This window comes from Armigeres subalbatus, chromosome 2, assembly GCF_024139115.2.
Source record: "Armigeres subalbatus isolate Guangzhou_Male chromosome 2, GZ_Asu_2, whole genome shotgun sequence".
In the NCBI taxonomy this organism is placed as follows: Eukaryota; Metazoa; Arthropoda; class Insecta; order Diptera; family Culicidae; genus Armigeres; species Armigeres subalbatus.
Window position 1 is genome coordinate 304,702,146 of NC_085140.1, and position 72,089 is coordinate 304,774,234.

General features: G+C 36.4%; 3 protein-coding genes and 3 long non-coding RNA genes across 8 annotated transcripts in view; 2 read left to right on the top strand and 4 right to left on the bottom strand.

Moving 5' to 3' along the window:
* Positions 1-5,073: 5,073 nt before the first annotated feature.
* LOC134212530 (uncharacterized) lies at positions 5,074-7,492 on the bottom strand. Of its 2 annotated transcripts, none has more exons than XM_062690489.1 (3): positions 7,315-7,492; positions 7,081-7,254; positions 5,074-6,041 (listed from the first exon to the last, which is right to left on the bottom strand). In XM_062690489.1, exons 2-3 carry the CDS (start codon positions 7,202-7,204, stop codon positions 5,245-5,247), a joined length of 921 nt encoding a protein of 306 aa, XP_062546473.1. In that variant the 5' UTR covers positions 7,205-7,254; positions 7,315-7,492; the 3' UTR covers positions 5,074-5,244. The 2 variants fall into 2 exon arrangements, with proteins under 2 accessions (XP_062546473.1, XP_062546474.1); XM_062690490.1 differs by having other exon boundaries at positions 7,333-7,488.
* Positions 7,493-11,026: 3,534 nt separating this feature from the next.
* On the top strand, positions 11,027-12,668 carry LOC134216664 (uncharacterized). The gene is made up of 3 exons (XR_009980762.1): positions 11,027-11,251; positions 11,523-11,877; positions 12,395-12,668. It is a non-coding gene; the product is annotated as an uncharacterized LOC134216664 (long non-coding RNA).
* Positions 12,669-23,999: 11,331 nt separating this feature from the next.
* Positions 24,000-25,377, bottom strand: LOC134212529 (uncharacterized). The gene is made up of 3 exons (XR_009979290.1): positions 25,029-25,377; positions 24,367-24,933; positions 24,000-24,263 (listed from the first exon to the last, which is right to left on the bottom strand). It is a non-coding gene; the product is annotated as an uncharacterized LOC134212529 (long non-coding RNA).
* A 93-nt stretch (positions 25,378-25,470) lies between these two features.
* LOC134212528 (protein phosphatase methylesterase 1) lies at positions 25,471-27,204 on the top strand. The gene is made up of 6 exons (XM_062690488.1): positions 25,471-25,690; positions 25,746-25,938; positions 26,003-26,112; positions 26,192-26,503; positions 26,565-26,899; positions 26,963-27,204. Exons 1-6 carry the CDS (start codon positions 25,614-25,616, stop codon positions 27,118-27,120), a joined length of 1,185 nt encoding a protein of 394 aa, XP_062546472.1. The 5' UTR covers positions 25,471-25,613; the 3' UTR covers positions 27,121-27,204.
* A 15,455-nt stretch (positions 27,205-42,659) lies between these two features.
* LOC134209838 (vacuolar protein sorting-associated protein 41 homolog) overlaps positions 42,660-72,089 on the bottom strand; it is a 124,537-nt gene continuing 95,107 nt past the window's right edge. The window contains exons 11-15 of the mRNA XM_062685861.1: positions 59,798-59,977; positions 58,571-58,689; positions 43,697-43,886; positions 43,387-43,638; positions 42,660-43,330 (exon numbers count right to left, since the gene is read on the bottom strand). Of these exons, the coding sequence (XP_062541845.1) occupies positions 42,748-43,330; positions 43,387-43,638; positions 43,697-43,886; positions 58,571-58,689; positions 59,798-59,977 (1,324 nt within the window). The 3' untranslated portion in view covers positions 42,660-42,747. The remainder of the gene's footprint in view (positions 43,331-43,386; positions 43,639-43,696; positions 43,887-58,570; positions 58,690-59,797; positions 59,978-72,089) is intronic.
* Positions 60,022-64,809, bottom strand: LOC134212531 (uncharacterized). Of its 2 annotated transcripts, none has more exons than XR_009979291.1 (5): positions 64,653-64,809; positions 64,358-64,594; positions 64,133-64,299; positions 63,790-64,076; positions 60,022-60,036 (listed from the first exon to the last, which is right to left on the bottom strand). It is a non-coding gene; the product is annotated as an uncharacterized LOC134212531 (long non-coding RNA). The 2 variants fall into 2 exon arrangements; XR_009979292.1 differs by having other exon boundaries at positions 63,794-64,076; positions 64,653-64,808.

Below are 72,089 nucleotides of genomic sequence, written 5' to 3' on the forward strand. Positions count from 1 at the left end.
CCCAATGCGTCATTTGCTTCTATGCAAAACAACCAGCATTGTCTGTTTTATTATTCTGCCGACGACATTTGCGCAGCGATTCGAGAGAATCACACGTCTGCAGAACGACAACCTTCGAGCATCTGTCAATGCGCCATTTGCTTTAAAGCAAAACAACCAGCACTGTAAATTCTTTTTTTAGGCCACCATGACATTTGCAAAACTGCAAAACAACAACATTTGGACATCCGTCAATGCGCCATTTGCTTTTATGCAAAACAACCAGCATTATCAAGATTTTTCCGGTTTCCTCGGTGATATTTACGTATCGATTAAATAGAATCGCACGTCTGCAAAATAACGACTAACCCACTGTACTAGCAAAATCAGTTCACTGCAGCACAATACTCACCGATACACTTTTCAAATAAAATGTTCCACGTTAAAAAACTTCCAGATAAGATAGTGTTCAATCAAGGGGCGATTCTTCCACACCGAAAACAATGCCAGGAAATTTACCTTCTCCTTTTCAAAAATAGAAAAAGTCTGGCAGGATCGCCATTTGTGGTGTATCAGTTTTCTACTGCGGAAGAATCGCCCCAATTCACGACCTAACCGGACGACGCACACGAAGTGAAAGGCCAGTCAAAGTGCCAGGCTGCTGCGATGATAACCGCGATGATGTGGCAGCGTAAGGCTAGCGTGTTGCCAGAATAGCAAACAGCAATCAAGTAACGCTTGGAGTCGCTAAATCCAAAGTACGTGCTGTCAGCTCCCACACCCACCTTGAGGGAAGTTAAGGATGCCATCCAACAGCTAAAGACCAATGAAGCAGCTGGTAAGGATGGTATCGAAGCTGAGCTCATCAAGATGGGCCCGGAAAAGCTAGCCACTTGTCTGCACAAATTGATAGTCAGAATCTGGGAAACTAAACAGCTACCGGAGGAGTGGAAGGAAGGGGTTATATGCCCCATCTACAAGAAAGGCGACAAGCTGGAGTGTGAGAACTTTCGAGCGATCACCATCCTTAATGCCGCCTACAAAGTGATATCCCAGATCATCTTCCGTCGTCTGTCACCATTACTGAATGAGTTCGTGAGAAGTTATCAAGCCGGCCGTTGACGGCCGCTCGACAACGGACCAGATCTTTACTGTACGGCAAATCCTTCAAAAATGCCGTGAATACCAGGTCCCAACGCATCATCTGTTCGTTGATTTCAAGGCGGCATACGACAGTATAGACCGCGTAGAGCAAAGCAACGGTGGATGGTGTGCAAAACTGTGTGAAGATTTCGGGCGAACACTCCAGTTCGTTCGAATCGCGCCGGGGACTAAGACAAGGTGATGGACTTTCGTGTCTGTTGTTCAACATTGCGCTAGAACGTGTCATGCGGAGAGCCGGGGTACGATTTTCAACAGATCCAGTCAATTCATTTGTTTCGCGGATGACATGGACATTCCCAACTAACATTTAATGTCAATGTAAATGTTATTTCAACTCGTCTATACAGCTTCAAGCTGAATATGTGTGCTATACATATGATCAAGAACTTCTGTTACAAATTGCAACGCAGCGCAATATACACCGGGGCTCACTTGCCGGGGGAGAGAAGGACCAATGTTACAAATTGCAACGCAGCGCAATATACACCGGGGCTCACCTGCCGGGGGAGAGAATGACCAATGTTACAAATTGCAACGCAGCGCAATATACACCGGGGCTCACCTGCCGGGGGAGAGAAGGACCAATGTTACAAATTGCAACGCAGCGCAATATACACCGGGGCTCATCTGCCGGGGGAGAGAAGGACCAATGTTACAAATTGCAACGCAGCGCAATATACACCGGGGCTCACCTGCCGGGGGAGAGAAGGACCAATGTTACAAATTGCAACGCAGCGCAATATACACCGGGGCTCACCTGCCGGGGGAGAGAAGGACCAATGCTACAAATTGCAACGCAGCGCAATATACACCGGGGCTCACCTGCCGGGGGAGAGAAGGACCAATGTTACAAATTGCAACGCAGCGCAATATACACCGGGGCTCACCTGCCGGGGGAGAGAAGGACCAATGCGTCCGATATACCACCGCTATTTTCACTAACGACCACGCTAGCAATTCGGATAAACACCACTTTTCACTGAACAACGGTTTCGACGGTTTACAAATTCAATTTATTTCCACGTGTTCTCCATCACGCTTACTTTACGAATGAATGCCTAAAGTTCAATTTGAATTTCTTCAACCGCGTTGCCTAGCAACCTATTAGATTCTATGATTGCTTTGATGTATTGCATTAAAATTTAAATTTTTTGTTATAGCGCTCAGTAGCCTAGCAACTTGTTAATCTATGGTTGCTATGATTGGATTTTGTTCCCAACAACTTCTATTCAATGCTTTTACCAGCAAATCTGGCGAATCTATTCAGCTGTTTTTGACGTGTCTGCACAACTACTTTACAGCATGTTACACAATTTTTTCTCAATCTTTACCAAACCAATTAGTAATATAATTCGCTTCAATGGCGCTTATTCAGATTTTTTGAATCTGTTAAATAAGTTTTATACAGCCACTGAATTCAATTTGATTAAATATTATTTGAGTGGAGAGTAAATTTCGGAGTTTATTCAATGTTTTTTTTTTGTGAAAACTCAAATATCAATTTTGTTGCTTACCTAGATTCGAACTCCTGATCTCCTGATTCAATGGCCGCTGCTCTATCATCACCGTCACTTTGACATATGTAAATAACAAAGAAAATTATGGATGTGCTTCTTCGCATACCCTATAGAGCTTGCTGACGTTTGATCATCTTTCTCTTGTACGCGCACAAAATGGATAGGATTTGTTTTCATCGGGAAACGCTTCGGAAGCGTTTCCCGATGAAAACAAATCCTATCCCCTCTGTGCGCGTGCAAGAGAAAGATGATTAACGTCAGCAAGCTCTATAGGTTGTTTTACTAACGCTATTTTCAGATTCATGCTGTATAAACGTTAGAAAGAGGCCTACATGCTGCTTTCAGCACATAAGCTTAAAAATTATGCTTTCAGCATTATTTCAACCATTATTCAAACATCTATCAGCATGTTCTGTTGGCTAACTTTTATTCATCATCAATCGCTCAAATTGTTTTTAGGCAACTTTTTCTCGATCTGTATAGATGCTACTCTGCTGCTAATCGTTTAACAGTAGCCGTCAACAGAAATATCGCTTGTAAATGGCTTGTTTTCTTACGCTATCTGCTAGCATTAATGACAACGCTTTGTCAGTTGCTATAAGAGCATTACAGAAATCATACGCTCGTACACGGCTTCGGCAACAAAAATCAAATGTAAACATTGCGGTTTTGACGTTCCATACTGATAAGCTATTAAAAGAAGCAGTATAAGGTTTACTTAAACGTTGTGTAATCTTCAAAGATACAGAAGTTGCCTAAAAGCTTCGTTAGTTCATTTATAGCGCCATTACGCTATATTGTTAGTACTATAACAACAGCAAAAACGTTCTCATTGTGAATGCTACTCACCGTAATATGGGAAGTGGCTAACAAGCAACTCAATTACATACATGAGCTCTTAACCGATAAGCTTTGTTGCTAATTCAGACAGAGCTGTTTTATGACTATATTAAAGCTGCATAAACGATAAAAGATTAAAAATGTTCGGCACACTGACTAGCTGACAGATATTTGGGTAATAGTCGAGTTGAAATTTAAGGGATTATTTGCGGAGGCTTTTCTTTTATTCAGCATTAGCTGCTTTTATTCAAATATTATACAGCCAAAGGCTAGAAGTTGAAGCTTTTAGCACCAAAATTGTTAGTTGGGTTGTCAGCCGAACATTTGCAAAGGTGGCAGAACTGTACGTGAAACGTGAAGCAACAAAAGTTGGACTGGTGGTGAATGCCTCAAAGTCAAAGTACATGCTTGTGGGCGGAACAGAGCGCGACAGGGCCCGCCTGGGAAGCAGTGTTACGATAGACGGGGATACCTTCGAGGTGGTCGAGGAATTCGTCTACCTCGGATCCTTGCTAACGGCTGATAACAATGTCAGTCGTGAAATACGAAGACGCATCATCTGTGGAAGTCGGGCCTACTACGGGCTGCGGTCAAAAAAGATTCGCCACCGCACCAAATGTGTCATGTACAAGACGCTTATAAGACCGGTTGTCCTCTACGGACATGAAACATGGACAATGCTCGAGGAGGACTTGCAAGCACTCGGAGTATTCAAGAGACGGGTGCTTAGGACCTCTTAGGACCATCTTTGGCGGTGTGCAAGAAGACGGTGTGTGGCGGCGAAGAATGAACCATGAGCTCGCCCAGCTCTACGGCGAACCCAGTATCCAGAAGGTAGCTAAAGCCGGAAGGGTACGATGGGCAGGGCATGTTGCAAGAATGCCGGACAGCAACCCTGCAAAGATGGTGTTCGCTTCCGATCCGGCAGGTACGAGACGACGTGGAGCGCAGCGAGCGAGATGGGCAGACCAGCTGCAGAACGACTTGGCGAGCGTGGGGCGTATTCGAGGATGGAGAGATGCGGCCTCGAACCGTGTATTGTGGCGTCAAATTGTTGATTCAGTGTTATCTGTTTAGATGTAGACTAAATAAATGAAATAAATACTCCGTTGAGCGAATAAACATTGTCCTGAAATTAGTATCCCAAAAAGTCGTAGCACAATTCTACAGTATGAAACATCTATAAATTTTGTATGGATCGTCACACTTTGCTCAACCCCCACCCCCCTCTAAGCGTTAATAATTTGTGCACGCTCCCATTTAGTAATTACATATCGAAGTATATTTATCTATTACAAAATCAAATATCATCGTGCGGGGCTTCTTTTGACTACGGGGGCTACTTTGGATTTTTAATTTTCTGAAAAAATTAAACGAAATAAATACAGATTTTGAAAGAGAAAGCTACCATCCAACTATCAACAACACATCTGGACGGTGATAATGGAAATTTGATAGCAATCTACGTCATAATTCTTGTTTCAAAATGTCCAAAGTATCCCCCGATTTGTCAAAAGAAGCCCCGCACGACGGTATCAGTCAATCTGTCATCCAAAATCTATTAAGTCCTTACTGTGTTGTTTAACAACGATTTTATTTCAATTCATGTTTGTTCATGTAGTTACAGTTACAGAAAAATATAAATCGACCTAGTCGTAAAATATATACTCTCAAAACAGGTAAGTGAGATAATTCGACAATTGGCAAAAAAAGGGAATCCCTTACCCTTGGCTAGGCGTTTAATCTAATCTAGCCATAGTCGGTTCGAGTTGACCGCCGTTGTTCTAATCGCCGGCAGTATGTCCTTCTCAAGAACCGTCAAATAGTCCAGATTCCGCCTTACCAACTTCAATCTGAAGTCATGCTGTTGGCCGTATTCAACGCAATTTTCTTTTCCAATGGTATGTCCCTGGCGACAGTAGAGACAACGCTCGTCATTAACAGGCTTACGTTTGATCTTTGGACAGTATTTCTCGGTATGCTTTGATTCTCGTTCGTACGGTGTGCAAACGCCGCATCGTGGACGCCGAAAACAGTTACTGGCCCGATGGCCATATCGGAGGCAGCGCGTGCAATATATTGGTTTCCGCTCCAGGAGCTCGAACGTTATTTTCTCTCCTTTGCAATTGAGGCTGTCGGGAATTTCGGATCCTCGCACCGAAATTGACACTTGTAATTTACCGTTTTCCAGTCGTTTTTTGCGCCATTGCAGTACTTCATACTCTTTGGGGAAGCATTCTTGCAATTCAGACTTTTTGTAGGTGAACTTGTTGAATACTGCTACCCCAATTGAACAGATGAAACTCATCGGAATGAACGCCTTCAATGTATCATCTTTCAGATCAGCAAATGCATTGGCCTGATGTATGTCACTGAATATAAAAATTGCCTTGTTTAGCCCGGCCTGGCGGTAGTATGGCATCGATTTGCGGTTCAGTTGTCCATTCTTTGATTTTTGCCCTGGTGTCGCTGACGAGGGACCGACACGTGCCATATGAGCATCCAACTTTTCCTTCATGGCATTGTACTTTGTTTTCCCGTCTAATGTGGAGATAATATAGGATGGATATTAGTCGAGTAAATTTTATTTTTTCAACGAACAGTTGAAGTGATAATTTATATAACAATCGAAAAAAGGTTGCGAATGTTGAACCATGCGCGTCCGATGTGAGGAATTTGGATTCACCAGCAGGGTTGCCACATATACAGATTATCCTGTATTTTACAGATGTTTGGGGTAGAACGGTGACCAAGAATCTGTATATACAGATATGCAGATTTTTAGCAAAAATACAGATTTTACAGATTTTTGAAGAGTAGAGTATTGAAATTATAATAAAATTATATAATTAATTACTATTAGTAAATACCTGTTTAATATGAGATTTGAGGCTTATAAATTTATATTCTTCGCCAAACTGATCTTATTGAAGGCTATTCTCAAATTAGCAAAATCTTAAATTGAAAAGACAGAATATGTTGACTTTTACTTTTTATTACCAAAATACAGAGGTCTCAGGTCAAGCAATAAATTAAAGAGAATCAGATCTAGCCTAGATATCCAGATCAGATATCCAGAAACAATTAATCAGTAGTTCTGTTTAGTAGGTTTAGTGTGATTAAGCAATGTGGTTGGTCCACTAAAGTTTTTGCTTATATGGCTACAACAGTTAATGACGGACTTTCGTCAGATTTCATTCGCATATTATCGAATTAACATCTTTTTCAAAACAAAGTGTGTTCAAAAACCATTTTGATTGGGTTTAGATGGATACAGATTTACGATACAGATTTTCTGGCTTGAGATACAGATATGAAGATTTCCTAGAGAAAATATACAGATTTAAATGTGGCAACCCTGTTCACCAGTACCAGCTAAGCGGAGAAAGCCGATGGAAGTCCTTCGTAGCTTAGTTGAAGAAAACCTGCAGTCTATAGCGTACCGAAGGCATAAAGTTCGCCGCCGTACCAAACTGACTATGCGGACGGTACGTGATGCGGAGGAGGCGAATGAATCACAAGCTCCACTACGAGTACCGCTACCCTATTTGTAATCATGAGAATTTTACATTTTACTTACCCCATTTTACGATCACTCCATATCTTGGCAGTTTGTTCGATTGATCGTATCTGTAGATCTTTGGCTCTTTTTGTGATGGACGGTTTTTGATTTTTCCATTCTTCGAGGCATTGGATCGATTCATGGTGGCGTTAGTGTCGTGTGAACTGAACTTTAGTTCTTGGTGAAAAGTGGCTGGAAACAGGGAATTATTGAATACATTGAATACATACTGCACCATATAGGTAGGTTTACCATAGATTAAAGTATTACGATCTTCTGAGGACTATAAAACAATCTTTAGTTGATATGATCTATAGGATAACTGATAACACTTTGCTGATTGCAGCTAAACAGGTTTGTATTATTTATTTAAATGCGCTATTTACAAATACTTTTGTTTGTTTAATAAATCTCGGGTACTTATTCAAAAGGACGTATGTGATTTTGTAAACAAAGATTCAAACGTCGATTTGTACAATCTGATAGCACTCCCACGCAAACCAACAGCACCAACAGGTAGCCGAAGGCTTCCCCTACCTTTCTGTGGTGATGGTTTGCGTGGGAGTGCTATAAGATTGTACAAATAAGGCATGTTATGAGACGTTTCGCGGTGGCCCGTTTATTTACTTCTAATGTTTTGTTTTGGTATGATTCTGCGTGAACATTCCGTTAGGTCCGAACACAAAATAATGTTTGTAACGTTTTACTTTTCATTCGTGTTTTCTTCAGCATTTCATGCTTAGAATGCAATGGTATGAATTATCTAACGATACATTTTAAGAATCATATGAAAAACTATGTTCTAAAACCCTGGTAGACGAAAAGTAAATCAGGCAGAATTGATGATGGGACCCATCGGAATGTTCGGCGTGAAATTACCAAACAAACGGGCTCCCACTAATTGTCAAAGTAGATAAACACGAGAAAAACAGCTGTTTTGATCTGTCTCATAAAATGCCTTATCGACGTTTGAATCTTTGTTTACAAAATCACATACGTCCTTTTGAATAAGTACCCGAGAAATATAGAGTGCATGCACGCAGGACAGGATTTGCATGAAAGCTCTTGCAAGCAAGACTTGAACCAATAGGCCTTTTCACGAGACGTTTAAGCATTCACACTGAAATAAATCAAGAGGTATGATTTATCAGGAATATAATATAACTTCAATGTGTTGTGAAACACATTCGAACCAAATGAATACCCATATGCATCGTGTTACAATCTAATCACATGCCTATAGGTCATTGCGCGCGGCAAACTTAACCTCACAATATTGACAGGTACTGGTCCTGTTGTTTACGTTTCGGACTTAGATTTTTTTGATCCAAATTAAATCTGCAAATTTTACGATATTGAAGACATTCCGTACATTCTGCATTCAAATACAGGTTATTATCGATAAGTTTAGATAATTATCGATCAGAAAATCTAAAGAATGATAGAAGTATCTCAAATGTAAAATGTTATCGTCAGTAAACAACAGGACCAGTACCCATCAAAAGTCGTGAGTGAGGTCACTGTGCAATGGAGTATAGGCATTGCCATATAAATTTGCAGCACATCAACCCACGTGGTGTTCATATGCATTGCAATATGTGGCAAACATGCTTTGCATATAACTTGTACGTGCCTGAGATTTTGTACACATAACATTCACATGCTCGAAATATTTCTGTGTTGAGTGAGGTTTGCATTTCTTAGTTTTCCGGTCTTATGAACAGTCAACTGAAAAACTCGAAAAAACGTAAGTTTTATTTTAAAAAAATGAACGTATAGTTAATCGCTCTTTTTCGTAGATGCTTGACCAAAAGGATTGCTGATAAGGTGCAGAACACATCTGGGCATTTGAACTGTTTTCGGAGAAGAAATTGAACACGAAAAAACCTCGCGTACATCTCGAATTTCTCGTCGTCGGGCCCGACTAGATTATGGTGTTCAGGTATCTCCTGTTACTAAGGCTGTGAACCATTCCACCTATTCGTTTAATTTTTAGTTAAAAGTTGACACTTAAGCCCCAAACGCAATACAACGGAACGGCGACGGAAACGGCAAATTTGACAGAAAATATATGGGCTAACTGTCAAATTTTCCGTTTCCGTCGCCATTCCGTTGTATTGCGTTTGGGGCTTAAGTGTCAACTTTTAACTAAAAGTTAAACGAATAGGTGGAATGGTTCACAGCCTTAGTAATTATTCAAAAATGCCATACATTGTACTATGTATTTAATCAATATAATGTTTTCCTTTGTTATTTTATATTCTCGCAAAGCCATGGCATGCATAAAGCTTGTACTAAAATTAATAATATTAAGAAATAAAAATACGTTCTGGAAAATTAAGAATAATTTCATCTCTAATATACAGTGATCGTTCGCTAATTGGGGCACGACCTCACCCCAACTAGCGAATGCCGTTCGCTAATTGGGGCGTTTTGACAAGCGTTAATGTTGTTTACTTTTTGCCGTGAACAAAGGAAAATTTTACGCGCCAGAAAATATCGATCCCGCCAAACACGGAAACAAAACGTCAACGCGTTTTGGACATCACATTCTGACGTTTGACTGCTTTTTAATTGGGTTTCGCCCCAATTAGCGAACCCCCAACTAAAAAGCGCCCCAACTAGAAAAACCCCAATTAGCGAACGTTCACTGTATTATATATGATATTATATATGTTTTCAATATGACAAAACTCTCAATTTTAAACAATGATCACTTTCATTTCATGATAGAATCTATTCATTTTGCATATAGCATTCATGAGCGTTGCAAATAGCAATAAAATGAATTTGCATATTCATCGATGAACTGCCCTTGTTCATAGTATGAGGAAATGGATTTTATATACTTCGATTGTACGTAACCTTTAAATATTTTGCACATAATAATTACATGCTTATTCGACTCATATCTAACATTTTCCTCAACAGTTTAATTTCATTAGAATTTCCAATCCAGCTTTCCACGTTCGGTAATGGCGGCTTATCGGTGTGTAAAAATCAATTGCTCACTGTACTGTTTGACACTAGCTGGAGGAAAGCCCACTGGCGTTCCTGGGTGAGGGGAAGGGAAAAAAGGCCTTTTCGACAGTGAGTTTTCCTCCAGCTAGTGTCAAACAGTACAGCGATTGATTGATTTTTGCACACCGACAAGCCGCCATTACCGAGCGTGGAAAGCTGGATAGTGCAGATCTATATGCTTAACCTGGGTGGTGCGGATAGAATCGATTTGGTTGTCAAACTGAAGCCAAAATTTGCTATTGTGCCGGAGTCAAACATTGAAGATTGTGGTTATGTTCGTTTCTGATCTAATATTGAGAAGTATTGTTGTTATTTGGTGAAAAAATAAAAATAAACTTTTTTTGAGTTTTGTATAATTCTCGGTATAATTTGTAACAAATATTCTCACATTATATTTCGATTGGAAAATTAGTAGGAATGCAACTAAAAAGCACTCGTTACGAAATTTCTTGAGATTCAGCAGCTGATTGTGGCTTGAATGTATATGTAACCAATCGTTAAGTCATGTAGAGTCTAGCATTTGTGCGCCTTCATGCAGCGTGGAAAGAGAAATTCGAAGAGCGGGAAATGTTTGACAGCCGAGTAACTGCAAAATAATTTTGTTTATGGGAGTGATTTCAAAATATCCCTCTACTCGCTTGAGCGCAGAAAAGCGGTTCTATCCGCAGCACCCAGTGCTTAACATATAACATATAGTTATCAACTATCGGACCATGCACATAAAATTTATTGGCAGTTTTTATAAGTTGTAAATAAATTCCCTTTACTTTGTATTCACTTCGCATTTAGGTTACATGGTAAGCAGCACATAGAATCGAATTGAACTCAGGCAATCCTGTTCTATGTGTTTTCCGCACATAAAATGTAATGGCGATTTGATTTCAGTGTACACGGGTGATTAAAATGCTCGAGACCGATAATGATGCTCTAACCCAGAGGCACTTTTAGTTAGAGGTTAGACACTGGTTAGGGGATGTTAGTTATGCTTCCCTTCAAGAAACATAAAACATAAAAAATGTTATGTTATCTTTCTTTTTTTCGCGCTATGCTGACTTGCTGACAGCTCAAAACAAAACAAAGAAAAAAGAAAATGCGTTTTGTTTCTGGATCAAGTCTTGATCGTCTTGATGGTACTGCATCTCAGGTATACGCCAGTAATCATGGAAAAGTAATCCGTAATTTTTGTTTTAGTTTGAACAGCAATTTTAATTTATTCTCAATCCAGTTGAAAACCGGAATTGGGGGATAGCGAAGTTGGATTTTTCTCACAATCCGTACGTTAAACCTAACTTCGGAAGTGGTGCGCTGTTTTCATATCGCGAAGCGCTATTCAGCGCACTACTTCCGAAGTTAGGTTTAACGTACGGATTGTGAGAAAAATCCAACTTCGCTAGCACCCTATTTCGGGTTTCAACTGGATTGAGTATATTTTCTTTTAGATTCGATAGTGCACCTGAATTTTGCGGTTTTTTCTGGAGTAGGCAATAGAAGCTGCTGTGGATAAGAGCAAAATGGAGCCAGCGATGGACAGCGAATCGTATGAACTGCACCAGAAATATTTCATGGCGATCGTTGCTTAAGTGCATAAAGATGGACTTTTGAGACCGGCGCTTGTAAAAACGGTTGTCAAAGGTCGAGAATGACCTCGTATCTACAGGAGCGAAGCAATGCGACAAAAAATTGAATGCGTCAATGCACCGAAGTGGAAAAGTCTCGTCGTGAAGCGAAAAAATGACGCGACGGTTGGCTGAGGCAGAAAAAACTGCTGCGCAGAATGAATTCGAGTCCGTTCCGGTAAGTGATGGCTTGGTGTGAAATTATTGAGGTGATATTTTGATCAGACATGAATCTTATCTCTATACTAAAATCGCAGGGGGTTTGGATTATTGATGATTGATAGACTCGAAAGGTATTTCTCTATACATACTGAAATAAATACCTCCAGCAGTGTTTCTGTGAATTCTTCACAAAAATTATCTCTGGGATATCCAGATCCGTTTGCCCATCAATACTTCCATGAACTCCATTGCGATTTCCTGTCAATTTCTCTAAAAATTACTATGGTGTTTACTCTATGATATTATCTGGGATTTATTCCTGTGAATTCCATATGGGTTGATAGGGTGAAGGATGTATTTTGGACCACCTTTACCGGGGCTCTTATTTTGGATCACCAAGAAGAATTTGCACTCAGTGGTCCAAAATATGAGCCATCGAACTGGTGGTCCAAAATACCTCCCTTCCTAGTGCTTTTGGTAGGTTTTGAGCACATGATATGATTTCTCAAACTGGATTCTTTTATATTTTCTAGGTCACGCTGGTTGCATCCTGAGAAGCCACGAAGCTGGAGACGGGCGCCGTCAGCCTGACGATGGAACAGTGCATGAAGATGGATACACCCAATATACGCAGGATAGTTTTAGTTTAGTGAAGAGTTTTGTTGTTCTTTAGTGAAGAGTTTTGTTGCCTTTCTACACTTTTCAAAATTCAATGTGTGATGCAACGGCATGGGCATAATTTCAGTTGAACATACCCAAAACAGTTGATCGTAACGGTATCAATGCGAGTAATTTGCACTGGCTGAAGACGACTATGTACTGGTATTTAAATTTAATTTTAATTTAATTTTAATTTAATTTTAATTTAATTTTAATTTAATTTTAATTTAATTTTAATTTAATTTTAATTTAATTTTAATTTAATTTTAATTTAATTTTAATTTAATTTTAATTTAATTTTAATTTAATTTTAATTTAATTTTAATTTAATTTTAATTTAATTTTAATTTAATTTTAATTTAATTTTAATTTAATTTTAATTTAATTTTAATTTAATTTTAATTTAATTTTAATTTAATTTTAATTTAATTTTAATTTAATTTTAATTTAATTTTAATTTAATTTTAATTTAATTTTAATTTAATTTTAATTTAATTTTAATTTAATTTTAATTTAATTTTAATTTAATTTTAATTTAATTTTAATTTAATTTTAATTTAATTTTAATTTAATTTTAATTTAATTTAATTTTAATTTAATTTTAATTTAATTTTAATTTAATTTTAATTTAATTTTAATTTAATTTTAATTTAATTTTAATTTAATTTTAATTTAATTTTAATTTAATTTTTAATTTAATTTTAATTTAATTTTAATTTAATTTTAATTTAATTTTAATTTAATTTTAATTTAATTTTAATTTAATTTTAATTTAATTTTAATTTAATTTTAATTTAATTTTAATTTAATTTTAATTTAATTTTAATTTAATTTTTAATTTAATTTTAATTTAATTTTAATTTAATTTTAATTTAATTTTAATTTAATTTTAATTTAATTTTTAATTTAATTTTAATTTAATTTTAATTTAATTTTAATTTAATTTTAATTTAATTTTAATTTAATTTTAATTTAATTTTAATTTAATTTTAATTTAATTTTAATTTAATTTTAATTTAATTTTAATTTAATTTTAATTTAATTTTAATTTAATTTTAATTTAATTTTAATTTAATTTTAATTTAATTTTAATTTAATTTTAATTTAATTTTAATTTAATTTTAATTTAATTTTAATTTAATTTTAATTTAATTTTAATTTAATTTTAATTTAATTTTAATTTAATTTTAATTTAATTTTAATTTAATTTTAATTTAATTTTAATTTAATTTTAATTTAATTTTAATTTAATTTTAATTTAATTTTAATTTAATTTTAATTTAATTTTAATTTAATTTTAATTTAATTTTAATTTAATTTTAATTTAATTTTAATTTAATTTTAATTTAATTTTAATTTAATTTTAATTTAATTTTAATTTAATTTTAATTTAATTTTAATTTAATTTTAATTTAATTTTAATTTAATTTTAATTTAATTTTAATTTAATTTTAATTTAATTTTAATTTTAATTTAATTTTAATTTAATTTTAATTTAATTTTAATTTAATTTTAATTTAATTTTAATTTAATTTTAATTTAATTTTAATTTAATTTTAATTTAATTTTAATTTAATTTTAATTTAATTTTAATTTAATTTTAATTTAATTTTAATTTAAGTTTAATTTAATTTTAATTTAATTTTAATTTAATTTTAATTTAATTTTTAATTTAATTTTAATTTAATTTTAATTTAATTTTAATTTAATTTTAATTTAATTTTAATTTAATTTTAATTTAATTTTAATTTAATTTTAATTTAATTTTAATTTAATTTTAATTTAATTTTAATTTAATTTTAATTTAATTTTAATTTAATTTTAATTTAATTTTAATTTAATTTTAATTTAATTTTAATTTAATTTTAATTTAATTTTAATTTAATTTTAATTTAATTTTAATTTAATTTTAATTTAATTTTAATTTAATTTTAATTTAATTTTAATTTAATTTTAATTTAATTTTAATTTAATTTTAATTTAATTTTAATTTAATTTTAATTTAATTTTAATTTAATTTTAATTTAATTTTAATTTAATTTTAATTTAATTTTAATTTAATTTTAATTTAATTTTAATTTAATTTTAATTTAATTTTAATTTAATTTTAATTTAATTTAATTTAATTTTAATTTAATTTTAATTTAATTTTAATTTAATTTTAATTTAATTTTAATTTAATTTTAATTTAATTTTAATTTAATTTTAATTTAATTTTAATTTAATTTTAATTTAATTTTAATTTAATTTTAATTTAATTTTAATTTAATTTTAATTTAATTTTAATTTAATTTTAATTTAATTTTAATTTAATTTTAATTTAATTTTAATTTAATTTTAATTTAATTTTAATTTAATTTTAATTTAATTTTAATTTAATTTTAATTTAATTTTAATTTAATTTTTAATTTAATTTTAATTTAATTTTAATTTAATTTTAATTTAATTTTAATTTAATTTTAATTTAATTTTAATTTAATTTTAATTTAATTTTAATTTAATTTTAATTTAATTTTAATTTAATTTTAATTTAATTTTAATTTAATTTTAATTTAATTTTAATTTAATTTTAATTTAATTTTAATTTAATTTTAATTTAATTTTAATTTAATTTTAATTTAATTTTAATTTAATTTTAATTTAATTTTAATTTAATTTTAATTTAATTTTAATTTAATTTTAATTTAATTTTAATTTAATTTTAATTTAATTTTAATTTAATTTTTAATTTAATTTTAATTTAATTTTAATTTAATTTTAATTTAATTTTAATTTAATTTTAATTTAATTTTAATTTAATTTTAATTTAATTTTAATTTAATTTTAATTTAATTTTAATTTAATTTTTAATTTAATTTTAATTTAATTTTAATTTAATTTTAATTTAATTTTAATTTAATTTTAATTTAATTTTAATTTAATTTTAATTTAATTTTAATTTAATTTTTAATTTAATTTTAATTTAATTTTAATTTAATTTTAATTTAATTTTAATTTAATTTTAATTTAATTTTAATTTAATTTTAATTTAATTTTAATTTAATTTTAATTTAATTTTAATTTAATTTTAATTTAATTTTAATTTAATTTTAATTTAATTTTAATTTAATTTTAATTTAATTTTAATTTAATTTTAATTAATTTTTAATTTAATTTTAATTTAATTTTAATTTAATTTTAATTTAATTTTAATTTAATTTTAATTTAATTTTAATTTAATTTTAATTTAATTTTAATTTAATTTTAATTTAATTTTAATTTAATTTTAATTTAATTTTAATTTAATTTTAATTTTAATTTAATTTTAATTTTAATTTAATTTTAATTTAATTTTAATTTAATTTTAATTTAATTTTAATTTAATTTTAATTTAATTTTAATTTAATTTTAATTTAATTTTAATTTAATTTTAATTTAATTTTAATTTAATTTTAATTTAATTTTAATTTAATTTTAATTTAATTTTAATTTAATTTTAATTTAATTTTAATTTAATTTTAATTTAATTTTAATTTAATTTTAATTTAATTTTAATTTAATTTTAATTTAATTTTAATTTAATTTTAATTTAATTTTTAATTTAATTTTAATTTAATTTTAATTTAATTTTAATTTAATTTTTAATTTAATTTTAATTTAATTTTAATTTAATTTTAATTTAATTTTAATTTAATTTTAATTTAATTTTAATTTAATTTTAATTTAATTTTAATTTAATTTTAATTTAATTTTAATTTAATTTTAAATTAATTTTAATAAAGAATATAGAACACCGCTTTGGAATCGGCGGCGGCTGTAGTGTAAATTGCAAAACTGCTTCCTTCCTATAGTCTATACATTATAAAACACGGGAGGATAAAGATAAAATTATAGTTTCATAATACATTACCTTAATTAAGCTAAATGTAGTTAATCTAAATATATAACAATTATTTTGGTAAATATAGAAAATTTCTAAGACGATTTTTATTGATAATTTATTTACATTCATCTGTTACTCGAGGCAGTTATGTATATTATGAACATTCTGCCTCGGATGACAGCTGAATGTAAATAAATCAGCATGAAAGCCCTTTCAAAACAACCCTCACAACTCCCTAACCGCTCACTGCGAAACATTGCTAACGTTATACTAAAGTGAGGCTAACAGGTTAGATTAAATTATGCAACTTACATTAACATATCTAACAAAAGTGTTGCAGATCTGTCTAATTTTAGTCTCATTTTACCCTAACGTTAGTGAGAAAATTAGAGTAACTTTCTAACAGGTTACACTCATGTTAGGGTCAAGTTAGAGTAACCTTGTTTGCTGGGAAGGGTCTGTCTCAATAGGGCACTGCACGGAAACATCTCTTTCTCTTTCGTTCCTCATAAATTTTGACGTTTACTGGCCTTGTTGTTTTCTAATTTCTTTGCAGTGAGAAAGAGACAAAGTCGTCCGTGCAGTGCCCTATAAGCCATTTTATAGAAAGCTCAAATGACAGAAGACCAAATACTAATATTTACATTTTACAAGGAACATTTGCGAAAATGAAATGAAATGATGATGATGATGACGAAATGATGATGGTTTACATGCAAATTTACCAAAACAAAGACCGAGCCGTCCACTCAAAATTTCGATCAGCTGTTCGAACCTGTCTCGTAAAATGGCTTATTGGATAATTAAACTGAAATTATAATTTATAAACAGACAGACCCTTAGAGCATCATTATCGGGTCTGTCTCATTTGGAGAATTAAACTTAAAAGTGACAGTTCGAAAATTAAAAAATCACCCCGTTATGAGAATGGCTGGTGCTACCCAGCAATTCCAATAGGACATCGATGGAAAATGATTCGATATCTGTCAAAATTAATCTTGCTCTGCGAGCAGGGTTATTTGGTAATTATTAAAATGTCACTTTTAGGCTCTGTCTCATTTGGAGAATTAAACTTAAAAGTGACAGTTCGAAAATTAGCAAATAACCCAGTCATAAGAATGGCTGGTGCTACCCAGCAATTCCAATAAGACATCGTTGCAAAATGATTCGATATCTGTCAAAAGTAATCTTGCTCTGCGAGCAGGGTTATTTGATAATTATTGAAATGTCACTTTTAAGTTTAATTTCAGTTTAATTCTCCAAATGAGACAGAACCTTGGACAGAACCTTAAGTTTAATTTCAGTTTAATTATCCAATTGAGACAGACCCTAAAAAAGGCTTTTTAATTTTCGTGCATTCCCAGCAAACAATCAGTTCGACGTTAGAAACTAATTAGGGGATGTTAGTTATGTTGCGGTGCAAATACATAACCATTTTTATGATTTTATGCTGTTGCAATAGTATTCGTACGCGTCTATTTTCGATTTTGACAGTTGTATTGACACAGTTGTATTGACATTGCTTTTGTATCAGCCGCAATGCTGAGGTATTGAAAAAAATGCGGAGATGAAAAAAATCTCGAAGCTCCCGAACAGGTCCTGAAACGAAACGTCTGGTCCGCGGTCAAGATGCGCTTCTTCCGATGACTCGTGTCGTACCGGGTAAGTTTCGTTTTTATTTTCATAAAAAAAATAATTGCCAAGAACATTATCATTTACAGAGGCCGTATGGATGCCGGCATCAATGTGGTTGCGGCACTTAGAAAAATCATCGGAAAAATCTATTGTCAGATTTTCTTGATATGATACACTGCGCGGCGTTTGTAATGTTCCCAAATGGGTACTTGCACAAAACTTCACGCGGCGAATGACTGTCCAAAGGTACGGCCGCGCCAAACGATACACCGCAATGCTATTCACCCATAAGAATCAAGTAAACAGGGTGAAGAAAGCGCGGCGGTACCTTTCATGAAGGGTTCGCCGCGTGCAATTTTCAGAAAATCAGACAATATTGACGGCGGATGCAATAAATTTGCCAACGATTTTGAATGCGGATTCGAATAAACCGTACGCTGCTGATCGATCTGCCGCTGGAGTTTATTGAGCAAGTGCTGTGCGTCTGATTATGATGAGTATTTTAAGTCACGAAAGCCGTGGTGATGCCTGTCTCCAGAATGAATGTGCTGCAGCGAGAAAAACGGCACCAGTTTGAAAGCCCTTGAACAAAAGATACCAGCAATTAGTCAGGTAAGTTCTGTGTTGATGTCCATGTGGTTGTTTGACTTCATAAAGATTTTGCCTTTTACAGACAATGTTGACATGGATGCCGGCATAATTATCGGATGAGTCAACCCGTGTCCGTGCTACACAAGCATTTTAAAATCATGGACTTTAATTCAACGCCAGGAATATGTGGAGGCAGGATGATATTGTAAAAAAAGGGATGAGCTCATTTGAATCCGAACGGAAAACATGATCAAAACGATTTAGTATAGGGATTCTAGGTTTTTCGAGTTAGAAAACATTTGATCAAACTCTAGTTTGAAACAACAGTACATATCGAACTATTTAATTTTTAGTTGGAATTCCTGGAGGAACTTCCTGATGGAACTTCCGAAGGAATTCCTAGAGAACCTCCGGAGTACTTTCTGGAAGAAAATTTGGAGGAATTTCTAGAAAAACTTTCGGAGGAGCTCCCGTAGGAAATCCTGGAGGAACTTCTGGAGGAACTTCCGAAGGAACTTTCGGAGAAATTCCCGAAAAAACTTTTAATTTTAATTTTAATTTAATTTTAGTTTAATTTTAATTTAATTTTAATTTAATTTTAATTTAATTTTAATTTAATTTTAATTTAATTTTAATTTAATTTTAATTTAATTTTAATTTAATTTTAATTTAATTTTAATTTAATTTTAATTTAATTTTAATTTAATTTTAATTTAATTATAATTTAATTTAATTTTAATTTAATTTAATTTTAATTTAATTTTAATTTAATTTTAATTTAATTTTAATTTAATTTTAATTTAATTTTAATTTAATTTTAATTTAATTTTAATTTAATTTTAATTTAATTTTAATTTAATTTTAATTTAATTTTAATTTAATTTTAATTTAATTTTTAATTTAATTTTAATTTAATTTTAATTTAATTTTAATTTAATTTTAATTTAATTTTAATTTAATTTTAATTTAATTTTAATTTAATTTTAATTTAATTTTAATTTAATTTTAATTTAATTTTAATTTAATTTCAATTTAATTTTTGATTTAATTTTAATTTAATTTTAATTTAATTTTAATTTAATTTTAATTTAATTTTAATTTAATTTTATTTGAGTTTTTAATTTAATTTTGATTTAATTTTAATTTAATTTTAATTTAATTTTAATTTAATTTTAATTTAATTTTAATTTAATTTTAATTTAATTTTAATTTAATTTTAATTTAATTTTAATTTAATTTTAATTTAATTTTAATTTAATTTTAATTTAATTTTAATTTAATTTTAATTTAATTTTAATTTAATTTTAATTTAATTTTAATTTAATTTTAATTTAATTTTAATTTAATTTTAATTTAATTTTAATTTAATTTTAATTTAATTTTAATTTAATTTTAATTTAATTTTAATTTAATTTTAATTTAATTTTAATTTAATTTTAATTTAATTTTAATTTAATTTTAATTTAATTTTAATTTAATTTTAATTTAATTTTAATTTAATTTTAATTTAATTTTAATTTAATTTTAATTTAATTTTAATTTAATTTTAATTTAATTTTAATTTAATTTTAATTTAATTTTAATTTAATTTTAATTTAATTTTAATTTAATTTTAATTTAATTTTAATTTAATTTTAATTTAATTTTAATTTAATTTTAATTTAATTTTAATTTAATTTTAATTTAATTTTAATTTAATTTTAATTTAATTTTAATTTAATTTTAATTTAATTTTAATTTAATTTTAATTTAATTTTAATTTAATTTTAATTTAATTTTAATTTAATTTTAATTTAATTTTAATTTAATTTAATTTTAATTTTAATTTAATTTAATTTTAATTTAATTTTAATTTAATTTTTAATTTAATTTTAATTTAATTTTAATTTAATTTTAATTTAATTTTAATTTAATTTTAATTTAATTTTAATTTAATTTTAATTTAATTTTAATTTAATTTTAATTTAATTTTAATTTAATTTTAATTTAATTTTAATTTAATTTTAATTTAATTTTAATTTAATTTTAATTTAATTTTAATTTAATTTTAATTTAATTTTAATTTAATTTTAATTTAATTTTAATTTAATTTTAATTTAATTTTTAATTTAATTTTAATTTAATTTTAATTTAATTTTAATTTAATTTAATTTAATTTAATTTTAATTTAATTTTAATTTAATTTTTAATTTAATTTTAATTTAATTTTAATTTAATTTTAATTTAATTTTAATTTAATTTTAATTTAATTTTAATTTAATTTTAATTTAATTTTAATTTAATTTTAATTTAATTTTAATTTAATTTTAATTTAATTTTAATTTAATTTTAATTTAATTTTAATTTAATTTTAATTTAATTTTAATTTAATTTTAATTTAATTTTAATTTAATTTTAATTTAATTTTAATTTAATTTTAATTTAATTTTAATTTAATTTTAATTTAATTTTAATTTAATTTTAATTTAATTTTAATTTAATTTTAATTTAATTTTAATTTAATTTTAATTTATTTTAATTTAATTTCAGTTTAATTTTAATTAATTTGAATTAAATTAAAAATTTAATTAAAAATTTATTAAATTTTATTTACCTTTGAAGAATTTTCAAAGAAACTATTTGAACCTTTGGTGGAACTCATGAAAGAATTTTTAAAGTACTCCTAGAAGAATTCCTCAAGGAACTACTGGCGGAGCTTCCAGTGGAATTCTTGGGAAAATTTTACGAGTAACTTTTGAAGAAATTCTCTGATAAATTTGTGGAGAAATTCCTTGGGAAACTTCTGGCGGAACTGCCAGAGGAACTCCTGGAAGAATTTTCAGAGAAACTATTGGAGTTATTCCCAGAGAAACTCCTTGAGGGATTTCCGAATAAATTTCGGGTGGGTCTTCCAAGGTTGCTGCTGGAGGATTTTCCGAAGAACTCATGGTGGATTTTCCAGAGGGACTCATGAAAGAAAATTTAGTACTTCTGGATGAAGCATTTCCAGAGTAACTCCTGAAGGAATTCTCTGATGTAATTTTTGGAGAATTTTGAGGGAAACTCCTGGAAGAATTTTTGGAGAGTTTCTCAGAGGAACTTCTGGTGGAGCTTCTAAAGAAACAGCTGAGAAAATTTTGAGAGAAACTACTGGAGTAATTCCCGGAGGAACTCATGTAGAGATTCTCAGATGAATTTCGGGTGGGATTTCCAGAGAAATTTCTGACGGAACTCTTGAAAGAATTTTCAGAGTAACTGTTGGATGAATTCCCAGAGGAACTCCTGGAAGAATATTTTTAACTCCTGGAGAAACTCCCCGACGAACTTCTGGTGGAACTGGAATAATTTTTGGAGGATTTGCTAAAGGAATTTCTGGACCAATTCCAAAATGAGTTTCTGGACCATTTCCCAGAGGAACTCCTGGAGAAATTCTCATAGGCTTTCCTGTAGAAATTCTCAGAGGAACGCCTAGAAGAAATCCCAAAGGAACTCCTGGATGAATCCCAGATAAGTTCCTGGAGTTCTAATGCAACTCCTTGAGGAATTCTTAGAGGAACTTCTGGAGATATTCCCAGAGGAGCTATGAAACTCCCAGAGAAACTCGTGGAGGGTTTTCCAAATGAATTTCGGGTCGATTTCCAGAGGAACTTCTAGCGCAACTCCTGAAACAATTTCCAGAGTAACTCCTGAAGGAACTCTCTGATGAAATTTCTGCGGAATTTCAGGGGAACACCTGGAAGAATTTTTGAGGGATTTCCCAGAGGAACTTCTGGCGGAACTCTTTGAAGAATTTCCACAGTAACTCCTGGAAGAATATTTAGAACTCTTGGGGGAACTCCCAGAGTAGCTTCTGATGGAACTCCCAGAGTAACTTCTAGTGAAACTTTCAGAGAAACTCGTGGAAGGATTTACAAATGAATTTCGGGTGGTGTAGAATTGAAACACTCGGACTTTTCTGTATTTTCTGATCTTTATTCTCACTTCTATTCCCGGTACACACAGAACCACCACCGTTCCTCTTCTCTACCACCTACCTTCTCTCGTCCCCGTGGGTCCAGATGCCCACTCAGGATTTCCTCTCCCGATCTCTCACAGAGACGTATTCAGGGGTAAACACTACAGGTGGGATTTTTAGAGAAACTTCTAGCCGGACTCCTAGAAGAATTTTGGGAGGACTTCCCAGAGGAACTTTGGAACTCCAGAAAGAATTTTCAAAGAAACTCCTGAAGCAATTTCCAATTGGATTCCTGGGGGATTTCTTGAAGATCTCCTGAAGAAATTCTCAGAGAGGCTCATGGAGGAACCCCTGAAGAAATTTTGAAGATTTTTTTTAAAGGAACCCAAACACTCCAGGCTCTCCTGGAGAAGTTCTTAGAGTAACTCCTAGAAAGAATCCCAAAAGAACTCCTGATTGAATTCCCAGAAAAGTTCCTGGAGTTCTAATGCAACTCCTTGAGGAATTCCCAGAGAAATTCCAAGCAGAACTTCTGGAAGAATTATCAGGGGAGCTCATGAAGGATTTTTCATATGGACACCTGGAGTTCCTAGAGGAACTCCAGAAAAAGTCTCAGAGGAACTCCTGGATGAATTCTCAGAAAAGTTGTTCGAGGAAATTGTAATGCAACTCCTAGAGGTATTCCCAGAAGAATGGAAAGAATATTCAAGGGTACCTCTGGAGAAATTATCAGGAACTTCGAGAGATATTATCGGACGAACTTTTGTAGGAATTTTCTGTGCAACTTCTGGTGGAATTTGGGAACCCCTAGAAAAATTTTCAGAGAAACTTTTGAAGGAATTTTCAACGGGTGTTCTTGAGTCATTTAGGATTTAGAAGAAATTTAGGATTTCTGAAGGAGTTTTCGGGCAGCTCTTGGTAAAACTCTGAGGAACTTCCAGAAGATCTTCTGATGTAATTTGAAAGGCATTGTTGCAATTCCGTGATAAACTTATTAATGGAGCAACCGGCAGAGAGGCTCCTGAAAGAATTTCCATTCCCAGGAGAACTTTTGGAGGAATTTAAGAGTTCTGTATATCCGGAGGAATTCCCAAAAGGATATCTGGAGAAATTACCAAAAGAATTTCTAGAGGAATTCCTCTAGGTATGTACAGTTGGAGGAATTAACAGGTACAGCGTGAGAATTCCTTGGGGGGCTTCTAAAGGAAGGAGGAACTGCCCGAACTATTTTTCAGAAACTTCTGTAGAGATTCGAGTATGTAAGTCTAGAGGAAAAACACGAGAAATTCTTTGAGAAAATTCTGTAAGAATTCCTGGAGATATCTAGGAACCCCTAGGAGGAGATATCTAGGAATGGCCAGATTAACCCTTGGAGGATTTTCAAACAATTTTCTGAAGAAATTTTTGGGCCATTGAAACTTTCGGAGAATTACTAATAAGAACTCCATTACGTTAATTTTGATTAATTTTTCATTTAGTACATAAATTTTATTTAGCTTTGCTTAATGTCTATTGCAATGCATATTCCTATTAATAAATTTTAACCGAAAGCAAAAGGCCGCATCGGATGGATGGCCGTAGTGTGTGCTATCTGAAAATTGCAAAGCATTTTCGTGTATCGGACGGATCGACATTTCCGTAGCCTTTGTTCCTGCTCTCATACCCTTGGATATTGTCAGATGACGAAGACTGTTCCGAGCCGAAAGGCGGCAGTGCAAACCTGAAAAGGGCAAGACGATTGTTAAGTTCTCGGACGGATTCGGATCGACAAAAATGCCGCAATGTAATGGACAGCCATTGCAGCCCGTAAATGACTTACTTACCTTTGCCAGGATCACAAATTGTATCGTCTGCAAACTCGTCGATGCTGCTTTGCTTGATGTCCTTGAAATGGCATTCGATTCATTTCAGCACCATCGTCAAAAACCTCGTCAGCTAAGAAGCCAAAACTTGAGGACATTGGTTCCGATGACTACGAAGATAATGCCAGAAGAATCAAATCGAAAGTGCCGGATATATCTCTACCGAGCCGATCTAAATTGAGCCCCTACATGGACACTTTCAATCGGCATCTGTTGGATTTCGACTTTGAGAAGCCGGTCTCCCTAATCCGGATTAACGTCTATGCCTGTTTGGTATGCGGAAAGTACCTCCAGGGACGCGGAACAAACACACACGGCTATACGCATTTCGTATTCGAGTCTCATCATGTCTTCCTGAACTTGTCCACTGGTCGTTGGTAGAAATTATCTGCTCTTCACAGGACGATATAAAGTACGTACTGAATTCTGTGTTTACCGCGGGGAACATACGAAATCTTGATGTCATTGGAAGTGGCCAGACGACGAAGACTGTTCCGAGCCGAAAGGTGGCATTGCGGCAGTGCAAACCTGAAAAGGGCAGGATGTTTTTTTTAGTTCTCGGACGAAATTCTCAGCTCTGGATCGTCTACAATTTCCATGCCTACAAATTTAATTTAACTTACCTTTGTCTGATTCGATGTACAATAGCAAATACAAATATGTTATATATAAAATAATTATGAAAGGGGAAAAAGGCCCCGAAGATGTTTATTTATATTTTATTTACATCCAACTGTCATTGGAGGCAGTTATGTACTTTATGTACTTATCTGCCTCTGATGACAACTGGATGTAAATAAATCAGCATGAAAATCCCTTTTGAAACAACCCTAACCGCTGCCTAATCGACCAAAGAAAAACATACATAACGTTCATCTAACGTGAGAGTAACATGTTAGATGAAATTATGCACGAATCATAAACATACCTAACAAAAGTGTGTCATTCTAGCGTAACTTTAGCCTCACTTTACCCTAACTGTTAGTGAGAATGTTAGTGTAACTATCTAACAGGATAGATGCACGTTATGCTCAAGTTAGAGTAACCTTCCTTGCTGGGTTTGTCGCTGACAACAAAATAATTAGAAACTTCAAAGCACTATTTTGTTTTTTGACATTTTTGTTTTGATTCTGCCCCGCGGGTCTTCCAAATTAAAATTGAAAACTAATTTTACGTTCTTAATAAATAAAGCATCCGTTGTAAAAAGTATGTCCAACTTACAACGGGTAATGATGAAATCCCGCTTGCCACCGATGTGTCCAAACCCAAGGTTTCCTAAACCAACGTGAGTAAAAAGTACAGTTTTTAGTTGATTGTTCTAAATGCTGGTTCTGTTGCAGCGATCGCGGATTTCGCCGGCAAACGGATTACAATCCGATTATGTGGAGCCAGTACTTTTCCGAGAGTCGAGACGTGGAAACACAGTATGGAAAATTTCGGGTGTACTTGACGGAAAAACCGGAAGCTCCCGGACCGCTCTTAGTAATGCTGCACGGGGGTGGCTTTTCCGCTTTGTCGTGGGCACTTTTTAGCGTAAGTTTGAATGTTATTAATTTTTTGGGCATTAGCAATTTGTTGCGTTCTATAAACATTATAGATGGAGATCTCAAAAATTATACACTGCCAGTGCTTGGCCATCGATATCAGAGGTCACGGAGACACGGCTACTGATAACGAGGACGATCTTTCAGCGGAAACCCTGGCACAGTAAATAACTTTGAAAATTACCTTTGTTTCAAGAAAAGAACACAATTATTCACATATTTTTATTTCATGATTGATTCAGGGACGTGGCCGAAGTTTTGAACTCTATTTATGGTGATTCTGCACCACCCGTGATTTTAATCGGTCATTCTATGGGGGGAGCGATTTGCGTTCATGTCGCCAATATGGAGGTAATCAGTTCCCTGATTGGCATCGTTGTTATCGACGTTGTTGAAGGAACGGCTCTGGAAGCACTGGCCAGCATGCAAAGTTTCCTACGGTCTAGGCCAACCACGTTCAAAAGCATCCAGCATGCCGTCGAATGGTGCGTCCGCAGTGGACAGATTCGTAATATAGATTCTGCGAGAGTATCGATGCCCGGACAGATAGTGAAGTATGGCATGAATATTGACAATGAATAACGATTCGTCTTCTAATGTAAGTTTTAATTGTAGTATCGAAACGGGAAAACTTTCTACTAACGAGTTGCCGCTGGTTGAGGAATCTACCGAAGCTCGAACAAGGTTTACCAACCCGAACGTAATAGCAGAGGATGGTGAAATGCCATCACCAGCGACTCCTTCCACTTCAGTCCCCGCGGAGACTTCTATGGCGGCCCCCAACCCCAAGAAGTATAAATGGCGTATCGACTTATCGAAATCGGAAAAGTATTGGGAGGGCTGGTTTTTGGGACTCAGCCAAAAGTTTTTGGATGTTAGAGTTCCCAAACTTTTACTATTGGCAGGAATCGACAATCTTGACCGAGCGCTAACTGTCGGTCAAATGCAGGGTAAGATACATTGAAATCTTCAAGAAATATACAATTTTAAGACGATTGAATTTTCTTTTCAAGGAAAATTCCAACTACAGGTATTGGCCCGCACCGGTCACGCCGTTCACGAAGACAGACCACACGAGGTGGCCGAAGTCATTGGTACGTATTTGCTGAGGAATAAGTTTGCCGAAGCGTCCGGTGAGGGACAGTTCCTGAAACATATGCCAGCCTGTTGAATAAGTTGGTTCTAAGATCTCAAGTTTTGGTTGGTTTGGATGAACTTCAATCATGAGGAATAAGAGAATGATAAATTCTCCAAATTATGATGTACGGAGTTAGTCTGCTCTTTACTAGCGTTTTTTTTCTTATACTCGATTTAGATAACTTTCAAAATTCTTTTAATTTATTTGCACTCTACTAGCGGTATTGAAAAAATGGTCATTTTATTTTATCCGAACGTTCTGAACAGTCTAACAATTCAAGAATAGCTCGTCGGCTCGAGGAAGGATGGCAACACATTTGAGCTTTTTCTGAAGTAGAAGTAGGACTAACAAGACTTTTCACATTCTAACTCGTGTTGTGCGCCGCATGTATGGCAGAGCAGACCTCGCGAGGTCTTCAAACGATAGCTCTCTTCATCCATTAATTACTTCAGCCAGCTTCTGCTGCAGAACCGACCATGCCAACGATCAATATAGAATCACGATTGGAAGCTTGGAATTGCAAGTCGCTAGGTTTCGTAGGTTCTATGAATTACATCCCCGCACTTTCGACGTTGTAGCCCTGCTGGACAGAACAGAAAGTGCGGAAAAGCGGGGATCGAGCGGCTTCCTTCTACCAAAGCTGTGGCACCACCAAGAAGCTTGGAATCGGTTGCATAGTGTTGAGCAAGATGCGCCAATGCGTGATTGGGTGGGAGCCAATCAACACAAGGATGTGCAAGCTGAGGATAAAAGGCCGTTTCTTCAACTATAGCATCAATGTGCACTGCCCACACGAAAGAAGACCCGACGACGTCCAGGTTGTCCAGGTCTCCACCTAGGAGGCCAGAAGCAATAGTCGACAGCTCGGTGCTCAGCGCCAGCGTGGGTTACTTAACCTTCTCCCCAACTACGCCGGTAGTGGTTATGGACGGCCCATGGCTTGTGAGGGCGATGAACCGCAAACGCGATGGGCTTTCGGCCTTCGAGGTGGCGACGGAACAGCTGGACGCCATCATCGACTTTGCGTCATCGAAGCATAATATCAGTAAGGATCTCAAGGGGAGCTTGCTGAACTTTGATAGTCGATGTTGGTCGCCAAGCTGGAGAGGGCGGTCGGGACAGCCAAATGCAAACCCGTGAAATCCGTGGAGTCGACTGAGGCTGAAGTATTCGCGGGCACGTCGGGGGTGACTGCTCCAACGAAGCAGACACAAAAACGGAGGAGACAGTCTCCAGGGGATGAGCTCCCTGGGGGCCGCTTTAAAACGCGGAGGGTTACTACCCCGAACAAGGGTAGTGGGGCTGGGAAGCTGAACCTCGGCCAGGTACCTCCAAAATCGAGGGGGGAAGGACCTGGACACAGGTAGCATTGGTTCGGCTATCTGCAGCGGACGCCTCCAAGGTAGTCAAGTTAGGGAGCGTCGGTGTGCCCTGTGGGCATATACGAGCAACTCGAAGTTTGCTTCAAGTGCCTGGAACCGGGGCACAAGCAATGGGACTGCAAATGCCCTGACAGAAGCAAGCTCTGCCGACGCTGCGGATTGGAGGGACATAAGACACAATGCTGCACGAACCCTACCAATTGCTTGATTTGTTTCAGCAAAGCTGTGAACAGCAAGCACCCCATGGTGAACCACTGTGATGCAGCCCAGCAACTGCTGTGTCAGATAGTTGCTGAATGGGGACGGATATCGCTATCATAGCGAATCCTTACCGGGTACCTGCCAGGAACGGTAATTGGGTCACCGATGGGTCTAAGATGGCGGCGATATGGACAACGGGGAAATACCCAGGCCAAGAGTTGGTGTCTTCGACATGCGAGGGCTTCGTCATTGCCAAAGTCAATGGGGTCTTCTTCTGCAGCTGCTATGCGCCTCCTCGATGGTCGATCGAGCAGTTCGGTCGTATGCCGGATTGTTTGACGGTTAACTTGATGGGGCGTAGGCCGGTGGTGATAGCGAGGGACTTCAATGCTTGGGCCGTGGAATGGGAAAGCCGTTTCACGAATCAACGGGGGCAGATCCTGCTGGAATCACTGGTTATGTTGAATGGGGATTTGGCCAATGTCGATACTGTCGTGAACCTGGGACACATCATGGGAATGCCCTCCGTGATCCTGGGACGATCCTCCAGATCGCGCTTCCGGTTCGGGACGTGGGCCATAACTGCGCCGAATCATTTTTATTTTTTTTCACTACACTGCCGTATCACACGCGCGACCGTACTTATACGCATCTATTTTAAGACTGACTATAGGCTTTAACTCATCTACTCTCTTACTCTCTTTCGCTCTCAACTCACGAATGTTTAGTGGGTTCAGGCTGCATTGCTATAAAGATCAACGATATATATGCTATAAGGATCAACTATATAGTTATACGAATTATCTCTACATTCACCCTCTTGTCTACTCTGAGTTATTTATTATTCTTCAATGGTCCAATGCACCGAGTTCATCATTGACGTTTGAGCGGTGCGCTGTTTACTTAGAATGAATACTTTTTCATTCATCGAGTTCATGCAAGTGTTCATTTTTAGTAAACAGCGCCCGTCTCAAACGTCATTGTGTTCATTCGGTGCATTGGACCATTGTGCAAAAAAAAATACTTTATTACGATTAAAATTTAAATATTAAATACATGTATTTTATTTATCGAAATGTCGTTTTTATTATTACTTTTGTAAAGTTTTTTTTTGTTATTTTGTGTGTTGTTTCTAGATAAATTACAGTTATGTTCCATGTACAGTTATGTTATACAGTTATATTTAATGAAAGGTTATTTTATTTGGCCACCTTTTGATCATCAGTTATAATTGGCATTAGAGTAAGTATGGTATTATCACAGACAAACAGACGTAACACTGATGAAATTCCCATCGACCATTAGCTCAACGGTCGTTTTAAATTCAACTGCTTGCAAGTTTCACAACCAGGGGCGCGCGCATCATATACCTTTGTATTTGACATCTCACACTAGCGCCTTCTGTTGACATTGTCGTACTAAACTTTATTTCGTGCAACATGCACGTGAGGTGGTGGTAAAGTAACTGGGCGATGGATTTTAAAACAAATTGTTCTAGCTGTTACGTCTGTTTGTCTGTGCCGATACTGTAGCGAACCGCCAGGTGGTCGCTGTGAGTGTAGCCATCATTTACCCTCCAGTTCGAACTACTCGCTTGACCAGGGCTCCAGAACGTAACGTCGATAATCGACTCGGTCCCGTTCCAGCTGTAGGTACTTTATAAGGGTGTTCTTAAGGCTCTCGCTGGCATATTATATACTCTCGGTCGCAGCTGGAAACAGCCCCAAGTAACAATTTCCATGCTTGTTAGATTTATTTAATTCTTATAGCGGATTTATGACAGCAGTCACCATGGCTAGTTGCTCAGATTTATTGGCGATCTTATTGCTATCAATAAACCTCTAATAAATCTGCTCGAAAAGCTTAAAACGTCACATGCCGACTGGTCTTGCTAGCAGCTCTACGGTTGTAACGAAGAGCATAATAAGCAGTCTTGCAAAATGTCGTGACCATCACCAGATGATCAGATATGAAAACAAAAACCACCACGCTTTTAAACGATGTTCTTTACTGACAATCACTGCAAGCGCATCGTGACATGTAGAAGCTGACACGTGAGTACCTTCGGTATGCGTGACACCCAGATTGACAACCACAAGCTGAGAGCCATAAAGAGCATCAGGTCGGTCAGCTGTCAAAAGTGCAGGTGAGCACCGTTATTGATTGATTTTGTTGTCGTTTGATTGGACTGACGTCGTTTTTAATTGATAAATTGGATAAATCTCGCTTAACTTTTCAAAAGGTCCTAAGTAACATTTTTTTCATGAATTAATTTGAGTACTGCAATCAAAAGCTTTCATGTTGTTCTGTTGATTGCGCTATTCAAATTAATTCATGAAAAAAATGTTACTTAGGACCTTTTGAAAAGTTAAGCGAGAAATCAATAGTATTTGTAGTATTAGTATTTGTGAATGGCTCTAACTAAGTTTTTACCAATTTGATCCAGACTATCTTTTGAAAAAGGCCAAATTTTTTTTATTGATTTTTTCAAATGGATACAATTAAAAAACGACGCATCCTACAAAAAATGTTGTATGGGTGACTATCGCAAAATCAGTCAAAGTTTCTAATAAAGATATCGGAAACAATTCAAATTGAGCCCTACACTGAAAAAAAAATCAGTTTCAACAGTTTCAAAATTAAAACTCGATTTGCGAAAAACGCTTTTTTGATTTGTATGAAATTGTGTCTCAAGATAGGTGATTATGTTCCCTACCAACCGTCCATACATCGCAAGCTGGGCACTTTGAAGGAAAAAAAGTTTTTCTAACAAAAACTTTTTCTTGTCGAAATTATTTTCAGTGTATTTTTATCCGTTGCGATAGACTAACGCAAAATGAACTCCCCCAAGAAATTGTGACGTTTGAGCGGGTCGCATAATGAACGCAAAATGAACTTTTGTTCGAGAAGGCGACCCGCTCAAATGTCAAAATCCATCGGGTGAGTGAATTTAATGAACCGCTGCACAGGTCTATTAGTTACGACCTAAATATTGTTCTCTGCTTGACTGTACAGGAATATTTAAATATATGTATGTATATGTTAAATCCACTGGCACTCCTTGACACTGAGAAAAAAAATCAATTCCGACAAGAAAAATTTTTTGTTAGAAAAACTTTTTTCCCTTAAAAGTGTCAAGCTTGCGATGTATGGACGGTTGGTAGGGAACATAATCACCTATCTTGAGACACAATTTCATACAAATCAAAAAAGCGTTTTTTCGCAAATCGAGTTTTAATTTTGAAACTGTTGAAACTGATTTTTTTTCAGTGTAGGGCTCAATTTGAATTGTTTCCGATATCTTTATTAGAAACTTTGACTGATTTTGCGATAGTCACCCATACAACATTTTTTTGTAGGATGCGTCGTTTTTTAATTGTATCCATTTGAAAAAATCAATAAAAAAAATTTGGCCTTTTTCAAAAGATAGTCTGGATCAAATTTGGAAAAACTACACTGCCAAAAATATCTATATAAGATATATGTGTCGCCGTTATAAATTTTTGCAATAGCTTCATCCTAATATAATCGATATTGAACCACACATAAATTAAATAATTGCTAATTCGAGTCAACACATAAAGTTTATTTGGAGATATATTTTATTAGTAGTTCGCGTGGAGAATGGTTATGTGTGCGCTGATATAAATCATAAGTTAAATCTATGGATTTTTGCCAATAAATATGTGTCGATTTTTAGTAGTGTATGTATGTAAATACTTTTCTTTTAATAGCACCTCTTAAAATATTGCACAAAAAGTCAATATAAACAATAAGAACACTTAAATGTTCCCAAAAATTCTATTTTGGCTTCATGCATTTTTATCACAGCAAAAATCCATTAATTCCGCTAAGTGGATTATTCCATTGCTGTCGAGCGTTAATTTCGAACCAAACACCGCATAGGTCAAGTGATCATCACGATAGTCAAGATGACATGGATATGACAACCACAACATCAGGAAAGTTTTCCTATCATTCATGCTGGTGATCACAGGCAGAAGAAGTGAAGACATGGTGAGTGACCAAGCGCTAGTTGCTAAAATGTCACTTTCATGGTGATCGTTACACCAAGCATGTGAGATCCACATTGAGCATCACAATAGACGAATCCAAGTAAAAATAAGAAGAAGACACACGACGGTGTTAACTTTGACAGATCCTACAGCTCAGCATAGGGAGATGATTTTAAAATGCTTATGCTACGTTTTGACAGGGCAAGTGAATTGAACAACTCAGTTGAATTCAATTGACTTGCCAAAAGTTGAACATGTTCAACTTTCTTTTCGTTCAAGTGAATTGAATTAAGGTGTTTACACGTTCAGTTCGCGTTCGATTCAAGCGACTTGCTCAATTCACTTGCCTTGTCTAAACGTAGCATTATAATAAATTCTAGACAAATTGTAATTAAAATCTGATTGATGTACGGTACGGAAAAAGTTCCGAATTACATACGTGTGTTAATTTTAATGTAGCGAATGCAGGTCGTCCACATTTAAAATAAGACAATAAATTTAATTCATTTTTTACCATCTAATATTTCATAGTGTCCATGCGAACACGGAGAAAAAAATATGGTAAAGTCAAACAAATTCTAGTTTATTTCAACCAAAATTTCAGTTTGATATATGCACAAACAAAAACTAATTTATTTTTACCATGCAGTTTGGTTGAATCAAACTAAGATTCGAAGTTGAAGTAAATAATTATAATAGAGTATACTTTAGGTAACTTCAAGAAACGTTTGTTTGAAACAACCATAATATTAGTTGTTTCATTTTGACAGCAAGCGAACTAAACAAATTTGTTGGTTATTTCAACCAAATATGTTAGTTTGCTATTGAAGATGTTTAGTTTGAATCTACCAAACAAATTAGGTTGTTTCAACCAATGTTTTGGTGATTTCGTGTTGTTGCTGTTCTTTTTCAGTTTTCATGCAAAATTGAAAGAATAAAAACGAAAGCATATTCATTTTTTTTATATATTTATACATGTGTTGAAGGTATTGCAAATAACTCGGATCACCATCTCTTCAATTTATTCCTATTTCGCATCATTTGGACACCCGTTCTGGGGCGTTACTGCTTGCTGATCAACACCTCAGGCACAAGGCCAACACAAAAATTTCATTGTTGCTGGAAACCAGAAAAGGATACATGAACAAAGGACATATTTTCTACTGCCTTACTCTAAAAATACTGTTAAATTTACTTACTTTTCACAGGAACCAATTTAATTAGACTTCCCAGCTGCTCATCAGCTGTTGCCACCTATCTCGACATTTTAGCTCAGTCTCGCTTCTCGAAATGACTACCTGAATAAATCATAATTATTGTCCACCGACGACGCGCTAGAATCTTGAATATATTATTTGAAGATTGTGTAAGACAAGAGTCCTTATTTGATTTATGTTGATAGAAATTTCTATCACTTACCGATGCATTAATGTCCACAGAATAATGGATCTCAAATTCAATAATCTTTTGCTTTGATGTACAATAAACATTTGTTTAGCAAGGAACAGCCTAGGCAAGGAACAACCTAATTATTGCTAGATTCAAACAATTTTTTAGTTGTTGGAAAATAAAATATTAGCTTTAAACAACTATAAGCAAAGTTGTTTTAAAATATAATATTAGTTAGATTTAACTTGATAAGATAGTTTAATTGTAACAAATATATATGGTTGAAACAAACATTTGAGGTTTAAAAACAAACAAAATCCTAGGTTGAAAAACAACCAATACTTTGTTTGTTTCAAACTAAGGTGCTTTATCTCCGTGAAGCAAAGAAAATAGTTTTTGGTTTTCATTTTTCTTTTTGCTCAAAGTTAATCGTTGAGTGATTTGGCAGTTTCAAAATTTTGATGTTAAAAGGAAGAACTTTTAATTTTCACACTGGAAACACGAGAAAAAACTTTCAAATAAAAAAAATATCTTTGACGTCGAGCAATTAAACTTTTATTTTTAAGAAAACGGAGCACTTTTCAATTGGAAAGTGCAAAACATTCCGTAAAACCATGTTTGTTTTTTGTGTGTACAACTCCTGTTTTCGTTTCAAAAGCGCGCTAAACCTGAGTAGACGAATACTTTTTGAGCCCGTATTTAATGAATTGTTATGTTTTGTTACCTTTGTTTTTGTTATTGTTTTATTTTTCTGATTGATTTTTAAGAATAAAGATGAATTGATTATTTTGCTACACAATGTAATCGATAGCTTTATTTTTTTGAGCTTACTAAATTCTATTTTTGACATTTTCTAGAAAATGCACAGCTAGACCAGAGTCTATTATACAGAGTTGCGCAAAGAGGATCTTCTTACACTTATTCGGAATAATCTTCTTGTTATTGTGTTTGCAACTTTCATTTTTGTTCAACCCTTAAAGTGACTTCACGGGAGTGTTCACTGCTAGTGCTTTTTAATTCGATAACCAATTCACCCACAGAGTGCAAACACGTGAGTTTCTTGTTGCTACTTTATTGGGGGGTTGTATTGAAGTGTTTGAAGCTGTTTCTGGAACAAATCTAATACATTTCAATTCATGCGTTTTAATTCGCCATAAAAATCATTAGGCGATAACAATACTTCCGCCTTACCAACAAGCATTTCGGTTAGACAGTTCAATAGGTAGATTTGGCTTCACTCTTTGCGTAACTCTATATATAATCGACTCTGAGCTAGACGAATACTTATATTAGTGTACATAGTAGTTAGGTTATCAAATTTAAAAAAACACACCAGCGCCTCCTAAAGGCCGTCATGATATATCATATTAACACTTAAATAACAATGTAAACATAAAAATTTAAAATTGAAGTTGGAGGGCCAAGCCGGCCGAGCACTGTACATGTAAAAAATAATTGTAGAACAGAAAATGAAACAATAAAGAAGAATTTTACTACTACTTTACTAGACGAATACTTTTTGGACTCACTGTAAATAAACGGGCCACCGCGAAACGTCTCATAAAATGCCTTATTTGGCTGCGGCAGCTGTCAAAAATGTTGCTTTGAAAAAAGAGAAATAAAATCTTGCAAACAAATACAGTGATCGTTCGCTAATTGGGGCACGACCTCACCCCAACTAGCGAATGCCGTTCGCTAATTGGGGCGTTTTGACAAGCGTTAATGTTGTTTACTTTTTGCCGTGAACAAAGGAAAATTTTACGCGCCAGAAAATATCGAGCCCGCCAAACACGGAAACGAAACGTCAACGCGTTTTGGACATCACATTCTGACGTTTGACTGCTTTTTAATTGGGTTTCGCCCCAATTAGCGAACCCCCAACTAAAAAGCGCCCCAACTAGAAAAACCCCAATTAGCGAACGTTCACTGTAATAACAAACTAAAGTGTTAATGAAAATCATGATGAGGATGACTATAGTCAAAGTAATACTTTTTCAAAAAAAATTTCCAATATACTTTCATGGAAATGAGGTGCGCGCTCGATTTCATCGTGAAAGCTAGTGCAAAAATGAGTACAAGCACTACGCGCCCGCAAAATAATATAGTTTTGTGCAATCAATTTAAAATTATTATAACATCAATAACGTAAATCTTCACTAAATTAATTGATATTACATCCAAATATGTTTGTTTTTTATATCTTTTACCAAAAACGTGTCTTTTGCGGCGAAAACACCGACTAATCATAAATTCCAGTGATAAATTTCACTGACTTGAAGACGGTTCTCCATTTCCAATATGGCCATCATAGATTTCGATCAGAAAAAACGTTGCTCTTATTAAACACCGTTATAAACCCTTTGCAATGTAAATATTCTTATTGGGGTTATTCGTTTGACCACATTACGATACGACCCAAAATTATGGCTTTGATCAAGCTTTGAAAATTGGACTTATTATCAGTGCTGCAAAGTGTCACCGTACAAGTCACGCAAAGCGTGACAATAACAAAATCCAGGTCATGTGTCAAGTACTCAATAGACGAATCCAAGTAAAAATAAGAAGAAGACACACGACGGCGTTAACTTTGACAGATCCTACAGCTCAGCATAGGGAGATCATTTTAAAATGCTTATAATAAATTCTAGACAAAATGTAATTAAAATCTGATTGATGTATGATACGGAAAAAGTTCCGAACTGTATGATAGATACGTTTTTGGAAAAAAATCAAAAAATTGAGATAAGCTTCCAGATACACAGCTACTTTATTTTACCGAAGTCGGTAAAATTTTACTGAGTTTTTGGACTACGGATCGCCCAGTAATTTCAACAGCAATATTTTACATTACCGAGTTGTCAGCATAAACGAGATATGTCAAAATAACATTAAAATCGGTAATAAAGGTAGTTTGTTTATGTGAACATAACTGAGTTAGTCAGTAAATGAGGATTTATTTTTTCGGAAATATTTTACTGATTGGACAGTATATCTAATCAATGAACCTTCGCATAAAATATAAGTATTTATTATGGACAAATTTCAGGGGTTTTGTTCTGCTAGGGGTTCTGCTAGATTTTTAAAGGAAAATACGACGGGGTCGTACACTTATTACGTAAGCAATTTTTCTGGGTTTTCCGAACCCCCCTCCCCCATGTAAGGTTTTTTTCATACAAATGAATTTTTATTTATATGGAGCGTAAGATATTGTCCGACCCCCCCTCTCCCCATAAGTGCTTACGTAATATGTGTACGGCCCCTTATTACTATGGTCCAATGCACCGAGTTCATCATTGACGTTTGAGACGGGCGCTGTTTACTAAGAATGAATACTTTTTCATTCATCGAGTTCATGCAAGTGTTCATTTTTAGTAAACAGCGCCCGTCTCAAACGTCATTGTGTTCATTCGGTGCATTGGACCATACTTTTCGATATTCATTTCGAATTGATACAGATACAAGACAGTCAGGCAATGTACCGTGCGTGGTTTCTCCGTGATAACGCAAATACCGCAGCCCGCAGTCGTTTACCATTAGACGGCATTATGGTCCAATGCACCGAGTTCATCATTGACGTTTGAGCGGTGCGCTGTTTACTAAGAATGAATACTTTTTCATTCATCGAGTTCATGCAAGTGTTCATTTTTAGTAAACAGCGCCCGTGTTAAACGTCATTGTGTTCATTCGGTGCATTGGACCATACTACAACAATGAGGAAACGGGTTGTTTTAAGACACAGAAACGGGCTCCGCCCGTAACTTCATTAACGTTCAGCGATGATAGACGAATCCAAGTAAAAATAAGAAGAAGACACACGACGGTGTTAACTTTGACAGATCCTACCAAGATGAATACACCACTAGGTGTTCCAATCTGCCAAATTCACGATTCAGCCATCTTGGATTTTAGTATGGGAGAGCCAGCCGGTTTGTTTATGTTTTGCACCGAAAATGAATTTTTCACCCCCGCCTTCTTCTCGTCCATAAATTGGTCAGACTGCAACACCTAGCTGTGTATTCATCTTGGATCCTACAGCGCAGCATAGGAAGATCATTTTAAAATGCTTATAATAAATTCTAGACAAATTGTAATTAAAATCTGATTGATGTACGATACGGAAAAAGTTCTGAATTTCATATTCGGAAGCTTATCTCAATTTTTTGAATATTTTCCAAAAATGTATCTATCATACAGTTCGGAACTATTTCCGTATCATACTTCAATCAAATTTTAATTACACTTTGTCTAGAATTTGTTATAAGCATTTTAAAATGATCTTCCTATGCTGTGCTGTAGGATCTGTCAAAATTAACACCGTCGTGTGTCTTCTTCTTATTTTTACTTGGATTCGTCTATAATGTTCGGTAACTGCATCAATTGGATGTTCTCCGGGTTCGTGACGTCGAAAGTTCTAATCCCGCTGACGCTGCGCTTCAAACCGGTGGGGTATAGAACTAGCCTCGCCTGGGTAACATCCGCGTTGTGGTACCTTTTGAACATGTTCGGCCTGAGAAGCATCTACACACTGGTTGTGGGGAGAACAAAGCCGCTGATCAGAGGCAAACTATGCAAGACCATTATGTCGAAAGCAGCGGTAACCTTGCCGCCGGATCCCATAGCCGCCTTTAAAGCAGAGTGGGAAACGCTCTAAATCACCGAGTCCAGAATGCTCTAACGAACTTTGAAACCGGGATGCTAATGGCGGCCAGTGGCGGACCCCGTCGGATGCTGTCTATCACAGCCGAGAGGAGGCAGGAATCGCAACCAAATAAATATAGTTGTTTTATTTGTTAGCGATTATTTTGCACTTTAGACTTGAGACTTTAGAAACTGGTGCGCTTGTGCCCGACAAAATATTTTTTTTCAAAATTGTAAATAAACAATAACAAAGGGCTCTACAATAGCGTTCAGTATTTTTCTATTAACTAGTCGGTAAATTTTAATGTTTTACCGGTGGTGCTGTTTTGATTTGTGCCGACTTTTTGTACAGTTCAGCAATTTACGGATTTAATGATTTGTTCAGTAAAAATAAGTAAACGTCAGAACGATAAGAATATTTTTTTTACCGAAACTCGGAAATTTATTACTGACAATCATTGGAGGTCCCTTAAAAAACAGTATTTCAGTAAAAAAGAAATTTTGCAGTTGAAACTCAGTAAACAAAATACCGACCGTTGAAATGCTGTTTAAGTGTGTACAACATTTCAAAATATTGTTTTTTTTTATATTTACCTAATTGTGTTTAATAGCCTATTCATCCCAGGTAACCATTAAGCACTTTAATAAGCCTTATATAAACCATATAACAACATTTCAGTGCCTATAAACTGTATATGATTTTCAAGTGCTAATCAGCAAGAAACCCACAGCTCATGAAACATTTTCTGGCATTTTCCATGCAATATGATGGTGATTTGGCTGCAGATTATTATTCATCATTGGAACAATATTTAAAAGCATACACGACTGATCTTCTGAAAAAATGTTTGTAATGCGAGTAAAAGAGACAGGTTATAAAATTCTAGGTGTGATTGTTATTGATTCTACCAAAACGTCATAGATAGTAGCTCTAAATTGGCAATAATAAATCCCTTATTCGGCTTGAATCCACAGGGCTTATATCAAAGCGTTATATACCGATATACGGCTTCTTTTGATGCTCGAAGTTTATACGGCTGATTAGCACTTGAAAATCGTATATGCAGCTTATAGGCACTGAAATGTTGTTATATGGTTTATATAAGGCTTATTAAAGTGCTTAATGGTTACCTGGGAGAGAGGGCCATTTGGACATATCTTACTCTTATAGTGGTCATCAGAAGGTAATCTTGTAGTAATGGGTTTTTTTTGTCAGTTCTTGTGATTCGATCTTGAAAACCATTCCTAGAGCGGAATAAAACTTGAAATGTTACTTGGGAGTACTCTCGCGTGCATGCGATGCCACCATGCCTAGGAAAGTCCACCCTAGGAATGGGAGGCCACCGGCTTACTGGTGGACTCAAGCGATTGCGAACATGCGCCGCGCTTGCCTGCGGGCACGGAGGTGGATGCAGCGAGCACGCACAGAAGAGGAGCTTGTTGAACGACGGGTGGCGTTCGTGGCTGCTAGAGCCGCTCTGAAGACTGAGATTAGATCAAGCAAAAAAACCTGCTTCGAGGGCCTGTGTCAAAGTGCCAACGCGAATCCATGGGGTGACGCCTATAGGGTCGTAATGGCCAAGACACGTGGGGCGATGGTCCCTACAGAGCGGTTTCCAGAGATGCTGGAGAGGATCATCGCGGGGCTCTTCCCACGTCATGACCCAGTCCCTGGCCTCATTTTGTGCAGCTGCCAGGGGCCAGAGTAGCCGACGAGGGAAGAGTAACTGTGGCGGAACTTGCGGGGATTGCACAATCCCTTAGTATGTAGGTAAGGCGCCAGGACCGGATGGTATTCCGAACCTGGCCATCAAAGCGGCCATTGCTGAGGGTTCCGAGATGTTCAGATCTGTCATGCAGAGATGCCTGGACGAAGGAATCTTCCCTGAAGCATTAGGCAGGTCAGGCAGGGCATAGGCAGAGTTTGGTCCTATTGCCAAAGGCGGGAAACCACGGGGGGATCCGTCGGCATATAGACCAATATGCCTGCTTGATACTGCGGGGAAGGTGCTCGAGAAGATCATCCTCAACAGGTTGTTGATACGCACGGAGGGTGCGGATGGTCTATCGAGTAACCAGTTTGGCTTCCAAAAGGGTAAGTCGACCGTAGACGCTATCTTGTCGGTTACCAAATCCGCGGAGATAGCTATCCAGCGTAAGAGGAGGGGAGTTCGCTATTGTGCAGTAGTGACTCGACGTGAGCAATGCATTCAATAGTGCCAGTTGGGCAGCTATTGCAGATGTGCCTCTGCGTCTTGGAATTCCCGAGTACCTGTACAAGATTCTCGGAAGCTACTTCCAGAATCGAGTACTGGTATACGACACGGAGGCGGGGTGGAAGTGCGTTGACATAACCTCAAGGGTTCCGCAAGGTTCTATACTGGGTCCGGTGTTATGGAACGTGTCTTGAGGTTGAAGTTTCCGGTGGGCTTCGCTGACGATATTACGTTGGAGGTTTACGGCGAATCGATCGAAGAGGTGGAGTTGACTGCAGCCCACTCGATCGCAACGCTTCCGAAGCGTTTCCCGATGAAAACTAGCGTTTTCTTAGCGACTAATTATTAATTTATGTTTATTTTGCTTCCTATTAATAGACGACTTTCACACTTGTGTCTTAATGCTGCCTGAATATTTTTTATTGGATAAATAAATAATATACAAAAAAAAAAACTAGATTTATTATCTTTTTAACGTTTTTTACCATTTTTTAACATAAGCGAAGCATGCGCCTGCATACCTATCAACTCAGCTCAAAGAACATAGATATAAAATCAATACCAAATTTTCAAAACGACTTATCTGCTTTTGTAAACAAAGCTTCAAACGTCGATTTGTCGAATCTGACTGAGAGCAAGATTACCGGTGGTGAGTTTAAGCCGTTTAGCAGCGCTGTATCATTATTGTGTCGCCAGCACTAAATTGTATTCCGACTTCCGACGTTTTACTTCCGAACTTACTTCCGACATCATGAACGTCAGAACAAAATTTGAAATTGCTACCAACACATTGTCGGAAGAGCGTTCGGAAGTGTGGAAATAGACTTCCGAACTTCAATTTGGTGCCAGCGACGTTGTCAGCGACAAAAGAAAGCTTGATTTTGTGACAGATAACACCGTGCAGTGCTGCATATTTATTTTATTTTTCCATGTGAATCTCGTCGGAAGTGGGCCTTGCTGCCAGCTCACCAGCGTCATATAAACAGTTTTGGTCTAAATGCACAATACCTTACACCTTATTAAACGCGCTGCTATAACAGTAGCGCGACTGACATGTGACCAAATTTGGTAGCGCGATAAGAGCGCTGCCACAGACAAACAGACATAACACATTGAACATTCAGTCATCAAATTCATCGTCGTACACACACTAACGACATCTGTTGTTTTCACTAAGTTGGGTAAATCTCGCACCAGATGGCGGTAGTGAGCAAACGTCAAACTCGAGCAAATCCGATGGGCGCGCCACGAGTGATCAATTGGATCAACTAATGATTATTTAAATTGACCAGTAGTTCAGTGAACGATGAGAATTTCTTGATAAAGGTTGAACGTGAATAAAATCGGATTTCGCGAGTTTGAAATTCAATTTTAAACTTTAACCATATCAGATTCGCTCAGTGTAGCAAAGAGGAAGGTCAAGGTAGCGTATACCTATTTTCAGTAAGCGTGCTTGTGTTCCAGCGTTCCAGAAGACAATGCTCTATTGACCAGTGAAGCAGGGTACACATGACTCTCGACGATAACTAAAGAAGCCGTCTGGTGGAGAAGATGCCTTCGTGAGCTATAATACAACAACGATGAAATTTAAAAATGATTCAATCAAAACTTATTCGACTTCTTTCAAAAATACAAACGTTCAGTCACTACTTAAACGGATATAAAAAGGATGTTCGGGTTTAAGAACTTTCGTTTCAGCAGAGAGTTGATCAAATTATTATCCTGAATAATTCAGAAGCAAATCTCATATATTTTTCATAATCATATACAAAAAAAAACGAATGACAATTTTATAGATAACAGGCACATTACAGGGACTTACTTAATATAGCTGAGAGCATCTTCCACGTCTAATTTCGAGCCCAAATAAATGGGACAACGCTGATGAATCGATGTTGGCACTACATCCAAAATCTCTTTATCCTTACCAGCGCTGGCTTTGCCACCGGCTTTCGTAACGATGTAGGCCATCGGGTTGCACTCGTACAGCAGTCGGAGCTTTCCATTTTTCGCGGCAGCCGTTGCCGGATAGATGAAGATGCCTCCGTACTTGATGGTGCGGTGCACATCAGCGACCATACTGCCAACGTAGCGCGCTCCGTATGGTTTTCCTTTGGCAGGGTCCTTTTTGTCCTGGACGTAGTTGTACACCGAAGGGTCCCACGTTGAAGAGTATCCTTCGTTGATGGAGTAGATGTTACCGCGTTCCGGAATGCGTAGGTTGTAGTCTGTCAAAACAAACTCTCCGATCGAAGGGTCGTACATGAAACCATGCACGCCTTCTCCCAAACTGAGGACAATCATCGTAGCTGAGCCGTACAGTGCATAACCGGCGGCTACCATCTTGTTACCAGGCTGCAGAGCATCCGCAACGGACGGTTCCGTTCCCTCGCTCACTTGTCTAGAAAATACTATATTTGTAGTTACATATCCTGATAATCGTGATTCAATGCTTACTTAGTAATTCCGAAAATGGATCCAATCGAAACCAGACAGTCAATGTTGCTGGAGCCATCGAGTGGATCGAATGTAACAACGTATTTGCCTCTCCTCTCGGTTTCGATTTCGATCACATTATCGTTTTCCTCCGAAACCAGCAGACACGTGGCATACGAGGACTTCAGCATGTTGATGAAAATCTCATTGGACAGGACATCCAACTTTTTTACCTGTTCGCCCTGAACATTTGTATCTCCTGAGATTCCTTGGCTGATAAGAAAAAGTAAAATTTAAATATTGAAAAATCAACAGACTGAGATCAACTCACAGCTTGGCAATTCCTGCTTTGCGGACAGCTGAGCTGATGGCCTTGATGGCCGTCTGGATACAGTTGAGAAGCTGCGACAGATCCCCCGTGGCTTGTTTGTACTTCTTTTGTTCCTGCAGCACGAAACGCGTAAGCGTCATGCAGTTGGAATCAAAGGCAGGTCCTTGCTGGGTCATTATGGGGATGGATGCTGTGAATGGATTGGATCAAAATTAAAACTAGCTCTTTGTACAGCAATTGGCAATCAACGGATACAGAAGCCATGCGGCGTACTATAGGGCAGTTGACGTGCAGATAGTTGATTCTTGTGAATCACAGTGTTAAGATACAGCGCATTCTATATGTCAGTTATTGATCGTTTCTACCTTTGAAAAATATGAAATTTTACTTTTGTTTAAAGCCGTTACAAATATTTAATAAATAAATGTCCTATAGGTCATGTCAAAAATCCAAGGTGGGGCAAAATAAAAAATATATTTTTAAATAAACTTTGTAGACTAGCACAGTTTTTTTAAATTGACCTTTTTGATCGAATGAATCTGAGGGGTTGAATACATAAATTGTAAATATTTGTATCGGTCTTAACATTTTAATCAGAAACTTATTAGCTACGGTTTGTGTGCCCTTTCATCATTATAACATCTAATAGTATGAACAAATAGTTACATATATAGCATTCATTTAGAAAATAATATAGAAGCAGTAAGGCAGAAAATATGCAATAAGATAGATACACATTTCAAACAGGTATCCGAAAGATACATACTCGCCATGGTACGAATTGGTTGATAGTAATCCTATTTATTAGAAGCGAGCTACAAATCGAATAGAAAAATAAAAATAGAAAATTCTATACAATTATCGATTAAGAATTACATGTTTACTTGGCAGGGAATCAATATTCGAGCAGGGGCTAACAATATACCCTTTGTCATCAACAGAGCTGGTTACTGACAAACACACCTCACAACAAGCCTTTATCAGAAAACGAACACAATATGACAAGAATCATTTCCCTTGCATGCTCTGATATTTCAAAGAATACGCTACTTATTTTGTAATCAACATATTCGAGGTTATGGCTTTCAGTCTTCTAATGCTCAAAAACGGGTTTACCGTTTTTATCCGACGTTTCGGTTACATATATTGTACCTTTATCAAGGAGTCTGTAGACAATGGTGGTTTATGTTGTGTTAATTTTGTATGTTGTGTATGTTCAGGATTACTTACTAGCTAAGTCTTCACACATTCAAAAACAATAAGTGTAATAGAGCCAACAGACAGACATAAACGCCATCACAACACAGTTCGATACAAACAGAATAGAAGTGGCGCCAAAAAGTACTTCACGATAGTTTCTGGTGTCCGGATAAATTCAAATTTCGCAGCCCCTACCGAAAAATAGAGGGGGCGATGTAAGTAAAATTTATTAAGACTACCTACACAGTAACGTTCTATGCTAAGACAATGTAACAATAAAACGGGACTTAGTTAGTAATTCAAGACAAAATTTTCAAAACGACTTATCTGCTTTTGTAAACAAAGATTCAAACGACGATTTGACGAATCTGATAGCTCTCCCACGCAAACCAGCACCATCAATAGGTAGTGGAATCCTTCACCTAACTATTGATGGTGTTGGTTTGCGTGGGAGAGCTATCAGATTCGTCAAATCGTCGTATGAATCTTTGTTTACAAAAGCAGATAAGTCGTTTTGAAAATTTTGTCTTGAATTAATCCTGAACATTAAGGCTATGAACCATTCCACCGATTCGTTTAACTTTTAGTTAAAATTTGACACATTGATGGTTATTTTCCCATCGTGGTTAAAATTTTACTCCGAAGCCGACCCATTTGAGTTATGACAGATTGATAGTTATTCGGAACGAAATGGATTTGGCGCCAATTTTCTCGCGAACAAAGTTTAACTATCGAACTGTCAAATCTAACCATGCTCCGGAGCAGGGTTATTTTTAACCACGGCGAAATAACCATCGAACTGCCAAATTTTAACTAAAAGTTAAACGAATCGGTGGAATGGTTCACAGCCTAATATAACCTAATATAATATAATAAACTAATAAACCACCGTTGTCCACAGACTCCTTGATAAAGGTACAATATATGTAACCGAAACGTCGGATAAAAACGTAAAACCCGTTTTTGAGCATAAGAAGACCGAAATTCATAACCTCAAATATCACCATCATAGTCGATCTCTCCTAGAAAGTACAACATTTGTAATCAACGTTTGAACCTCGAATCTATATAATAAAAATGAAATGGTCTGTGTTTGTATCCGCATAACTCGAAAACGGCTGGATGGATTTTCTTCATTCCTTCAGCAAATATGATCGTTGTCATTTCCGACGGGTTTATATGGTATTTCCTTATGCGAAAATCACGAATAAAGTAAAGTAAATCGTGACAAACTAAAATTAAGGATCGTATGGAAACTTTGCATGGGCAGCTCAGAACGCGTATTTTCGCCTACTATGCAGGACAACGTCTGCCGGGTCGGCTAGTGTTTTCATAAAAACAGAAACTACGACAGCCTAAAACCGAAATTTGATGTAGAGATCATGCAAAATAACGGAATGAAAAGTAAGCAACAAAATTGTCTTCTTCTTTGTTACTGACAAAAAATTTCGGATCTTTGTCATTATTATCTCCGACAAAAACAACGCCTTGTCGTTAGGCGATGGGCGCATCGCTGAAATATTGATTCCCTGGTACCTGGTATATGTCGATGACGCACCAGTTCTGCTACATAGGGGAGACTGGGTAGACTTGATCCCCTTTTCTGATTTCCGATGTATCACAACCAAAAATAAATAAACATACGCGATTTCCACACAGACTCTCTAAGAAATATAGCATTTAACTTTACTGATGTATGACAGTCCTTAAATTATTGTTGTTATTGATACACAATCGATTTTTTGGAGTGCTGTCAAAAATCGACTTTTAAAATATTCGGGGGAAATTGATCCCTCTCCAAGAACTTGCTTTGATAAAATTAGAAAGGTGTTCTCAGATTTTTTAAATATTTTCCCTTCAAAATACGCAGAATTATCGAATTGCTGTACGTATACATGAACGATTTTTGTTATTGAATTCGATAGCACATGCAATTTTAAAATTTGGGGAGACTTGATCCCCTTTCTATGAGATCTACGCAATAAATCATTTTTCCTGCCAACCCTTCATCAAATCCGTCAAATCTACAAAATAATTAGAAGCCTAAGAACAGATTTATATTTTTTCGTATTTTTTCGCAAAATGTTTGTATGGGTGACTAACGGGGGATCAAGTGTCCCCATATTGAGGCAATAACTTCAAATCCAAATATCCCAAAACTATGATGGAATGTTGACATTTTCATCACTTCAGATCAAAAAGCATATTTATGGCTTGTTGCTGTGAAAAAACGAAAGACTATGGGCATTGTTATGAAAAGTTGTTCAAATTTTGCGTGGCCAATAAAAAATCTTAAGGAAGGTCAAAACATACAAACCGCCCTGCAGAATAAATAAGGTTGTCAATTGAAAAAATAACTTACCACATAAAGGTCATTTGTCTAGAGGATCTATACAAAAAAATACGCTAGAACAAAACTACTTTAGTTCTCGAACAAACAGGGGGTGATCAAGTCTCCCCGGGGTTCAAGTCTACCCACCTTCCCCTATACTGTCCGCTTGAGCTTCCTGAGCCTACGTTTCGATTTGGATAAGTTATGGGAATTGAAACCCATAGATCAGAAACTATAAGGGGACAGCCCCATAGTCGGCTGTACGAACTGTTGACGTGTGACTGCGTACTACGTAGCTAAGCAAAACCCGCCGCTTCTAAACAAGGATGTTACCGATCATTTAGTAATTCGCGTTCGATCATTTAGTAGTTTTTCAATAATTCATTCCAGAATCTGAATTTCAAAATGTGTTATATGGTGGACTTCTAGTGCGAAGGTTTTCCTGCAACTCTGCCTTATGGTTCGTTGTTTGAATTCCACTAGTAACGGAGTTAGAGCTATAGCTCCAGTAACTTAGACTAAATGATAACAAAATTCCAATAATTTAGTTTAAGTTACTGCAACTAGCGCTATAACTCCGTTATTAATTGAATTCCAACAACGGACCATGAGGCAGAATTGTAGAAAAACCTTCTCACTAGAAGTCCACCATACAACACATTTTTAAATTCAGCTTCTGGAATGAATTATTGACAAACTACTAAATGATCGAACGCAAATTACTAAATGATCGATAACATCCTTGCTTCTAAAGATGTACTCAACAACAAAATTTATAAGACTGGTTTAATATCATATTGAACCTCTACTCAAAAGAATTATAGCCCTTCCTGACTTTATAACGTACTAAACTTGCAGTCGGTTATTTCTTACATCAAAAAGTTCAATCACTTCGTCAGTAAACGTATAGAGATATAACCTTGTAAGTTATGGAAGAAAGTAATTCGGAAATACTAATACAATTTATTTAGCATTAATTTATTTAGCATTATTTATTTAGCTTAATGCAGAGATGATAAGTGAAAGACTTTTCCATTCTCTTTTGGATTCAATCCCTGTTCTCATACTTAAAAGCTAATGAAGTTCCTAAGTTAATGAAAAGTATCCAGTATTTTGCGCTCGGTAATGGCGGCGTGAGTTACCCTTAGTTTGACATTGTAGAGGTAGAAAACATTGGAACTCATCTAGTTTGACATGATGAAATATATTTTTTTTGATATGCTAACAGATATAATTAGACTTAGTGTCTAAATAATGATATTTATGTCCCTATTTATGGGCTGCAAAATGGTGGGTTGACATCAAGGAAGGAGCGCCCAACAGAGCTCTGATCCCCACAAGTTCCTATGTCACGCTTCCACGGGTCGTCCAATGACAAAAGACCGCTATCTAAGAATTGTGTACTTAGCTGGTAGTGCAGCCTGTGCACTGTTCAGCAAGAGTGAGAAGGTACGCCTCGAGCGTCTGTTCACCAGGAGGTGCGGCTCAAACAACGTCTGCCTGGTACCCAGCGGCTGATTAACGAAATGCTGTATCGCGTCAGCTATACCTAAGGTGGCAGCCCCACCAGCGCGATGTAGGTAGCGCGACCCCGGTAAGGAAGCTTACTGAAGCCTCTCAAATACCACGAAAAAAATGAGATAGAAGAAGAGAACGTTATTTTGGCAACAGACTCGGCAACGAAATAAGGACTATGATTGGAAACTCGGTACCTGGAATGTCAGTACCCTAAATGAACCTGGATGGCGAACTGCACAAGGTTGGAGTATTTTCAAGGAGCCATTCAAAACGTCTGATGGCCCAGATCCGGAGAACGTGAATTCCGAACCGTGAACCCCACGACCAACACTACATTCAAGTATAACATCTATCACAGCGGCGGCGGAAAGCAGAGCATGGAGTTGGTTTCGTAGTGATGGGCAAGCAGATGAAGCGAGTGATGCGGTGGAAATCCATTAGCAATCGAATCTGTGTGTTGAGGATACGGGGCAAATTTTTCAATTACGCATCGACAAACGATAAATCCGATGACGTGAAGGACACGTTTTGTGAATGTCTTGATAAAGCCTATGGAGAATGCTCAAAGCATGACATGAAAATTGTTATTGGAGACGCTAACGCTCAGGTCGGTAGAGAGGACTTTTTCCATCCCATAATTGGTAGGGAGAACCTTCAGTCCGCTACCAATGACAACGGCCTACGGCTAGTAAATTTCGCTGCTGCCAGAGGGATGGCCATCAGTAACATCTACTTTGCACGAAAGAATATCCGAAAGCACACCTGGAGACACCCAAATGGTGAAACTTGCAACCATATAGACCATGTTCTGGTGGATGGGCGCCATTTCTCGGATTTTATCGATGTGCGGACATTGTCAGTTGTCAGTGAAATTTGATCACGGTTGTCAACTGTATCGAACGAAAGATCACAGCGAACGATGCGTTACAATATCCAGCGATTGGCGGAGGAAGGAGTATCGGCTTAGTATCACCAGAAGTTTGACGAACGGATAAGTGCAATCAACGTCAGCGACAACATCAACGATCTATGGGAGTCGATCCATGGAGCGGTGAGCATAACAGCACGAGAAGTGGTAGGCACTGCATCCAGCGTACAAAATTATGTCCCGTATTCTGTTCAACAGATTGAGACCGCTTGAAGAGTCCTTCGTCGGCGAATACCAAGCAGGTTTTAGTGAGGGTCGATCAACGACGCATCAAATGTTTACCCTGAGACAAATCCTTGATAAATTCCGGGAGTACAACTTGCAGACACATCATCTGTTTATTGATTTCAAGGCGGCGTACGATTCAGTGAAACGGAATGAATTATGGCAAATTATGCTTGAACATGGTTTTCCGGCAAAACTGATGCGGCTGATTCGTATAACGTTGGACGGATCGTATAACGTACATGGTCGCTGGCAATCAACGTGGGTTCATTAGTGGTGGTGGTAGCGAAATGGTGCTGGATGGTGAAAAATTTGAAGTGGTAGAAAAATTTGTGTATTTTGAATCATTAGTGACGTGCAATAATGATGTTACCCGCGAGGTGAAAAGGCGTATTGCAGCTGCAACTAGGGCTTATTACGGACTTCGTAACCAGCTTAAGTCCCGTTGTCTGCAAACGAAAACAAAACTTGCGCTGTATACTACTCTGATTCTTCCGGTGGCTTTATACGGCCATGAAACATGAACGTTAAAGGAGGTTGATCGGAGAGCTTTCGGAGTGTTTGAGCGTAAACAGGAGAACGGTATCTAGCGGCGTCGCATGAATCACGAATTGCACCAGGTGTATAAAGGGATGGATATTATTAAGCCTATACAACACGGCAGACTACGGTGGGCTGGTCACGTTGTTCGTATGCCGGAAGAACGTCAAGCGAAGATAATATTTAGTAGAGATCCAGGAAGAAGTAAATTTACCGGAAACGTTTTATAAACTTTTTAAGATCCTACATGGAAAGATAGATTATTAATAAAGTGACAAGCTCAAGCTCAAGAATGTGTTAGTAGGTTGGTAGGACTACGGGTTCTTGAAAGCTGAATTGCATTTTCCAGTCTGTATCTACAGATGGAATCAGTCTAAGGCCAATTTTCAATTTTGTTTGAGATTTCGCGTTTTCAGCAGACTTGTGGGAAATTCTTTCGTTCGAAAGACTTAAGTCAGAGCTGTGGTTGCGAAGAGTATATGTATGTTTAGTAAACCATTAGGACTATCAGCATAATTGACTTGTTCACACTCCTAGAAAATAAAATTATTAGGAAAAATGGAACTGAGAAAACTACAAAACTCTTATATAACGTATATGACGTTTGCTTGTTGTTGAGAATCCCGATGAGTTTTCTGTATACCGTGCCGATGAGTACCAATATTTTTAAATGAAGCGAAGCCTACATTGATTAAAATATGTAAATATTTTCTACCTCTTAAATGTCTTAAATGTTAAAAAGGAACTCACTAGACTGCCATTATCGAGTGCAAAATACTGGATAAGTTTTTGGATTTGGTATGTATGTGGCTTATGCAATATTGTACCAAAAAGCTATGTGTGTAAGTGTGTACACGAGATAAAAAACATTAGCCAACTTTTCATGTAGGACACTCCTCCCACAATTACAGAACACTTTTTCCAAAAAGCTGTAATTTCACAATCAAATTAGCTATTTCCAATAGTGAATGGATTCATATCAGCAGTATTAGTTATTTATTAACTATCAACACATCATATTTTTATTTGCCTTGAATACTCCAATTGCTTTAAATTTGATTTATTTGAAAAATATGAATTGAACAGTGTTTGTTAGCACGACAATATTTTCCCACAGTAATAGAACAGGACAGTCTTTCCTCCATAAATCGCTTCCTAATATTTTTTTGTGTCGACATCCTGAATCAAAAGCTACAACTGTATGTTACTGCTCTATTGCAGTATCTATGAACGAGTTTGTAACTAATATTTGCAAAAATACGGCGTTGTTCACATTCGCCGCCATCTTGAACATAAAAAATTTCATAATATGGTTATTTATTACATTTATATATTAATTTATTACTAGCAGACCCGACGAACTTTGTTTCGTTAAATTGATTTATTCTCTGATTAGTTCTCGAGTTATGCAGAAATTTCAGTCTCATTTGTATAGGAGCCCCTCTTTCCAAAGCGGGTAGAGGTCTCGAAACATCTTAAGAACCTTTCACGGGCCCAAAAACCTCTGCATACAAATTTTCACGCCGATCGGTTCAGTAGTTTTCGAGTCTATAAGGCAGACAAACAAAAATTCATTTTTATGTATATAGAAGAAGATATATCGATTGAAAGTTCATCAATTTTCTTATAATCAAACCCATTTTGGATTGGATATCACATATTAGAGGATCGAAAACTTAGATCCCAAATATGGTATCCAAGTATGAATAACTACAATTGGTTTATTTTATGGCATTATATGAGTAATTGAATGTTGAGAACGTCGGAATGTGATAACAAATTTGTTAATTCAATAATGAGTTTTTTTTAATATAATTTAATATAATTTAATTATATTTTAATATAATTTAATATAAAAATAATGTTTTGATCAAACAGTTTTATTTTTTTGAGTTTAAGAAAAATATTGTTGAAAACAAAAAAAATTCTTGTTGATTTCAAAATTCAATTCAACAATTTTTATTTTGAACGCTGTTTTAGAATATTGTAAAAACAAAAATCAAATCTGATTTATTCAAAATTATTAGCCGGGAAACAATAATGCTTTGTTGAGTTTAAGAAACTATCTCTCATAGTTTTGGAAAAACAGTCCTCGAATCAATTTATCCATATTCCCGATCCCAATGCATGACAGAATGCTTTCGACCCATTTGCTCTTTGAAGTCGAGTTTCAGTCTGCAAATTATTTCAATCAACGATCATTTCAATTGATTAACTACAGTTCAATGGCCACATTCTAAATAAAAATCTAGATTGAACCACCTTGTGATGGTGCCATTTTCGCAATGCGGTAATTTAGCAAATTTCTCTTGCCATTATATATGATGAAAATTAATGATCGTATCGTTCGTTAGTTTTTTTTTTTTGGTGTTGAAACTAGTACGATGAAAAGCAGCAGTAATTTATGCTTACTACTACACACGCCTTTATTGCGATACGTGTAATTTAATGGAAAGTATTGTAATTTGCCAAAATCTGCAGCAAACTATTTATTTCGAATAAGTCTTTCATTCATTTTCAGCAATTATTATCAAATAATTGCAATATTTTATTCTTATATAATACTATAGGCAAACCTGCCCGATCTCGCTGGCACAGAGAAACAGACGTCTCACTCAACACATGTTCCATTGTTCACCTTTTTAACGGTGGATTCACTTTTTTGTAGGTGAACTGCTGCAATGCATTCAAATGAACGTAAATAAATGTGAATAGATGGAATAACTAAATCTATCTGCCTAAAGGGCAATTTCGACCTATCTTATGTGCTTTTCTTGTTACATTTTATAATACACGTGAAAGGCACCATCACCGCTAGGTGGATTATTCTGGGTTTTTAATGTAGTACAAGATTTTTGGATAATGTGAATAATTCATTCTAGTTCTCAAATATTTTGGTAGATACTTCTGGAGGCTGTCAAGGCGGTGGGAGGGACATTGGCTATGAGTGGCAGAGGCGGCTGCGCTCGGGGCTGCGTTAGGATTCAGTTTTCATATTTAGTAGCATAGGTTATCAGTACTCGGAATATACTTAATTCGGTGGGCACGCTTGGAACACATTTTTAACTCAAGTTCGACCAAAAGTGTAAATTTAATTGATTTATTTTAGTTCAGTTTAATTATTTTAATCTTTCTACGTCAAATGGTTAGTTATTTGTTCCCCCACCCCTCCTGCTCCCTTCTTTTCTATTTTATGTTTCCAAACTTAAACCAACGTGATCATGCTAATCCCAAACTGCACGTACCTCTATCATATCAATCTACATACTGCCGTGAATCGCATATCCGTCCCATCTTTGCTGGGTTTCCTATTCATATGGGACAAATATGCGATTCACGGCAGCATAGCTTTTTCGACAATTATGAGAAAATGGATTTCAATCATTTCTCTTCTACCATAAGTATAAATCATCTGAAAAGTTTCTAAGCTATAACAAACTCTATCGTAGTGATCCCGAACTGTCTGAACATCTATCATGTACATAAACACAATCGTTTCTATCTCTACAAACAATTATCTAATAAATAGGTTCCATAGCAGTCGCTAGAGCCGGAAGCAGTGCTCCACATTCTCCTCCTCTATCTTCTGTTCTCTCACAAGTTTACTACCCTGAAACTGAACTGTTTCGGACCCCTTATGGGTCTGAAGCAGAGGACGGGACGCTCAAGCCTACCAGTCAGTGGATGGAAAGGTCCGTTGTGATAAAGGGTCTATCACAAGCCTCGGATAACCTGAAATAAGTTTTCCACGAATCGAGTTCACATTGATTTCATGAGTTCTATATATTAATCGTCACGTTGAAAATGTAAGCCAGCAGTGTAAACGTATTGTCTAGTGTCATACAACGTAGATTGGCCACGGCCCGGGGATACGTTGAGTATAACAAGAATAACAATAATTTGAGATGCCAGATTTTTGTTTGAATCCAAATCAATCAGTGTAATCTGTGTATTCTCACAACAGAAATTAAAAAAACCCAGATTGATCCACCTACAGTGAGATTTTGACCCTTCCTTAGTTATAAGGAAATTTTTTCCAGACTCCAGTATTTGAAACAAGATAAAACTACTCAGCTTCTCACGGCGATTTACCGTACGGCGATTTACGGTGTACCGTGAAAGTGACAAAATAATTGCCTACCTAAAGGCGGATGTCATGGGTTGAGTGACAACTCAACGAATGATAACGTACTGTACTTCATGCTGCCTATCTATAAGGCGCTCGTCGGATTGAATAACTATTGTGACATGGTTAGTAACTATCGTAACGCTGGTTGCATATATTGTACTCGTAATTTCCACAGACCCCGATATTAATTAATCCAGAACTAACTAAATCAGTCATTGATCTGAGCGAAACTCAATAGCGTTCAATAATAACATATATTTCGCCTTATGGATGCCTAATTTGGTAAAACTAAACTTGTTCAATACCTTAAAAATGAGCGAGATTTTTATGGTAGTAAATTTCAGAATTTGCACACATACGCACACATACATGCATACAATTGATCAATTAGTGTCTCAAAACATGCTCACATTTGCTATCTAGCTTCCACTGAAGAAATTTTTGAAATCCCTTTCAATTTTTACGTTTTTGCTTTTCTGAGAAGATTTTTTTGTACTTGCTTTTATATGTTCCTCAATTAAAATCATTTGTTTCTTTGAAACAATTCAGAAAAATAGGCATAATTCCATATCATATCATTTGTTATAATTATATTTTCAATGTCAAAATGAATTTGTTTCAAATACCATACATTTTATTTAATAATTCACAAGATTTTTTGATAGATTAATACGTAATGATGTGTTCTACCTGAATGGTGAATTACATTGCGCGTTTAAAAAGTGTATGTGCGTGTATGTGCAGACATGCTCTTAATAGAGTAAACTCTAAATAAATAGTTCAGTTGACTCTGAACCCCTAACCCGGATAGAACTCTTTACCATTTTGATAAAACTCACTACTATCACCGTCTTTAAGATTTATAAATAATAATAAATTTTACAGATATTAAAGTGGCGACGAGAAAATGGTTTAAAATTGTTTCGCGTGTCATTATCATTACTTCGTATCGATAGTTAACAGTAACTGGCTAATTGTGTGACGGTTGACTTTTGTTCGCGCAGTGGTTATTGAACGATAAGTCCGTGGCACGGAAACATTTTCGTCATAACTAAAATCGGAAAATACAAGACGGCAATTACCGCCTACATAATAGTTAACATAGTGTTTTTAAGGTGTATTATGGCCGTTTCATTTTGCATTGATTTTAACACGAGTATTACTCTTCTTGTGTCAATGGAGAAACATGGCGTCTAAAAACCATCTAGATGGTATAAGTATTTTGAATTTCGCCTCCAAGGACTACATAATACCACAAAAGCTGATTGAACTAATTGTTTTCTACTGGTGAAAGGACACTCAACAATAACAGTTGAAACAATGCATAGTTAGACACCTACTTCGCAAATCGCATCAACAAGGTTTTATTTTGTTAAACCCTCTTAGTATTTATTTTTGGCATGTACATGTGACCGTGTGTGGGCCTGTGGCCGTTTTGTGAAAAGTGAGTAATGTGTGAACAGTGCGCTACAATTCCGTTTGATAAGACTGTGATAATGTTAGATTTAAAAGTGCATAGACAATGTTAGGAAAACACTTAGATAAACGATTGCTCCATATGAGTCAGAAATATATTGTTTGTGATAAAGCAAAAAAAAAACATTAGGAAAACTACTATGCAAGTAATATCCAGTGAGGAGTATGTGTTGGTAGATGTAGAAATAATTTTGAAGGCTCGACGAGCAATACATGAATATTTTTTATTTGAGTTATGCTTGAGGAAGTTTTTAATTGAGAGCTGTGACGGTTGGTCCGTACTAAATGAAGGCAGACTATGTGTAATGTACCCGTGTTGGATGAGGTTTAAAACTTACAAATGTGTTGAAGGATGTCGCAAAATTGTGAATGGGCTCAAAATAAATTACAAATCGCAGAATACATTAGAGGTACTGCAAAAGACATGCAAATGCATAAAGTTGTTAATGCTAAAGAAGTTAGCTAATGCTGGCAAAGTGATTCGTTTGAAGATCTACATTTATGTTTTTACACAACTGGAGAAACATGTAGTTTATGCAAAATTGCTGATGGAAATGATGTTTTCAAAAAGATCAGTAAATTGGTGCGTGGTTATGGAAATTATTGCAAAGAACAATAAAAGCGTTCTAAATAGAACAGCCTTTTTAGATAGAAAGGAAGTATGTCAAATAGCATATGATACTTATGGGACTTTGATGACCAGGTATAAAGAGGGTTTTATGTGTTGCAGGCTAGGATATTCAATAATTATCCAAAATAAATTGAACAACATATTTCTAAATGTTTTACAGGCTTGGTTTACAATTCTACGCTTAATGGCATTCACATGGGTTGACGTATACCACAAAGAGGATTTGTTCCTGAGAGTTCCGAGTTTGACGATGAATGTGGATCGCAACCGCAACATGAAAGGCAGCATGCAAGCATTATGTAACCAGGGATCGACTTCTGGATTGGAGAGCATAAAGTAGCATCAGTTGAATGCAAGAATCAAAATACTTCAATGATGTCAGTTTCAAAACTTTGGCATATCAGTTTAATTTACTTGTTCGTGATAAGTTGTCATGTTACTTTTAATCAAGTATTTTTATGTGGCTATTATGTTAGATTAGAATTTAGCACTCGAGAAATTATTCGCATGTTGACGAAGGTCAAAATCTTTTGTTTGTATGTACAAACATTTCTGAAAAGGAAAAGAACTGATGTGTTCTACCTGAATGGTGAATTACATTGCGCGTTTAAAAAGTGTATGTGCGTGTATGTGCAGACATGCTCTTAATAGAGTAAACTCTAAATAAATAGTTCAGTTGACTCTGAACCCCTAACCCGGATAGAACTCTTTACCATTTTGATAAAACTCACTACTATCACCGTCTTTAAGATTTATAAATAATAATAACTTTTACAGATATTAAACGTAACACACCTGCGTAACGCATACAAAGTGAAATTATAGACACTTCCGAAGGAAGGGTCAAAAAACAATTCTTTACACTACACCCGCAATGTTACATGGAGTAGTCTTTCAGACTATACGAACTTTATAGCTTGGTGATATGAAACGTAATTTACATTACATATTCCCATAGAAAATAGATGTGTAAACTTTGACATCAAGATATTACACCTAGTTCTTTTTTTACACGGGTGGGTTTTAGTCGATTAAGGGCCGATTTCTTCACCTCCGCTTAGTGCTTAAACCAGGTTTAAGCGTATGGGTAAGCACCGCTTAAGAGTTAAGCGGAGGTGAAGAAATCGGCCCTAAGACCTTTAGCATTGATGAAACTATGAGTTAATCCAAGGAAAAAATACCAAAAATCAAAGAAAAGAATTCAGGTGCTATTTGATAAGCTGTGAAAGATCAAGTTAAGATCAAGTGAATCCGAATAGGCTATAACACACATAGTGTACGGCAAAACTTTTTGTTTCTGCAATTCACTAACATTTCCAATATGGTCTCTTAGATTGTTATCCTGCAGATCATAACATACAAACAGTAATCTGTACTTTGCTATCAATTTATTTATGCTAACCAGTAACGTGTAACGAAAGGTCAAAATCGTCAATGTCACCAAAATAAAAACACCAAATATAAAGCAAACAATGTCACGCGTAAATATCACAAAACCAAAAAGCGATAACAAAGATCTACAGAAAGAAAACGCGAAAAGATCGTATACCTACTACAATCTAAAAATAATTTTCGTTGCTAGCCGGTTTATGGATTATATTCAGGTATGCAACGATGCCGAACATGATCATCATCCCATCAAATGATCGAATATGTAATCGTATTCAGCATTTGAAAATTGCAGTTTTTTTTTGGTTTACTGAAACCGGAATGTATCCAAATGATTTATGAAAATCGTTATCCTACCTTTTGATACGACCAGCCACGTAGATGCTATTCTACTGTTGAGCAATGAATTATACTTTCACTCTCGTCACACTTCCTGACTGTCTAATGATAGCGCGACCGTTCAGCCAGACGACTACAGCCAAACTGATTTCGCAACAGGTTCAAACCGAACAGCACTCGAACCAATACCAAAATTCGGGAACAAATTCTTCCTACTATCTCTTTGCTTTGCGTAAAAGAGCATTGATGATCATTATTTTCTTTCTTGACGCCAAACTGGATCGTCCTGTTGTTTGGGAAAGATTACCAAATATTATGAGATTACGTTCAAATATTATACCTATTCTGTTTTAGTAACTGTCCTCAATATTGATAACACGTACGTACATATCATTACTCGTGTGATAACACGTAGATTACACGCATAGAACTAACGTCAATATGACCATCGTTATTATAATGCAAGCATGGATGTTATCTTCGGGTGACGAACGGCGTAATGGTCTCAGTGTCAAAAGATCGAGCCCCTTGCATATTACTCTTGTCTATTATTGTCTGTCCACCCTACATGCAGAGATTATTCCGTGAGTTGAATTATTTTATAACCCGGCTGGAGCCAAACATTTGGCTTATCACTGACCGGCATGAAGATAGTATTGATGCATGCCACATGCACATGTGTTATATGTGGTATAATACCGACAAAAATAATCAGATAACCACATGGTTCCTCGCATGGTTCGGTAACATGATTTGCGGTTATGACAAACTATTTATATCATATAAGACGCGTCGTGTGATAGAGGAAACTTGTCAACGTTGAGGCATCAGGAATTGCGAATCAAGATCGTCAAAGTTAAATGACCACAAAAAAATTGTAAAATTGTTACGGAAAAAATTGAAATAGGGGAAATGAAGGCTTTGGCAGGTTTTGTTCTATTATTGTCAGGGGGGTTTTTGTTGACCAAATTTTATGAAATTTGGCCACAATATTCTTTGATATGCGAAGAATGTTTTGGCCAAATTTGAGCGTAATTAGTTATAGGAGACCCCCTGACAATAATAGAACAAAACCTGCCAAAGCCGTCATTTCCTCTACATATTTGAAAAATATTTGAAGGGGAATATTTGAACTTTTTTCATACAGACGATGATCTTAAAAATATATTACCGTTTTTTCGAACAATAAGCACATACCCTGAATACTATTCTGTTACTACCACCGTATCTCAAATTGGTATTATGAGATTGGGGTCTCCAGTTAGCCTTGCGAGAGTTAAGTTTTTAAAAACAGGGAGTTTTTTTTAAAGCTATTTGGCTAACCTACAGTTAACACAAGACTGATTTATTAAACTTATTCGATTATAAATTACAGCTCACACTCAGAGTGCTACCTCAGCACCTCGATCCATAGGTCCGCAGTCCAATCGGTCACCTTGGTTGCCAATCGCCGAAACTGCTGATGATGCTCGTTGCTGCTGCTGTTTCCGGGTGAATTGGTGTCACTCTCGTCAACTCGAGCAAAGGCGTAGGATTGCCAATCCAAAGATGGGGAGCTATATTCTCGGTCCGGTCTAGGATGTTTTCGGGTGGGAAACATTCTTGACTACGTGGGCTTATACTAAGGACACACCTATGGTACGAGAGGACAAGAAAATTATTCCAAGACTATCTTTGATAAAGACAATAATTGGAATGGTATTCTGTTGCAAGAATACAACTCGCGATTATATTTACGACTAACGAATTAAAACTTTATTAAATGAAAGACATGTGGAATTTAATTAAAGACGAGCAAGTTGCGATTCTATTCGAGGTGATGACATTTTTCCGCATTGGCTCGGCATTGACTTGGGCTTGTGCGCTTTGAGCGGCACGGTCGCTTTGGTGGGGCCAGGGTTTGAATCCAGAAGAGAATTCAAATGATAATTTTCTGATAAATTTCTTTTAAAAAGCTCCAAACGCGGGGAGCACTGATTCTGATGATGCATTTCAACTTGTTCTACAAAGCTGTGCGATCCGCAACATAAAATGAGCGAAAACAAAGCGAATTTCATCACTTCTGTGTGGAGGCTGCCTATCCAATTCTCGCACTTGTATACAAGTTTGATACATTTTCTATCATGGCTTGTTATGGAACCTGTTTCCTTAATCTTTCAACTCGTCCTCTCTGTGAGGCCGGGGACCCAAATTGAAATTAAGCGCAACCCAAAATACAAGGCATTATACTTACTTGATACTTGATGGGCTACAGCTCTTCGATGAACCTACGCCGAACGGAGTATCCTTCTCCACTGGACTCGATTCTGGGCCAATCGCTTCCAGTCGCCTGAACATTGAGCGCCCTCAGGTCCTCTTCAACTGCAAAAAGCCATCGTGTACGCGGCCTTCCACGAAGTCTGCGGCCTCTTCCGGGTTCTCTACTAAATATTATCTTCGCTTGACGTTCTTCCGGCATACGAACAACGTGACCAGCCCACCGTAGTCTGCCGTGTTGTATAAGCTTAATAATATCCAGCCCTTTATACACCTGGTACAATTCGTGATTCATGCGACGCCGCCAGATACCGTTCTCCTGTTTACCGCCGAGTATTGTCCGCAGCACCTTACGCTCAAACACTCCGAGAGCTCTCCGATCAGCCTTCTTTAACGTCTATGTCTCATGGCCGTATAAAGCCACCGGAAGAATCAGAGTAGTATACAGCGCGAGTTTTGTTTTCGTTTGCAGACTACGGGACTTAAGTTGGTTACGAAGTCCGTAATAAGCCCTATTTGCAGCTGCAATACGCCGTTTCATCTCGCGGGTAACATCATTATCGCACGTCACTAATGTTCCAAGATACACAAATTCTTCTACCACTTCAAATTTTTCACCATCCAGCACTATTTCGCTACCACCACCACTAATGAACCCACGTTGATTGCCAGCGACCATGTACTTCGTTTTGCTGGTATTGATCGTGAGTCCAATCCTCGCTGTCTCCCTCTTAAAAGGCGCAAAAGCCTCTTCCAGGGCACGGCGATCAATCCCGATAATATCGATATCGTCCGCAAATCCCAGGAGCATATGCGATTTTGTGATAATGGTACCGCTTCTTTGCACACCAGCTCTCCTAATCGTTCCCTCGAGCGCTATATTGAACAGTAGAGTGCATCACCCTGCTTTAATCCATCTAAGGTAACAAACGACGTCGATATTTCCTCCGCAACCCTTACACTTGATTTCGATCCGTCCAACGTTATACGAATCAGCCGTATCAGTTTCGCCGGAAAACCATGTTCAAGCATAATTTGCCATAATTCATTCCGTTTCACTGAATCGTACGCCGCCTTGAAATCAATAAACAGAGATGATGTGTCTGCAAGTTGTACTCCCGGAATTTATCAAGGATTTGTCTCAGGGTAAACATTTGATCCGTCGTTGATCGGCCCTCACGAAAACCTGCTTGGTATTCGCCGACGAAGGACTCTTCAAGCGGTCTCAATCTGTTGAACAGAATACGGGACATAATTTTGTACGTCGAATTAAGGAGGGTTATTCCTCGGTAACTGGCGCACTCCAGTCTGTGCCCTTTCTTAAAGAGAGGGCAAATGAGGCCGTCCAACCAGCTAGCAGGCATTTCCTCGTCTTCCCATATTTTCGATATAATATGGTGCAAAACTTCATAAGGCTGCTCACTGCCATGTTTGAGAAGTTCAGCCGGGAGCTGGTCCTTCCCCGCAGCCTTATTGTTTTTCAGCTCTTTGACAGCTTTTTTAACCTCATCTAGTGTAGGTGACTCCACAGCTTGTCCATCGTCGTTAATATTTATTCTGTTCACCGATGCACCGTCACTTCCTCCATTCAACAAAGTCTCGAAGTGTTGCTTCCACCTGGCAGCCACTTCAGTTTTATCTGGCGCTGTCTTTCTCCGCACGCCATTGACAGACTCGTAAAACCTCCGCATATCGTTCTGCTCCATTTTTTCCTGCGCCTCACTAATAACTTGTTCTTCGTACTCTTTTTTATTCCTGCGGTGGGTTCGTTTTTCGGCTGCTCTTGCTTCCTTGTACCGATCTCTATTCGATCGAGTACCCGACACCAACATCCGGCTTCTGGCAACGTTTTTCTCGTCTGTCACTCTCAGACACTCCACATCGAACCAACCCGTCCTGGGTCGCCTCTGTGCAGTGCCTACCACTTCTCGTGCTGTTGTGCTCACCGCTCCATGGATCGACTCCCATAGATCGTTGATGTTGTCGCTAACGTTGATTGCACTTATCCGTTCGTCGAGCTTCTGGCGGTACTCAGCCGATACTCCTTCCGCCGACAATCGCTGGATATTGTAACGCATCGTTCGCTGTGATATTTCGTTCGATACAGTTGACAACCGTGATCGAATTTTACTGACAACGAGGTAGTGATCAGAGTCAATGTTCGGACCTCTAAATGTCCGCACATCGATAACATCCGAGAAATGGCGCCCATCCACCAGAACATGGTCTATCTGGTTGCAAGTTTCACTATTTGGGTGACTCCAGGTGTGCTTTCGGATGTTCTTTCGGGCAAAGTAGGTGCTACTGATGGCCATCCCTCTGGCAGCAGCAAAATTTACTAGCCGTAGGCCGTTGTCATTGGTAGCGGAGTGAAGCCTCTTCCTACCGATTATGGGACGGAAAAGTCCCCTCTACCGACCTGAGCGTTAGCGTCTCCGATAACAATTTTCACGTCATGCTTTGGGCACTCTCCATAGGCTTTATCAAGACATTCATAAAACGTGTCCTTCACGTAGTCGGATTTATCGTTTGTCGGTGCGTAAACGTTGATTAGGCTGTAATTGAAGAATTTGCCCCGTATCCTCAACACACAGATTCGTTCGCTAATGGGTTTCCACCGCATCACTCGCTTCATCTGCTTGCCCATCACTACGAAACCAACTCCATGCTCTGCTTTTTCACCGCCGCTGTGATAGATGTTATACTTGAATGCAGTATTGGTCGTGGGATCCACGGCTCGGAATTCACGTTCTTCGGATCTAGGCCATCGGTCTTCTTGAATAGCAGCCACGTTCACTCCAACCTTCTGCAGTTCACGAGCCAGAAGGCTCACTCGTCCAGGTTCATTTAGGGTCCTGACATTCCAGGTACCGAGTTTCCAATCATAGTCCTTATTTCGTTGCCGGGTCGGTTGCCAAAAATAACGTTCTCTTTTTCTTCTATCTCCATTTTTCGTGGTATTTGAGAGGCTTCAGTAAGCTACCTTACCGGGGTCGCGTTACCTACATCACCTACCTACAAGGCATTATACAAGACTTTTATTCGTGCTAGCAAAAAGCCTAACTCTCCCTATCTCAATTTGGAACATCTTAACATTAAGGATGGAACTTAATCTAGTGGTTTTGCTCACCGACCGTTGTTAACACAGACCACAGATAAGCGGCGTTGCTCTGGTGACGCGTCGTGCCGTGCGCCTTGTCATTCGGTTGCCTTTGGGCAGCTGCTTGCCCCAATTGCTACCGGTCGTCGGTCGCCCCTAGTCAGAGCCGCAGCTTGTGCCACTCCCAATCACCGCCACGCGTGGTAGAGGCTCTCTCCAGCCGGTCCGTTCCGTACCCGTTCGATTCGCTCAGTTGGCTCAGTTCGTTGGCCTCAGACACCACCGTGTCGACGGATCTGTAGGTGCAAAACAAAACCCTATCGAGATACTTCCATTAGTTACCGCGTCGCACATCTTGTTGCTCTAAACCTACCCTTCTGCGGGGTTTGTTTTTATTCCGAAGAACGCCCTTTATTAGTTCGGAACAGCCTTTTCGCGGATCTTTCGTGGGAACTGTCTCTGCGCGTCCCCGTGACGGTTGGCGTTCGAACAACTGGTGACTAATAAACTTGTGGGTCACTAAGCTGGACACTGCGATACCTGGTGTGTGTAGATTTTGGTCATCGGATGTGCCTTGGTTCGATAATAAGTTACTTACGGTTTGCAACGTGGACGAGCGGCACTCCACCGTACTTCGGTCAAGATTTGATCACCCCTTATTTGATTATGCGAATTCGTTCATCGGGGTTTGTTATTTCGAGGACACTCCTATTCCTTCGGAACAATTTTCCGCAGATTTTTCGTGCGAGCCGTTTATGCGCGGCCTAGTAACGGTTGGTTTCGGGGTAATCGTGGCTCACGAATGCGTCGGTCACTGAACCGGTCACTGCGGTGTCTGGCATACAAAGGTCTTGGTCATCAAGTGAACATTGGTTTGGTTATAGATTACTTACAGCTCGCGATGTTGATTAACGGCACTTCACCGTGCTTCGAAAGCGAATGTTAATGCCACTCGGGACAATGGTCAATTTCGAATGCTTTCTCTCAGCGACGGATTACCAACATGCACGCGGTACCGTGACCGTTCACGACGATGGCTGCTTTTGTTACTCCTTTTCAATTAGGGTAAAAGACCCAATAGTGGAGGAACTAAGCACGTTCCACCACTATTTGTTGGTTCGCACCAAGCCTATACTTCATTTCACTTACCTCAAGGGTGCACATGGAAGATTATTAATTATATTTGATCCGAAAGTGGTCCTGATTGCAGCAGCATCCATCATTGTTACCTAAAATGGTACCTCCAATTATCCAGTATTTTGCGCTCGGTAATGGCGGCGTGAGTTCCCTTCAGTTTGACATTCAAGAGGTAGAAAACATTGGAACTATCATCAAGTCTGCCACCCCCAAAAAATCTGCATGTTATTTCCACCTGAAAAAGTACGTAGATTTTTTCCACCTGAAATTCACGTAACTTTTACCTGATTTTATTTATAGAATTATCATTCTACGTGAAAATCAGGTAAGTTCTACCTGAGTTTTGGATAGAATTCACCGGACACGTAAGTTTCACCTGAATTTTCTGAAGCATTTGCAGCTACGTGTGCACCGTGTGCACGTAATATGTACCTGAAAATTCCGGTGGAAACAACGTTTAGATTATTTGGAGTGCATGATAGGAATGCAATTTATAAAGTAAATACATAACCATGTCAACCATTGCCATATGGTATCTATGAAATCAATTACTTCAACATTTTCGCTTAAATTCCTCATTATTGTTAATGTTTTATACATTCTAGGTTGCCTACAAACACACTTAAATCAATAATTTCAGCTCGGTATTTTATTTTACTGGTTTTGTCCTGTTAAAAAATATTTATGCTGGAAGCTCGGTTATTAGTTGAAAATTTACTGACATCTGTAATATGGTTCACCGATCTCTCTGTAAAATGAAACGTCAAAATATATTACCTACCGAGCATCTCGGTTTTCATACATTATTCTTTATTTTTACCGTGCTTTGTAATTAAGCTTACCGACATCGTTAAATTTTAAACCGAGTTCTCAGTAAGCAGTCGTCTTATACGTGAGAAAGCGCCATTTTTTTAAAAAGTTTGCGAGTTCAAACCGAATGGCTGGGCAGCAGAATTTTTTTAATCCAAATAAAGTGGAGTGAAATGGGTTTCTTGAACCCAGAATTATTAACGTTATTTATGGTAAGTAATGTAATTAGACTTTAACTATGTTTTAAATACTAATGGTTTCAATTATATTTCCAGAAGTTTCCTCTCCGAAGAGGTTTCGATTTCAAAGTGATGAAGGGTGCTACGCTCCACCGCTACAAAGAATTCTCAGCCTTTCGCGTATAGCACGTGGCATCTACACTTGTTTCATTTCCGATGGGAACGCTGAGTCACACCGCAAAATATGGCCTAACACAATCATTGCCCCAAGTTTACAAGGAAGTTAAGTTCTCCCATTTTTTGAAAAAAAAAACATGCGCACGAACAAATATGCTTATATAAAAAATTAATTAATAAAAATGTTTAGTTCTTCCAATTTTTTAATTGAATTACGACTGAAATATAAATAAAAACAAATTACAAATCACTCGGTATTTTTTTTACAGATGCACCGCAAAAAAGTACTGAAAATTCAGTAAAACTGATTTTTTTCTACGTGCAAATTACCGGAATGTTCGGTTTTATTTTACCGAGTGCTCAGTTGATTTAACAGAAGATTTCGGTAAAATTTGACATTTCATCAGATAGAATGCAGTACCGAGGACTCGGTTGTCGATGTTGATTACCGAGCTGACTACCGAGAGCTCAGCTGTTGAGAAATCGGTAATCTGGTAACCGAGCCCGGTAATATAAATTAAGTGTGAAGGGATAAATGGAATTACATTATAGTTTGATCGATGATACAGTTCAAACGGAGAAGAGCGAAACTAGTCAAAATACAGAGATTGTCCAGAGAATGATTTTCTATGAATCTATCCATTTTTTTCAAATGTCTATTAAGAATCTATTTCCTAGAAAACTGTACAGCTATGTCGTGGCGTGTTCATGTTTGATGAATCATCATTGCTGGGTGTCCAGACAATAATTACACAGCAACTTTAGTGCTGGAAAAGTTTACCATTCCCTTAAACTCCATTAAAAATCTTTACTATTTCCTTATTTTTATGTGAATATCAGAATCATTGGTTGGTGGATATCTTCATTTCATATTATCCAAGCTGGACATAAAACAAATCTGCTAACATGACCATCAATCGTAATTAAAATGAAGCAGAAAAAAAATTCAGGTTTCTGGGCCTTTATTCAATAACAGTAAAGTGCCTTCAGTCAGCCAGTAGAAAAGATATTTTAGTTACTAGATAAAGATTGTCGCTGTCCGGAACATCTTTTGCTGGCGAGGATAGGGGAGCTAAATGTCAAAGAAGGAAAATCCATACGATTTGACAGGTATGTACCACACATGTTTCGGACAGCAGAACAAAGGGAACAGAAGCGACAATCTTTATCTAGTAACTAAAATATCTTTTGCCAGTAGTTGTAAGTTTATCCGACGCGGACATTTGCGCCGCGTTGGAAGAATATTGTGGCACAGGTGGGGTCGGATTTTTTTTTGCGCACTATCCAGCTTTCCACGATCACCATAATGGCGGATGCTATAAAAAGTTTGACATTAACTGCTTCCCGACACTGAACTGAAATTATCATCAAAGCAAACATAGAATAGATGTTCTCCGTTTCCAATAACAGCCAATACGTTGTTTGTTTTCTATCAACAAGGACAATAATATAGGAGTAAGCAACATTTTGCAATCTTTATTTTATATTGTTAATTTCGACTTTCTTTTAGTAATTTGGATACTATTGTAACTCTGCTGCAAAATCGCATCGATCGAAATTGAAAAAAAAAATTCACGTTTGATCCGAAAAAAAAGTTGATCGAATAAGGCTGCATTGGGGCACATAGATAACAAACAAGAATGTTCAGGTCTGAAGAAACGCTAGAAGATATGGTCTAAACAAAAAAAAACATTTTTTAAGATGCACCTTATATGTATAAAAACCAACATAGATTGTTTGAAAATTTCTAATAATTTTGGCCGCCTAATTGTAGGGAACTATGTGATGAAGAATTATTCTCCGGTGACAGCAGATAAATATATTTTATGTACGAAAACCAATAAACTATTTATGCTAAAATGAATGCCACAATCTATCTGATTCGATATCAACGCACCATATTCGTTACATTATGCTTCAACCTGAGTGAGTTACTGATAACAAGTGCTCCTCGGTTTAGGTTCTATTCACAAATTACATAACGCTATAGGAGGTGGAGTGTATCTGTACTTGCGTTATGGTTTGTACAAATTTTGGAATTCTCTTATACTAAAAACGTTAAGAGGGGGTGAGTGGGGTTTGAAAATAATCAATTTCGGCGTTATGTAATTTGTGAAGGTTGCGTTCCACACAGAACTAATGAAAAGCAGATTATGCGAATGATAGCGTTAGGAGAAACAACATCGTTCATCTGCAATCTGAATTATACAATTTATTTTTTTTAAAGTTCAACGGCATTTCAAGCGCTACTTTTAATAGTAACTAGTCGACCCGGCAGACGTTGTCCTGCATAGTAGGCGAAAATGCGCGTTCTGAGCTGCCCATGCGAAATATCTTAATTTTAGTTTTCATAATTTCTCCACCCTTACTCGTGATTTGCGCATGAGAAAATATCATATAAACCCGTCGGAAATGATAACGGGCATATTTGCTGAAGGAATGGAGAAAATCTATCCAGCCGTTTTCGAGTTATGCGGATACGAACACAGACCATTTCATTTTTATATATAAGATTAGAAGTTAAAGTGATCATAAACATAGTTTTTGCTAATCACTAAGTATAATTTAGTAGAAATTAAACCGAATTACCTCCCAAATTTTGTTAGAAAATCGCACTGCTCTAATCTCTGTAAACTCCACTGAAGTTATAATATCAAGCATTTACGAAAAAGATACTAAATAATGAAATTGTACATTGCAGTTAATTTTCTGCATATATACCTCGAATCTGTAGGAAGCTTATATTCTAATATAAGATTGGATTCTGAATCTGCAATTGAATTTCCGGCCGTTAGTTCGTTCAACTGGATTCAACAGTGGGGAAGACCTGTAATCCTGTTTGGTTTTTTGCTTCAGAAGCGAGTATGTAGAGATGCATCACTATATCTGAAATAAAACATTAAATGATTAAATTAAAATCAAATCAAGAGGATGCGAAAATAATAATTTCCGGGGCTTGAGTATTTTTCTTTGTTGATGTAAAATAACAAAGTTTTGGTTGTCATCGGCAACGAAGAACGTCTGCCTGCTGAGACAATAATTTCAGTTCAGTGTTTGGAAGCAGTTAATGTCAAATTTTTTATAGCATCCGCCATTATGGCTAGCGTGGAAAGCTGGATTGGTGCATGGGAAGTAGAAGTAGAAGTATCCATTTACACGTTGCGCACGCAAAACAGTGAGTGGTTAGTTTTATAAGGTTTTAATGAATCGAGCCTTAGACTACCTGGATATCGCCTTATCCAAAATGTTTTCAGTTGTTTTCAAGATTTCTTAGTATCTTGTGGCTTCCACATTCCTAGAAAATAAAATAAATTATTATAAAAAATACGTGAAAAACTACCATATCCTTGAACAACAAATTGGAAAATACTTGACATATTTACCTTTGTTTGTAGATACCAAATGAGTGCCAATGTTTTTCAATGAGTCAAGGCCTACATTGATTAAAAAGTGTAAATATTTTCTACCTCTTGAATGTCAAAAAGGCACTCACTCGGTCGCCATTATCGAGCGCAAAATACTGGATTGGTGCAGTGTTCCAATAGTTGCGGTATTTTTTAATTCGTGTTCCTATAGTTGCGAATCCCATTGTTTTCATATGGGACTCGCAACTATAGGAACACTACCGCAACTATTGGTGCAAAGCAGAGAAAAGGAAATGGTATTTTAGTGATACTTTACCAATTTTGATGCAATTCTCAACCTCTTTTCCTGTATTTCGTGTAATGACAGGTCAACAAATTGATAGACTATATGGGTTGCTGCGTTAAATACGTAGATTGTGTAAAAACAGCACTACCGCAACTATAGGAACACCCACGACTATCGGAACTTTTACCCTATCTCCTGCTCCTTCGGGCGGAAATGTGATGCATCTGACACGACACGTCACCCCTTCTTCAATATAATTTACCGGTGGCGTTTGTTTTCAACCCAGCATAGGGATGGCTATGTTTATTTTGTGTTTATAATCTAGTCTTTCAAATTGCACGCAAACTAATTCTACACAGCTGAACAGAATAATGCGGCTCAATTTCTGAACTGTAACAAGCCTACTTTCTGATACATGCAGCTTTTTATAGGAGTTTAAAGCCCCAAACGCAATATAACGGAAACGGCAAATTTGACAGAAAATATATGGGCTAACTGTCAAATTTTCCGTTTCCGTCGCCGTTCTGATGTATTGCGTTTGGGGCTTAACAGGGCCCACTGTCAATCCCCACCATATCCTAGGCAAACCCCACAACTCGCAGATGGCCTAAGGAGGGATCGTCAAGCCTTTGGACATAGTGGACATAGTGCCCGCGAAAATGGCAAAAACTTTATTATTATTATTTATTCAGACTAAAGCCCCAAACGCAATACAACGGAACGGCGACGGAAACGGAAAATTTGACAGATAGCCCATAAATTTCCTGCAAATTTGCCGTTTCCGTCGCCGTTCCGTTGTATTGCGTTTGGGGCTTAAGGCCGAAGGGGCCTGTGCGGTATATAAGAGTCTTCTCCAGTCGGCTCGGTCCATGGCTACACGTCGCCAACATTGAATCTATTTTAACAAATTTTCGAACTTCGAACAATTGTTATATCTTACGCTAGGAATGTTAAACACAAAAAATGGGTTAATATGATATATCTTCATGCGAAAATCACGAGTGGAATTGAGTAAATCATGGAAAAGTAAAATAAAGATTCGTATGGAAATTTTGCATGGAACGCGCATTTTCGCCTTCTATGCAGGGCAACGTCTGCCGGGTCGACTAGTAAATACTAGAAGCAACAGACTAAGAAAACAAATACAATTTCTAAAAGTTTGATTGGATAAAGAAAGTTCTAGTGAACTGCCTGGCCTAGCGTGTTCATAGTTCTTAAAGATACATGGCCTTTCTGAAATAATTATCAAAAGAATACTTTCGAAGAAGTGAGAGCCAAATACTACGCATCATATGTCTGAATCGATCCAGATAGTTTGAAAGCATTGGTGATTTGGCGGATATTTCTGTAATTTCTAGAAAATCAATAAGAGATTCCAGAAAGCCAAAATCTTGAGTTTTCAAGAAAAATTTAAATGAGAAAGAAATTGGATTTTTTTTTCGAATGGATAAAACTCCCCAGGCGTCTTACTACCCAACAAACAATTTAATTTGAATAAGCTAGTTTGTTTAGGGTCCTGTAGCGTAGTTGGCTACACGTTCGCCTTATAAGCGAATAGTCATGGGTTCGATTCCCAGCCCCTCCACCAAACCTTCGTCAGTCGCCAGATCCGCAGCTCATACGGTGGCGTTTTGGGGTACGCGCCTTACCATCACGGCTGACTGATGACGACTGACAACGTGTTTTTCTCGGAGGCATTCCTCCTACGTTACCCGGATTAAATGGCAACCGAACAAAGCAACGATAATTGGAACACGACATGGACAAACGGACACAAATGGACTCACGAGAAGATGAACTGACAACTTGAATGAGAAATGAATGAATTAAAAAAACTAAACTAAAACTAAACTAAAAACTAACTAAAAATGAATTTCTGTCTGTCTGAACCTTATAGACTCGGAAACTACTGAACCGATCAGCGTGAAAATTTGTATGCAAAGGTTTTTGGGGCCGGGCAAGGTTCTTAAGATGGTTTCAAACCCCTCCCCGCTTTGGAAAGGGGGCTCCCATACAAATGAGGCCCCAATTTCTTAATATTTCGAGAATCAATCAGATTTTAGGCGAAACAAAGTTCGTCGGGTCTGCTAGTGATCACGGCACAGTAGCGGTTAAGAACACAGAGTGCCTACCAAATAAATAAACGAATAAAAAAAGCTAGTTTTTTAGCTGAACAAGCCAAATTGTGGCGAAATAAGCTCTTTATCAGCCTCCAATGCTTGTTGGGTTTCTAATCGCATAAAGTTTTTCTGGAATCTTACGACAGAAAATTCGCACCCCGTAACGCTGGGTAGACACCTTTCCGTGGTGTGTTACGGTGTAAGATCTACCTCGGTAACATTGTCAGCTACAGGCAAATCCTGACCCAACGAATCT

Coding starts and splice junctions, on each gene's coding strand:
- LOC134212530 (XM_062690489.1), bottom strand. CDS start 7,204: ATGAATCGATCCAATGCCTCGAAGAATGGAAAAATCAAAAACCGTCCA. Junction 6,042..7,080: donor TGGAGTGATCGTAAAATGGG/GTAAGTAAAATG, acceptor TCTCCACATTAG/ACGGGAAAACAAAGTACAAT.
- LOC134212528 (XM_062690488.1), top strand. CDS start 25,614: ATGTCCAACTTACAACGGGTAATGATGAAATCCCGCTTGCCACCGATG. Junction 25,691..25,745: donor CCAAGGTTTCCTAAACCAAC/GTGAGTAAAAAG, acceptor GTTCTGTTGCAG/CGATCGCGGATTTCGCCGGC. Junction 25,939..26,002: donor TGTCGTGGGCACTTTTTAGC/GTAAGTTTGAAT, acceptor TAAACATTATAG/ATGGAGATCTCAAAAATTAT.